The 65,938-nt window shown below is 44.8% G+C and overlaps 4 protein-coding genes and 1 long non-coding RNA gene across 8 annotated transcripts in view; 3 read left to right on the top strand and 2 right to left on the bottom strand.

Moving 5' to 3' along the window:
• The window catches only part of npy8ar (neuropeptide Y receptor Y8a), a 35,858-nt gene extending 11,185 nt beyond the window's left edge, over nt 1–24,673 (top strand). For both annotated transcript variants that reach the window (XM_030434897.1, XM_030434898.1), the window contains exons 2-5: nt 14,947–15,549; nt 15,636–15,877; nt 22,103–22,249; nt 22,383–24,673. In XM_030434897.1, the coding sequence (XP_030290757.1) occupies nt 15,241–15,549; nt 15,636–15,877; nt 22,103–22,249; nt 22,383–22,833 (1,149 nt within the window). In that variant the 5' untranslated portion in view covers nt 14,947–15,240 and the 3' untranslated portion in view covers nt 22,834–24,673. The remainder of the gene's footprint in view (nt 1–14,946; nt 15,550–15,635; nt 15,878–22,102; nt 22,250–22,382) is intronic.
• A 9,167-nt stretch (nt 24,674–33,840) lies between these two features.
• actr1b (actin related protein 1B) lies at nt 33,841–44,895 on the bottom strand. Its single transcript, XM_030434899.1, has 11 exons — nt 44,677–44,895; nt 43,376–43,440; nt 42,974–43,049; nt 39,804–39,929; nt 39,578–39,702; nt 38,191–38,407; nt 38,018–38,110; nt 37,766–37,940; nt 37,123–37,184; nt 36,560–36,600; nt 33,841–36,464 (listed from the first exon to the last, which is right to left on the bottom strand). The coding sequence occupies exons 1-11, from the start codon at nt 44,722–44,724 to the stop codon at nt 36,362–36,364; spliced, it is 1,131 nt and encodes a 376-aa protein (XP_030290759.1). The 5' UTR covers nt 44,725–44,895; the 3' UTR covers nt 33,841–36,361.
• A 1,008-nt stretch (nt 44,896–45,903) lies between these two features.
• LOC115592300 (uncharacterized) lies at nt 45,904–50,378 on the bottom strand. 2 transcript variants are annotated; one of them, XR_003986110.1, is made up of 4 exons: nt 50,276–50,378; nt 49,143–49,235; nt 48,762–48,906; nt 45,904–47,271 (listed from the first exon to the last, which is right to left on the bottom strand). It is a non-coding gene; the product is annotated as an uncharacterized LOC115592300 (long non-coding RNA). The 2 variants fall into 2 exon arrangements; XR_003986109.1 differs by lacking the exon at nt 50,276–50,378 and adding an exon at nt 49,868–50,066.
• Nucleotides 50,379–53,095: 2,717 nt separating this feature from the next.
• Nucleotides 53,096–57,863, top strand: LOC115592297 (E3 ubiquitin-protein ligase MARCH5-like). Its single transcript, XM_030434904.1, has 6 exons — nt 53,096–53,208; nt 53,524–53,726; nt 54,039–54,169; nt 54,265–54,436; nt 54,535–54,701; nt 55,710–57,863. The coding sequence occupies exons 1-6, from the start codon at nt 53,180–53,182 to the stop codon at nt 55,872–55,874; spliced, it is 867 nt and encodes a 288-aa protein (XP_030290764.1). The 5' UTR covers nt 53,096–53,179; the 3' UTR covers nt 55,875–57,863.
• Nucleotides 57,864–58,947: 1,084 nt separating this feature from the next.
• On the top strand, nt 58,948–65,394 carry LOC115592293 (BTB/POZ domain-containing protein KCTD9-like). Of its 2 annotated transcripts, XR_003986106.1 has the most exons (13): nt 58,948–59,125; nt 59,300–59,421; nt 60,550–60,593; nt 61,142–61,235; nt 61,496–61,554; nt 61,762–61,890; nt 61,970–62,037; nt 62,151–62,246; nt 62,417–62,566; nt 62,662–62,767; nt 62,901–63,034; nt 63,133–63,736; nt 63,858–65,394. XR_003986106.1 is itself a non-coding variant. In XM_030434896.1 (12 exons), the coding sequence occupies exons 1-12, from the start codon at nt 59,078–59,080 to the stop codon at nt 63,247–63,249; spliced, it is 1,167 nt and encodes a 388-aa protein (XP_030290756.1). In that variant the 5' UTR covers nt 58,948–59,077; the 3' UTR covers nt 63,250–65,394. The 2 variants fall into 2 exon arrangements, 1 of the variants encoding a protein (XP_030290756.1); XM_030434896.1 differs by having other exon boundaries at nt 63,133–65,394.
• Nucleotides 65,395–65,938: the final 544 nt, after the last annotated feature.

Genomic DNA, 65,938 nt, shown 5'->3' with positions numbered 1-65,938 from the left:
CTCCTGATGATATAAAGTCCTCCTCTCCTCTCCTGATGATATAAAGTCCTCCTCTCCTCCTCCTGATGATATAAAGTCCTCCTCTCCTCCTCCTGATGATATAAAGTCCTCCTCCTCCTCCTGATGATATAAAGTCCTCCTCTCCTCCTCCTGATGATATAAAGTCCTCCTCTCCTCCCTGAGGATATAAAGTCCTCCTCTCCTCCGAGATATAAAGTCCTCCTCTCCTCCTCCTGATGATATAAAGTCCTCCTCTCCTCCTCTGATGATATAAAGTCCTCCTCTCCTCCTCCTGATGATATAAAGGTCCTCCTCTCCTCCCTGATGATATAAGTCCTCTCTCTCCTCCTCCTAGATATAAAGTCCTCCTCTCCTCCTCTGAGGATATAAAGTCCTCCTCTCCTCCTCCTGATGATATAAGTCCTCTCGCTCCTCCTCCTGAGGAATATAAAGTCCTCCTCCTCCTCCTGAGGATATAAAGTCCTCCTCTCCCTCCTGATGATATAAAGTCCTCCTCTCCTCCTCCTGATGATATAAAGTCCTCCTCTCCTCCTCCTGATGATATAAAGTCCTCCTCTCCTCCTCCTGATGATATAAAGTCCTCCTCTCCTCCCGATGATATAAAGTCCTCTCCTCCTCCTCCTGAGGATATAAAGTCCTCCTCTCCTCCTCCTGAGGATATAAAGTCCTCCTCTCCTCCTCCTGATGATATAAAGTCCTCCTCTCCTCCCGATGATATAAAGTCCTCCTCTCCTCCTCCTGAGGATATAAAGTCCTCCTCTCCTCCTCCTGATGATATAAAGTCCTCTCCTCCTCCTGATGATATAAAGTCCTCCTCTCCTCCCGATGATATAAAGTCCTCTCCTCCTCCTCCTGAGGATATAAAGTCCTCCTCTCCTCCTCCTGATGATATAAAGTCCTCCTCTCCTCCTCCTGATGATATAAAGTCCTCCTCTCCTCCTCTTGATGATATAAAGTCCTCCTCTCCTCCTCCTGATGATATAAAGTCCTCCTCTCCTCCTCCGGATGATATAAAGTCCTCCTCTCCTCCTCCTGATGATATAAAGTCCTCCTCTCCTCCTGATGATATAAAGTCCTCCTCTCCTCCTCCTGATGATATAAAGTCCTCCTCTCCTCCTCCTGATGATATAAAGTCCTCCTCTCCTCCTCCTGATGATATAAAGTCCTCCTCTCCTCCCTGATGATATAAAGTCCTCCTCTCCTCCTCCTGATGATATAAAGTCCTCCTCTCTCCTCCTGATGATATAAAGTCCTCCTCTCTCCTCCTGATGATATAAAGTCCTCCTCTCCTCCTGAGATATAAAGTCCTCCTCCTCCTCCTGATGATATAAAGTCCTCCTCTCCTCCTCCTGATGATATAAAGTCCTCCTCTCCTCCTCCTGATGATATAAAGTCCTCCTCTCCTCCTCCTGATGATATAAAGTCCTCCTCTCCTCCTGAGGATATAAAGTCCTCCTCTCCTCCTCCTGATGATATAAAGTCCTCCTCTCCTCCTCCTGATGATATAAAGTCCTCCTCTCCTCCTGATGATATAAAGTCCTCCTCTCCTCCTGATGATATAAAGTCCTCCTCTCCTCCTCCTGATGATATAAAGTCCTCCTCTCCTCCTGATGATATAAAGTCCTCCTCTCCTCCCGATGATATAAAGTCCTCCTCTCCTCCTGATGATATAAAGTCCTCCTCTCCTCCTCCTGATGATATAAAGTCCTCCTCTCCTCCTCCTGATGATATAAAGTCCTCCTCTCCTCCTGATGATATAAAGTCCTCCTCTCCTCCTCCTGATGATATAAAGTCCTCCTCTCCTCCTCCTGATGATATAAAGTCCTCTCCTCCTCCTCCTGATGATATAAAGTCCTCCTCTCCTCCTGATGATATAAAGTCCTCCTCTCCTCCTGATGATATAAAGTCCTCCTCTCCTCCTCCTGATGATATAAAGTCCTCCTCTCCTCCTCCTGAGGATATAAAGTCCTCTCCTCCTCCTCCTGATGATATAAAGTCCTCCTCTCCTCCTCCTGATGATATAAAGTCCTCCTCTCCTCCTCCTGATGATATAAAGTCCTCCTCTCCTCCTCCTGAGGATATAAAGTCCTCTCCTCCTCCTCCTGATGATATAAAGTCCTCCTCTCCTCCTCCTGATGATATAAAGTCCTCCTCTCCTCCTCCTGATGATATAAGTCCTCCTCTCCTCCTGATGATATAAAGTCCTCCTCTCCTCCTCCTGATGATATAAAGTCCTCCTCTCCTCCTCCTGATGATATAAAGTCCTCCTCTCCTCCTCCTGATGATATAAAGTCAGGTGAATTGTGGTACGACTGAGTTTCTTTAATACTCTGTAAATTAATGGTGGAGGCTCACAGACAGTATCAGAATCTTAACGAGGATTACTTGACACTCTCTCGTTCTCTGTTCTGTGAAACAGTGTAAAGTTCTTGTTAGAACAGGATTATCGGAGGCCTCTTAATGGGCTGCGAGCCTCCTGGCTTCAGTCTGAGTCGGACCTGCCATCTGCTGGATGAACGGCTGAACAGAACCCCCCCCGCCGCCTCGTCTCGGCCCTGCTGGCATTAACACGCTCTGCTTGTCGGGCTCAGAAAGATCTGTTGAAGATTTCAGGCTTATGTCTTAAGGATCAAACCTGATGTGAACATCAAGGATATCGCCTCACCGTGAGGCCTCTGTGTGCGAGCCCACGACATGATGCGAGCTGATGGAAACATCATTAATCATCCCGCCCCCTCCCTGCGTAACCACGAGGACATCAGCCCTCGTTTATCACGCCGCCATGGCAACTAACGCGAGCGCTGATCGGCTCATGACAAACTGCTCCGATCTGATCGATGACACTTTGCAGAGATGAGTTGTGTTCTCAGATCCATCTTCCCCTGAAAGATGGAACAGAATAAGAAAAGATCCGTGTTTGCTTCCAGAACCATTTGCATGCTAATTATGTTTATCTCTCAGCTGTTGGTACAGTTGAGCACAGATTAGCACGCTGCAGCAGCCTTTAGCGATCTAACAGGCGCCCTGACAATCCTCTTTCACCCAAAAACAAAGCAATCATTAACATGAATGAGTATTAAATCTGCATTATTTATTGCGCTTAATATTCAGACCTGTCATGCTCAACGGTTTTTAGAATGAAAGCATCAAAGCGATCGGATTCAGAGGCGTCAGGAGCTGTAATTATTTTGTTATAAACCTTGTGAAATTTTAAAAGCATTGAGATCATCTCGATAAAGAGGAAAAACACACTTCTCCTTTACGAGGGATTAAAACACAGACTCATCTTAAAGCAGATCAGCGGTCTTTAGATAGACTGTGACTCTGGAAACTTTGAAGTAGCTTCAGAGGAGGTGGAGAGCGTCGTAACGAGAGGACGAGGCTGCTGACGAGTATCGTGTTTGATCTCCGGCAGCCTGTACTCTGCTGTGTGGGATTGCATAAGATGGGAAGAAGAAGAAAGACATATTGTGTGTGTGTGTGTGTGTGTGTGTCCTGTTTCTTAAAGGACTTCACTTCCTTTCACTCCCACAGATTTTGGCTCGACGTCCTGACTGATGGAGATGATACAGGACGATGAAGTCGGCGCTGTGAGGGGATCATTTGATTTAATAAGTTGTTTTTTTTTCATACACAGTTTCAGGAGAAGCCGACACACAGCTCAATCCAAAATCTAGTTTTAATAATTCATGAGAAGGTGCAGCTCTGAGCTCGCTCTGTGTTCAGGCACATAGTGGTCGGACAGAAAGTGACAGTCAAATTCAATCAGGGGAGGAAGTGTGAAAGTGCCATCTGCATCGATGTGACGAGCACACGAACAGAGATTCCCCCGTTCTTTGTGCTGCTCCGTCCTTGGATTCGTCCTCCTCTTTTTTCTATTTTTTGCCGGAGCCGCTCTCCCTCTCTCACCCCGCCTCCCGGCTCCATATTCATCGTGTGAAGTTATTCTCCCCCGAGCTGAGAAGACACTTTAAATCCTAACAGACATTAAACCTGAAGGATCATTTCACCCACACTGACCGACCGGCCCTCACTCCAACATGTCCGCCGATGTGGCGCAGAGACAGACGAGGGAGCGACTCATGGGTCCACGGGCGGTGTTGTCTGAGGAGACGCAAAGTCAAAACAGAGGTCACGAGTGAGACGCGGAAATCAGTTTTCTGGAACATCAAAATCACATTAGTGCTTCGCTGAAAGCCAACCTCGGAGACGCCTCTGTGACTCCACACTTCTCCTCTTTTTAAACACAAAGTAAAGTCTGATGTAGCTTAATCCAAAACAGATTAAGTAGCACTACTGTCCCAGTTCCACACTCACAAAACACTGGAGTTATTTATATCTGTGCAGCCAGAAGTCTCACACCAGCCACAGAACGTTGTTACAGTGCCGTCGCCTCGTTCTCCTCAGCGCCTGGAAACGTACAAGGTGACGACAAACATGCAAAGAATTAAACAAACGCCTCAGGTGATCATCTCACACTGATTCTCCTCGAGCGAGTCGAGGTGTCTTAAACAATCCACAGAGGACGAATCCTCACGTGATGCTGCACGGCAGGTCGGCATGGAGCTGCAGGAACACAGACTCAGAGAGATCGAGGTCCTCATCCTCCTCCTCCTCCTCCTCCGTGTCCTCCTCATCCTCATCCTCATCCTCCTCCTCCTTCTCCTCCTTCTCATCCTCCTCCTCCTCATCCTCCTTCTCCTCATCCTCCTCTCTCCTCCTTCTCATCCTCCTCCTCCTCCGTCTCCTCCTCATCCTCATCCTCCTCCCTCCTCCTCCTCCTCATCATCCTCCTCCTCCGTCTCCTCCTCCTCCTCCTCCTTCTCCTCCTCCTCATCCTCCTCCTCCTCCTCCTCCTCCTCCTTGCTGTCACTAACGGGCTCCAGACCCCGAAATATAAACCATGAATTAATGAGAATTAAGTAACTGAAACCATAATGATTAGATAACTTGTTTTAATTTGTGCAACAACCTGAGGCATGTAGTGAAGGGTAATTGGAAGAAACACACTTTCACTTTGCAGTGAGCTCAGATTCAGAGAAGGGTTGAGCGACGTCTCCATGGAGATGGACGATGACGTCGTTGTTTATGGATTGACAGTCCCTGTGCCAGCACCACATGTCTGTTACTCAGCTTTGTTCAGCCTCATATCTATAAAACGTTAGCCAGCTAGCTGAGGAAGCTAAGCTGTGTGTCTCTGGTTCTCCTGACTGAGCTGGTTTAATAAGAATATAATAAACGGGACATGGAGACGTGATGTTAGCGCACCGAGCAGCAACATACTTCTTATTTCCTCTCACAACAACTCGTAGCCTACGGCAGCTCTGAGGGGACACACCTCTTACCTGCTCTGTGGCGAGGAGCCTTTTGTCATCTTCCTGTTTCTTATTTTAGGAACAGCGTTATTAGAATCTGTTAGATTATAAAAGACTCTTTAATCAGATGTAAACAGTTATCCTGTTCTTCACGTCACGCTGGGGTTTGAGTTACATGGGAGCCACAAGCCCTTTTTACACAGCGACGCCACATTATCTCCTGAGCGGGGGTTCGCCAATTCTCCGCTGTTGGTTGTTCACACACAGTGAAGCATCTCTGCCTTCACGTGTGTAATTCACACAGAAAGCCAGCGCTGCGGCTCCTAAAGAGGCGTGACGGTACACAACATGATGATGACGTCGGTGTTTCCCAGGTGTTCCCCTGTCAATCTAAACGTGTGTAGTGATGTGTAGTGATTGAGATACTGACCCACCAAACATCCTGGAAAGTGACAAAGTTAAGTTTTTTAAACTGGGAGCTGTCTGACTCCCTCACTCGCGGGGACTGAGGCTGGTTTCTGGGGTAAAGTTCACAAGTCGTGGAGATTTATTTTCATCAGAAAACACTCGGTGAGTTAAAGTTTTTTGCCGGTGACAGACGCTGTTTTTTGTGCAGAAATGTGATGAAGAGTCGGGAGGACAGACAGGAGGACAGACAGGAGGACAGACAGGAGGACGGACAGGAGGACAGACAGGAGGACAGACAGGAGGACAGACAGGAGGACAGACAGGAGGACAGACAGGACGACAGACGCTTCTCCACGTACAGCTGCTTGTTTTCCTCATATAAGTTGCCAAAGACAGTTACAGTTACTACATTACTTTTGTTTGGTCCTGTAATGTTGCTTTGTGGGACATTTCTCTGTATTTAGTCGAGTGAAGGACCTGTGCAGTTATCAGACTGTCAGACCGACACGCCCTCGCTTTACGCTGCCGGCTTATCCGTTCACACTGGGACGGCTCACCAATAACACGGCCCTGATACTACCTCCAGAGGCGGATCAGCGCCGGAGAGAAATGAGAGCTGACGACCATGAAAGCTGTAAACTCACACATCTGCAGGGTCATTGATCGTTAACAAGCATTAATTTAATCACAAACGGTGAATAACAATGGAATATTTTCTGTATTAATGATACAAACAGACGAAAACTTCACACCTTATTCTCTCTGAATGACAGAGACTGTGTCTGTCTGAGGTGTCACACCTTTGTATGTTTAAATTAAACATGTTGTCATCTACTACAAGAAGAGGCAACGTCACCAGACTCCCTTAACAAATGTAGTGATTTAAGAGTTGTTTCATGAGGAGAAAACTTAAACTTTGTGAGGCAGCTACGATAGATTCTAAATCGCTGGAGCCTTCCTGTAAATTCAGCATTAAATCAAAACATGGAGATGTTTCTTTCTTTGTGAAGTTGTACACTTTGTCGTTGCACAGTGTTTATAGAGTTTCCTGTCTGTTTCTGTGTCTGAAGTGCGTCTCACCTCCCAGCAGCTGTTTGAACACACTGTCTCAAATTATTTCACCGTTTACACTCAGTTTATAAAAGAAGACATTTTCTTATCTGCACAGTAAACAGCCACTCATGTAGGCTGTTTCTCTGGAGGAAGAGGAGAGTGGGGAGATTCACCAGACTCCCTTGAAAAAAACACAAAATTATGAGACTAGTTGTGTATGAGAGACTGTATGAACTTGTTAAACGCTGTCTGTAACACTTTCTTCACTATTTGGACCTACTTCTTGATTTGGCAAACATTATAAACAAAGATATTTCTTTGTTTGTGTTAAAAAACGCTGTATCTGTTTGTTCCAGTGTGGAGAAGTGAGATCTGATCACAGGACGTCACTGAACACATTCCATGTGTTAACGTTGGTCACAGAGACGTCCACAGAGTTCAGATTATAGATCCAACCCAGAGTAAAGCCGGTTCTGATTCTGTAAACAGTCATTTAAGTCACATACGTCAGCAAAGGTACATATGGAAGATGTCGGTCTGATAGACGAGATCAGAGATGTTTCCAAACAAGATGTCTGTCTCTTTCCTGTCGTTCTTAAATCACTCGCCAGAATAAATGAGTCCTACTTTCGATTAGGTGACAACGCTGTGCTTCATCATGATTTGGTTTTAAATATCTGTTTTGGTCGCTAAGATCACAGATGGAGATGATCCGACCTGCTGTGACAAAGAGACGGTTTGTCTCCACAAAACATCTGGAAATGTGTGCAAAGATCAGCCGCTGGTGCGACTTCACGTTCACATTCAGTCATATAATGTGATCGTGATGTGTTGAGATGACGACTTTGGACGTACCTGGTTTGCAGAAGCTTCTCCTGAAATAAGAAACTGAAGACTGGGCTGGATTAAATACTGACGACTGTCACTGGGGATGGAAAACATCTGCACGTTGTGATCTTTTGCAGACTGATCAGGTGAACATGTTGGAGCGGCGGCGGCTCATCTGAAGCATGAACGTTTGAAACATCTTCCCGTCTCGTCGTTGAATCAGCAGATTATATCAACACCGCTCTGATCGCAGCACGGAGAGTCTTTGAACTTCCTAACTGAAAAAACTGGGGCAAGATATCTTATTTAAACCTCCAATTAAATAAATAAGGCTACAGCCAAAGATTCAGGCTGGAAACTTGACCAAGGTTCATGAATGTGTTTGTGTTTGCGCTGCAGATTTCTGCTCTGTCTCGTTTCCTTGTGCTCGACTTTGTAGTGAAGGTTTTGCTGACCCCCTCCTCTGCTGGCCTTCAGTGAAGCCTTATGAAGATGCATAATTTAATTATCCTCGCAGTGTACACTATGAATTTCTAACAGCTCAGAGATAATGAGCAGTTCTACCAATCGTTTTTGTGCACAATGTTTATTTGCTGGTCGTTCAGGACGACCTGTCGAGGGCTGTGATTGAATGTTTGGTAATTCATCAGAGAGGAAAGTTTAACGACAAGAAACTTCAGGAGAAATTAATCTGGTGAGTGGATGAATTCGGATACGTGAAGAGCAGTTTGGTGCGAGGACGAGGAGGTGTCGGCTACGTGGCTACATCACACAAGTTAACAAACCAGGAGAGAAAATGGAGAGCGGCGTTCAGGGATTACTTTTGAGAGGGCAAGTTGTGATTCTTCTTGCATGTCAGCTGGTTTTTTGGTTTGCTTATCGGTCCAAACGAGCCGACAGCTTACAGACACGTTTCTGCAGACGTGGAAACAGCATATCGGTCACGTGAGTCGAACGTTCGGCAAATCTGTTTCCATCAAACATTCATCTGATTCGCAAAAGACAAAAAAATCACCTCAAGCGAGAGTAAATCTTTTTGAATTTTGCCGATCAAACTTCCCGGTATATTTACCCAGGAAGTGTCTTGATGTGACCCAGATGAACAGAACCCTGCGATGTTCTCTGGAGTGTGATCAGAACACAGATACGAGTCTGAGCGCAGCGTCGCAGCTGTCGGGTCGGGTCGGGTCAGGTGACGCTGTGTTGTCAGAGGAAATACATGAATGAAGAACAAAAGGGCATCGGCGTCTCGGAGGGGCGGCGTGGCCTCGGCCCTCGGCGTCCCCCGCGTCCTCCTCCACGTCCGCTCACATTCACGTCTCACATTAGATAACTTTATTTAAAACAAATTCAATTTGTCAACAGTTTGTCAGCTAACATTAGAATTCAGATGGAGCTCTGAATGATGCCAGTAAACAAATGAGTGCAGTCCGTCTTTGACGCACAACGAAATGTTCTTGAGCGTCCTTGAGTGCTGTTTAGAATTAATACGTCGGATCGTTTGTTTACAGCCTCGTCATTTAAATTCCATCGGCATGTGTGGTGATGATCAGAGTGACAGCGATGGGTTTTAATATCAGCACCATCATCATCATCGCCCGCTGACGTCCTGTTTACATGGAACACATCTGCACAATAACAGACGACTGTGATGAAGACGAGACGTCAGAGAGGATGAGGAGGAATAAAGATCAGCTCATCCAATCAAAACAACCCAACGATCTCGTTGGGTTGTTTTGATTGGATGAGCTGATCTTTATTCCTCCTCATCACCTCGTCTGCTAGTTCGATCAACGGCTTGTGAAGCGACGTGAAACTGTCGCAGTTTTCTTTGCGGTGGGTCAGATCACCTGTGGAGCAGGTGAGGACTCCTCATTAATGATGGAGAGCAGCAGCCTGGTGCGTTCTCCTCCGGGCCAATCAGACCGAGGCGACGGCTTTTTCATGAAGGCTGAAGGTGTGAACTGACTCACCGGCTCACAGACTCGCAGACAGAAACTCTGCTCAGTCCAGACACTGTTAGAATTTCTTTACTGGGTTATAAAATAAATCCTGTCCGTGCTCGGAGCCATTTATGAGTTTGTACAGAAGTTCTGAGAGCTTAAGAGTCTCTGCTGTCACCCGTCACCATGACTATTATCACGCTAAGACGAGCAGCTGATCTCAGATCTGTGCAGACGTTGTTTGTTGACTGAAGAAAGTTTTCCAGCTGCACATTAGACATTAGAACCTCAGATATTTAATTGGTTTTAATTGTTGTTTTTTTCACGGTGGCGTAGATGGAGGGCGTCGCTCACAGTCATATCGTTCTTGCAGGGTTCTCAACTTTTCCTTCACCACCGTCCGTCCGTTCTTCTCCCAGCTGTTCTGTTGTACTAACAAATGCTGTGTCTCAGTTCAGGGTCTGCATCCTCTGAAGGACTCGCCTTTGTGGTCTTTGAAGGCGAGTCCTTCAGAGAGACCTTGTTAACCTCGTCCGCCGTTGTTAAATGTGACATCATGATTTCTGCCGTCCAGGCCCTCGAAAGTGACGATCTACGCCACGTGATGTCGCCATTTTCTATCTTTTCTTTCTTCTTTTTCGGGCGTGCAAAGAATCTTGGGATATGTGAGGCCACGAAGGATCGTAGCGGTGCATTCTCCAGAAACAGGGAGCAGAAGGAGCATCTGGAGGAGCCTTCAGACTGGGACAGACTTCACACAGTGTTGTGATGTAATTGGCCTTGGCCTGAATTGGGACGCAGCCATAATCAGAAAGTTCAGACATTCCTAAAGCTTCGTCCTCTTGTCTGGGCGTGTCTCGTGCTACACTTCCCCCCACGACCTCTGGAGGTACTGCTGCGTAAACGAAAGTTTTCAGAAAACGTACAGATGATATGAACACAGAGCAACGACAGACGACGTCCGCGTCCCTTTCGGAGGACTGCTGCTGGTTTTCCTGATGAATCTCTGGGTGTTTCTGCAGAACGCAGCCTCTCCCAGTAATTTCCTCGTCTTTCCGTTCCCGCTCGGAGATGGAGCGAGCATTAAATATGAAATGAAGTCTTCACTGTGGGGTTCCTGCATGAAATGAGTTCAGATGAGGAGAAACGATAACAAAGTGCAGAAACAGACGCCACGGGTTTGTTTTCAGGGAGTGTTTTCAGATGGAGCGCCGCACAAACACAGATTATAATAAGGCGTGAGTGTGTTTGTGTGCTTGTGCCTGAGAGACGGAGCCGGAGATGGCGAAGGGTTTTTTTTCATGAGCGTTATCACAAGCGGGTGGATGGTGCCAGTGAGTCACTGTGGATGTGCAATAACACCTGCGAGTGTGTCTCATTCTCTGGCAGCTCCGTCCCTCGGGCCCCATAAAGGCTGTCAGAGGACAGACAGGCAGACAGACAGACAGTCAGACAGACAGGCAGTCAGACAGACAGGCAGTCAGACAGGCAGACAGACAGACAGGCAGACAGACAGTCAGTCAGACAGACAGACAGACAGACAGTCAGACAGACAGTCAGACAGACAGACAGGCAGACAGACAGACAGACAGACAGACAGTCAGTCAGACAGACAGACAGTCAGACAGACAGACAGGCAGACAGACAGACAGACAGACAGTCAGACAGACAGGCAGACAGACAGACAGTCAGACAGACAGGCAGTCAGGCAGACAGACAGTCAGTCAGACAGACAGGCAGTCAGACAGACAGTCAGACAGACAGGCAGACAGACAGGCAGACAGACAGACAGACAGTCAGACAGACAGTCAGTCAGACAGACAGGCAGACAGGCAGACAGACAGACAGTCAGACAGACAGGCAGACAGACAGTCAGACAGACAGGCAGTCAGACAGACAGGCAGACAGACAGGCAGACAGACAGACAGACAGGCAGACAGACAGTCAGACAGACAGTCAGTCAGACAGACAGGCAGACAGGCAGACAGACAGACAGTCAGACAGACAGGCAGACAGACAGTCAGACAGACAGGCAGTCAGACAGACAGGCAGTCAGACAGGCAGTCAGACAGACAGTCAGACAGGCAGTCAGACAGGCAGACAGACAGACAGACAGACAGGCAGTCAGACAGGCAGACAGACAGACAGACAGACAGGCAGTCAGACAGACAGACAGTCAGACAGTCAGTCAGACAGACAGTCAGTCAGACAGACAGGCAGTCAGACAGGCAGTCAGACAGACAGTCAGACAGACAGGCAGTCAGACAGACAGGCAGTCAGACAGGCAGACAGACAGTCAGACAGTCAGACAGGCAGTCAGGCAGACAGGCAGACAGTCAGACAGACAGTCAGACAGTCAGACAGGCAGTCAGACAGACAGGCAGGCAGACAGACAGACAGTCAGACAGTCAGACAGGCAGTCAGACAGACAGTCAGACAGTCAGACAGGCAGTCAGGCAGACAGGCAGACAGTCAGACAGACAGTCAGACAGTCAGACAGGCAGTCAGACAGACAGGCAGACAGACAGTCAGACAGTCAGACAGGCAGTCAGGCAGACAGACAGTCAGACAGACAGTCAGACAGGCAGTCAGACAGACAGACAGACAGGCAGACAGGCAGACAGACAGTCAGACAGACAGGCAGTCAGACAGGCAGTCAGACAGGCAGTCAGGCAGACAGACAGTCAGACAGACAGGCAGTCAGACAGGCAGTCAGACAGACAGACAGACAGGCAGACAGGCAGACAGACAGACAGTCAGACAGGCAGTCAGACAGACAGTCAGACAGACAGACAGTCAGACAGACAGGCAGTCAGACAGACAGGCAGTCAGACAGGCAGTCAGACAGACAGGCAGTCAGACAGACAGGCAGTCAGACAGGCAGTCAGACAGGCAGTCAGACAGACAGGCAGTCAGACAGACAGTCAGTCAGACAGGCAGGCAGACAGACAGACAGACAGACAGTCAGTCAGACAGGCAGACAGACAGACAGGCAGGCAGACAGACAGACAGGCAGTCAGACATACAGGCAGTCAGGCAGACAGACAGTCAGACAGACAGACAGTCAGACAGACAGACAGGCAGTCAGACAGGCAGTCAGACAGACAGACAGACAGTCAGACATACAGGCAGTCAGGCAGACAGACAGTCAGACAGGCAGTCAGACAGACAGTCAGGCAGACAGACAGACAGTTAGAGTGGGAGGGAGGCGGCTGGCAGACGACTGTGTCCATGCACATGTATGTGTGCTAATGAGTGAGGACTGGATGAATGTTGCAGTCGGTGTGTGTGAGCTGCAGCAGCAGGAGACGTGGTAACAAACTGCATCTTAATCAAACACTCAGTGCGTTTACATGACACGCAAGAAAACTGAATTACTGTGTCAGTCCGACTATGATGGGATCTTTAAGATGCATGTATACACCTTAGTCTGACTGAAATCAGACCGGATCAGATTTCTCATAGTCGGATTAAAGCACCCAGATTATTGATTGATAGTCTCATTACTCCTGCATGGATACGTTCCAGCGGATCGGATCAGATTTTGCGTTCTGCACAGGCGCAAGTTTTTCCCCGGGGCCGTGAGCCGGAAGTAGACGGACGGCGGCGTCTTTCCTCCGAAATCACCGCAAGAAAGAGAGAAAGAGCTCCATTGTGCATCTAGTTTGTGTAATTATCATGTACACCATATATGAAGTGTACACAGATGTAGCTTCGTCTCGCTCTTCGTACGCCATCTTTCTGGAATGTCGAGGCAGTTTGTTGTTGCTGGTGACGTAAAGAGGTCAGCCGGAGGTGTTTCTGTTACCACTAGTTGAAATGGGTACAGCGCCACCTAGCGTACCGGGTATGACATGCTCCAGACAATAATCCGGGTTTCTCACCGGCATGTATACTCGGACAGTTGCAGTTGTCTGGTTGAGTAGCAGAGTTGAACTATGGCTGTAATCTGACTCAGCTGTGCATGTAAACACACTGAGTGAGACTGGAGGAGGAAACAGAGGAGCTGCAGAGAGACGACGTCATGTGTGTCTCCTGACAACATGTCACTGTTAACTTTACATGTTTGATTTAACACTTCGGCGTCACAGTAAATCACAGAGCAGTCAGACTTCAGGGATATCGATGTGTTCATTTAAGAAGCACAGGTGTTTTTTTGATTTGCAGCAGAGCAGGTGAAGCTGACTCACAGTGACAGCAGGTGTAACAGCAGGTAAAACCAAGACAAGGAACAGTTTTACATGTTGGCGTCCACAGACAGCTGCTCCGTCCTCGTCCGTCCTGACTGATTCTCAGTTGTGGGTTGATGGATTTGGTTTCTGTTAACTGTTGTTACGTTATTCTGTTCTCAACAACCTAAACAACAAACGTCAGATCTGATGTGTCGCTCGCTCCTCCAAATTATGCTACATTTCTGTTTTTTTAAACGTCCTCTTTTTTGTATTATTTCTGGAACATAAATACTGTCATCATCATCAGAAGAAAACAGGTGATTTTGCTTAAGAGCAGTGGACTTTCATCATCACAGCGCCTTTCAACTGTTTGGACTGAGAATTAGAATAAGAGTCACGCTCAAGACTGCTCAAAGGAAGGAGGGATGGACAAAATCAGACAAACAATGTGAAATCAGAGACTGTTGTGTCCACACAGACATCACATCATGTCTTTACACAGACCAACTCCGTCTTTTTGCTGCTGCTCACATTCACGCTGACACAGATTCAAACATTGCATTGCAATTAAGTATTATTTTATTATTATTGAGTAAGTAGTAAAATAAATGTATATCTGTTCAGTAATTTGTGTAGCATTAAGGAGTTAAAGAACCTTGTTTTTTTTGTCAATAAATTACCTGGAGTAATGTTCATGTTGGAGTAATTAATATCTCTTCATGGATTAATTAAACCCTGAAAAATCATCTCTGTTCTTCAAACATTACATATTTGGAGGTCATTGTTTTTCCTGGATGTAACCTTGTCTCGTTAAAGACGCCCTCCAGTGAGTTTTTCATATTTTTCTGACACCAACATGGCCGCCAACTGGTCACAGAAGGTCAGGTGTGTCTCTGCAGAAAGGTGTGTCTGTGCACCACTCTATGTAAGTGACTGACTGAAGTCGTCCTTTGAGGTTGTGTCAGGTTGTCTGTTGAATATGTAACAGTGAGACACTCGAGCAGTCGCTGAGGTCTCAACATCAGATCCAGGAGAGTCCGTCCCCGGTGATAACGTGACATTAGAGCAACAGCACATGATGTTAATGAGGAACAGGAGGCGTTATCATCTTCTCCTCTGGCTGTCTCTGCTCTTCATTAAGACCTCCTCTACTTCCTGTCTGTCTTGTGTTATTCTCAGCCTTGTTGTGTTTTCCGTCCTTCGCAGGGAAACTCTGGTGCCGAGCGGATCCAGCGGGATGCCGACAGTGAAGGAAAAAGAGGACAACATCTATATTTGACTCAGTCGTCTCCTCATCTGCATCCCACCAACAAACAGTCCTGAGCTCTGCTGCAGCTCCTCCCTCGTCTGTCAGCTCGGCTCTGATCTCGCTCCGTTTTGGGGGAAGAGAAGTTCAATACCAGCCGCAGGGTTCTGGTCCTGTCGAGCCCCCCGACCCCTGACGCACTGTCCCCCCCCTCAGCTCACCTCACCCCCTCCCTCCCCTCTCCTCACCCCGCCATGTCCAACGACAGCAGCCTGCTCAGCGTCTGGGAGGCCTCCGATTGGGCAGAAACCTCTCAGTGCCCGCCCTCGGTGGGAGGGGCTACTTTCTTGATCGTAGCGTACAGCGCCGTCATAGCGATCGGGTTGCTAGGCAACGCGGGCCTGGTGTTCATCATCGCCCGGCAACAGGAGTTGCGCAACGTCACCAACATCCTGATCGCCAACCTGTCGTGCTCGGACATCCTCATGTGTGTGGTGTGTCTCCCCGTCACCGTCATCTACACTCTGATGGACCGCTGGGTTCTGGGAGAGGCCCTGTGTAAGGTCAGAACACACACACACACACACACACATAAACACTAATACACACACTTATCTTCTCTGAACCTGTTCTCTACACCTGTCTGCAGGTGACGCCCTTCGTTCAGTGCATGTCGGTGACGGTTTCCGTCTTCTCGCTGGTTCTGATCGCTCTGGAGCGTCACCAGCTGATCCTGCATCCCACCGGCTGGTCCCCCGCTGCAGGACACTCCTACCTGGCTGTGGGGCTCACCTGGCTGGTCGCTTGCTTCATCTCTCTGCCCTTCCTCTCCTTCAACATCCTCACCAATGACCCCTTCCAGAACATCAGCCTGCCCGCAAACCCTTTCAGGTGAGCTCAGGTACCTGAGAGACGACGGGTGACAAGTTCGAGTGAGTTTCACAACAATTAGCACATTTTTCAAACTGAGAGGATCATGACAAGTTTTTAGTTTGACCGATGTTGCGTCTGCTTACATGGATTTATAAGCTATACTGCAGCCAGCCACCAGGGGGCCATCTATACGTTTTGACTTCACTTTTGAGGAGCTGTCATGTTGTCCATCGTTATTACATCGATTAAAGGAGTCATCACCCGGAAATCGCAGTTTCTCTCGTTAAATCATGCATATTGGTGTTGGACCTCTGTTGAAACTTGCCTGAAAAGCTGGAGTTTGAAAGTGGCTCATTTTTTTCGCTTTGGCTCTTTTTCCGAACAGGAATAGCGCACAGTAGTGCGCGTTCCTGAAGCAGGAGATTTTGACTCTGCTCCTGTGGTGACGTTACCACAGGAGGCTACTCGCATAAGCATCGGCTCACAGCCGTCCTCAGCCAGAGTGAGCACGCCGAATCTGCTTATTTCTGTCATTTTCACGCCATACATCGTCACCGCCAGCATTAAAACTCAGGTCTTACATGTAAAACACGAGTGTGAAAAGTAAGACGGAAAAAAAAAATTATTTACCATTCAGAGACGTCCTGCTGTAAACGTGTCTCTTCCACCGTCTCTGCCTCTTCACTCTCCCTTTCGGTTTCCGACTCCGGCTCGCACATAAATGCCTGAATTCCGTAAGGTTCGTCATTTAGTGTGTGCGCCATGACAGGGGGCTGTTTATGTTTTGGAGTCTGTGTGCATGCAGGCTCGCCCCCCATTCCGGCTCTGTCCTTCCTGCGGCCAATCAACGCGCGCCTCATTACATATTAATACAATGCACATCCGGACCGGTCAAAACCTCGCGCATAATCTCGCGTGAGAAAGTCGCGGTATGAAAAAGTGTCAGAACAAGCTCTATGTTTGATTTTTTTTTTTTTTTAATGTTTCTAATAAGTTTTAAGAATTGATCCAAAGTGATCCAAGAGGGACTGGATATGTAAAAAACCAGGTGATGACTCCTTTTAGAAGTTTGTTAGCTTTGAGCATAACTAAATCCTGAGAAATACTTAGATTAATCCTTGGAGAGCTGATGTGACTGACTGCTGCTCGTTTGTTCCTCGACAGCAAACAAATATTTCACAATCCTACTCCGTCTGGTGTGACCGGGCCTCACTGTGAGGTGAATGTTAGAGGCAGCACAGTTTTAAAATTCCCCCGGGTTTGTGTGAAGAATCCAGGACGAACGTCTCGAGGCCTCAAGTCCCACAGAGACTTAATTTCTTGCCAGCTTGAAGCCAGCAGCAACGCAGACATCCTCAGTGAATTTCCTCTTTGGTCATTTCATGTGGTTTTCTGCTGGTTTGGTGCAATTTCTGTTCATTTTGGCATGAAATTACCTTTCCACCAGCTCAGACCGCCTTTTATTACAAATGCAAGGCAATCTTTGCTGCAGGTAGGCGAGGCACACCGACGAGAACTTCACAGGTCCAAAGAGTTGAATTTGATCTGAAGTGAACAGGTGGATAAATTACCTGAGGCGGCCAAGTAATTGAACCTGATAAAAAACAAAACTTCTGCTTCTCCACGTTGTTCTGGACTGTAGATGATCGGACCATCACCTGAGCCAGGTGTTTGTTTCAAACTGTGTTTCATTCTTTTCTGGATTTATAGTCTCGAAAAGCATCGTACAGTTTAAGAAAATGTGTCTAGTTTGTAATAAAAAGTAAAATAAGTAAATATTCTTCCAGCAGTAACAGAACAGACACACAACAAACATGTTAAAGGTGCAGTTTGTAAGATTCTGCCACCTGTTGGATTCATAGTAGGAGGCAGCAGATCACCTGAGTTAACCGCTAACTGTAGCTACCATTAGCTAGTTAGCTCAGTTAGCTGTGCAGTTAGCAATCTGGACTGGGAGCCTGGAGTGGTATCATGAGAGAGAACGTGAGAGGCTAGCTGGTTAGCATGCTAACTCCAGTAGATACCTCTGCAGCACAGTCGGACGATGATGTTAATGTTTCATGAACGAACAACATGAGAGTCGAATGTTCCTCGTGTTCGCAGGCTAACACTTTAACGACTGCATCACCTGTCACAGAAATTAATAATGGGTGAGGGAAGTAATTAAGTCTGATCATGCGGGTGGATGTCTGTTTATATGTTACTGTACAAACACCACAGAGTCGTCTGCGTGGACAGATCGCTCTCAGTGAACCATGACGACACCTTTACATTATGTTCCGCCTGATTTAAATCTCAGCTGAGGAACAATGGATTCATCGTTTGGTCTCCGTCACTCCTCCACCTTTAACAACAACCAATAATCAGAGCTGTGTTCTTAATGCCTCGCTGCACCTGATTGGACGTGTTTGCTGCCAACATTTGACTCGCTGCTGTGTGATTGTGTGAAGCTCGACTCGAGAACACAAAAGATCTTTTAATTGGAAAAGAGCTGTCGACTTCACAATGATCTTCCTCACATCAGCAGTCTGCAGCTGCGATCGTGAAACACAGAACATCTGTCTTCATCTGTCAGATATTAAGACATTCATTATGTTCACATTGATGAATTTTAAAGCTTATTCTGCTGTTAAAGCCTTAAATAATGATGTGAGTGGATCCTCCAGCGAACAGACGAGGAGGGAACATGTTAGAAACTCTTCACTTGTGTCTGCCGTCCCCTTGAAAAGCATCATGAAACATGACAAGATACAATATTCAAGATTTCTCCATGAGCTATAAACTGCATGAGGTCAGCCTCTGAGTGGACTCAGCACTCAGCAGAGACTCTGGTTCTGGTTCTGGTTCTCTGTCTCCTCTCTGCAATGTTACGTTCATGAAGTAAAGTCCATTTCCCCTCCAGCTCCAGTCAGCAGAACAGAACCTGAGGTCAGCTCAGGATCACAGTCAGGCTGATCAACAGGAGGGAAGATAAATCACCTTTTTAATCCCACAAGTTACAAAGTTTGTCTCTGAGCTCTGCTTGGTTTTGATTAATCGCTCTGTTTAAAACAATTAGCTGCATTAACACTCAGAGATGAGGCGAGAGACGACGTGAGGAGAAAGCAGACGGCGACATCAGAACTCTTAATCAAGAACGGACTCTCATGTTGAGTGTTTATTCTCCCAACAGGCTCTTTAAAATCAGTGACTCATTTATAATCCACTTCCAGACAGCTCGGAGAAACTTATGAGCAAACAAACACTCAGATCTGAAATCAGGCCACAGGAAGTAAATTATTTTATACGGCTGTGATTCAAAACAAGTCTTCTGTCAAACTGTGTGTTTTTTCTGAATCCCTCCGTTCTCGGTTTCGTCTTTGCTGAATAATATTCTCCTTCAGTGAACTCTTATGTTAGTACAGATCAACAGATCGCTGGTTTTGTGTCCTGACATTTACGTTCTCAGACACTTCTTTACAAAGATCCAGGTTAGTGGACAGGGATGGTAAGAATAAAGATTCAACAAGCCTTCAGTGTTTCTACAATTAACACATTCAGTTTGTTACAAAGTTCAGTTTCTCAAATCCGTCCAGAGTGAACCCTCTTCACAAACACGTCGATAAAGGATCTTTGAAAAAATACGTTAAATGAGTTTCCATTGCACAGGAGACGAGTCTGGAAGTGACGCTGCAGGCTAATACTAAGCTAGCTGCAGGCTAATGCTAAGCTAGCTGCAGGCTAATGCTAAGCTAGCTGCGGCTACCTTCCATGTGTTGTTTCTTTTTCTTTCCTGCTTTTCAATGTAACGATCGAAGATGAAAGCTGACTTAGATCCATGACTCAGTACTAGTCTAGTGTACCTGTGTGTCTCTGGTCTCCTGTGTGTCTCTGGTCTCCTGTAACGTACCTGTGTGTCTCTGGTCTCCTGTAACGTACCTGTGTGTCTCTGGTTTCCTGTAACGTACCTGTGTGTCTCTGGTCTCCTGTAACGTACCTGTGTTTCTCCAGTCTCCTGTAACGTACCTGTGTGTCTCTGGTCTCCTGTAACGTACCTGTGTGTCTCTGGTTTCCTGTAACGTACCTGTGTGTCTCTGGTCTCCTGTAACTCACCTGTGTGTCTCTGGTCTCCTGTAACGTACCTGTGTGTCTCTGGTCTCCTCTAACGTACCTGTGTGTCTCTGGTCTCCTGTAACGTACCTGTGCTTCTGGTCTCCTCTAACGTACCTGTGTGTCTCTGGTCTCCTGTAACGTACCTGTGTGTCTCTGGTCTCCTGTAACGTACCTGTGTGTCTCTGGTTTCCTGTAACTTACCTGTGTGTCTCTGGTCTCCTGTAACATACCTGTGTGTCTCTGGTCTCCTGTAACGTACCTGTGTGTCTCTGGTCTCCTGTAACGTACCTGTGTGTCTCTGGTCTCTGTAACGTACCTGTGTTTCTGGTCTCCTGTAACGTACCTGTGTGCCTCTGGTCTCCTGTAACTCACCTGTGTTTCTGGTCTCCTGTAACGTACCTGTGTGTCTCTGGTCTCCCGTAACTCACCTGTGTGTCTCTGGTCTCCTGTAACGTACCTGTGTCTCCGGTCTCCTGTAACGTACCTGTGTGTCTCTGGTCTCCCGTAACTCACCTGTGTGTCTCTGGTCTCCTGTAACGTACCTGTGTCTCCGGTCTCCCGTAACTCACCTGTGTGTCTCTGGTCTCCTGTAACGTACCTGTGTCTCTGGTCTCCTGTAACTCACCTGTGTGTCTCTGGTCTCCTGTAACGTACCTGTGTCTCTGGTCTCCTGTAACGTACCTGTGTGTCTCTGGTCTCCTGTAACGTACCTGTGTCTCTGGTCTCCTGTAACTCACCTGTGTGTCTCTGGTCTCCTGTAACGTACCTGTGTGTCTCTGGTCTCCTGTAACTCACCTGTGTGTCTCTGGTCTCTGTAACGGACCTGTGTGTCTCTGGTCTCCTGTAACGTACCTGTGTGTCTCTGGTCTCCTGTAACTCACCTGTGTTTCCTGGTCTCCTGTAACGTACCTGTGTCTCTGGTCTCCTGTAACGTACCTGTGTGTCTCTGGTCTCCTGTAACGTACCTGTGTGTCTCTGGTCTCCTGTGTGTCTCTGGTCTCCTGTACATACCTGTGTGTCTCTGGTCTCCTGTAACTCACCTGTGTCTCCGGTCTCCTGTAACGTACCTGTGCTTCTGGTCTCCTGTAACGTACCTGTGTGTCTCTGGTCTCCTGTAACGTACCTGTGTGTCTCTGGTTTCCTGTAACTTACCTGTGTGTCTCTGGTCTCCTGTAACATACCTGTGTGTCTCTGGTCTCCTGTAACGTACCTGTGTGTCTCTGGTCTCCTGTAACGTACCTGTGTGTCTCCGGTCTCCTGTAACGTACCTGTGTGTCTCTGGTCTCCTGTAACGTACCTGTGTGTCTCTGGTCTTCTGTAACTCACCTGTGTGTCTCTGGTCTCCTGTAACTCACCTGTGTGTCTCTGGTCTCCTGGAACGTACCTGTGTGTCTCTGGTCTCCTGTAACTCACCTGTGTATCTCTGGTCTCTGTAACGTACCTGTGTGTCTCTGGTCTCCTGTAACGTACCTGTGTGTCTCTGGTCTCCTGTAACTCACCTGTGTGTCTCTGGTCTCCCGTAACTCACCTGTGTGTCTCTGGTCTCCTGTAACTCACCTGTGTGTCTCTGGTCTCCTGTAACTCACCTGTGTGTCTCTGGTCTCCTGTACATACCTGTGTGTCTCTGGTCTCTGTAACATACCTGTGTGTCTCTGGTCTCCTGTAACGTACCTGTGTGTCTCTGGTCTCCTGTAACTCACCTGTGTGTCTCTGGTCTCCTGTAACTCACCTGTGTGTCTCTGGTCTCCTGTAACTCACCTGTGTGTCTCTGGTCTCCTGTACATACCTGTGTGTCTCTGGTCTCTGTAACATACCTGTGTGTCTCTGGTCTCCAGTAACATACCTGTGTGTCTCTGGTCTCCAGTAACGTACCTGTGTGTCTCTGGTTTCCTGTAACTCACCTGTGTGTCTCTGGTCTCCAGTAACGTACCTGTGTGTCTCTGGTTTCCTGTAACTCACCTTTGTGTCTCTGGTCTCCTGTAACTCACCTGTGTGTCTCTGGTCTCCTGTAACTCACCTGTGTGTCTCTGGTCTCCAGTAACGTACCTGTGTGTCTCTGGTTTCCTGTAACTCACCTTTGTGTCTCTGGTCTCCTGTAACTCACCTGTGTGTCTCTGGTCTCCTGTAACTCACCTGTGTGTCTGGTCTTAGGGACCACCTGATCTGTATGGAGCTGTGGCCGTCAGATAAGCACCGCCTGGCCTACACCACCTCGCTGCTGCTCTTCCAGTACTGCCTGCCTCTGCTGCTGGTGCTGCTCTGCTACCTCAGGATCTTCCTCCGCCTCAAACGACGCAGGTCACACAGCTCTACTTTACTTTTCTGAGCAGTTTGTTGCCTGTTTGTGTTGCAGCTCTATATTTGAACTTCTGCCTCAGGTGTGTGATATTTCCCAGTGAATGTCTGACAGGCGTCCTGCTGTGTCCTGCAGGGACATGCTGGAGCGCAGCCGGAGGACTCGTGGGGCCCAGAGGATTAACGTGATGCTGCTAGCCATCGTCGTAGCCTTCGCTCTGTGCTGGCTGCCGCTGAATGTCTTCAACACGCTGTTCGACTGGCACCACCAGGCCCTGCCCGACTGCCAGCACGACGCCATCTTCTCCGCCTGCCACCTGACGGCGATGGCCTCCACCTGCATCAACCCTGTGGTGTACGGCTTCCTCAACAGCAACTTCCAGAGGGAGCTGAAGGCGACGCTGCAGCGCTGCCAGTGCGGCAGCCGTGCGGCCGAGAGCTATGAGAGCTTCCCGCTCTCCACGGTGGGCAGCGAGGGCATGACCAAAGCCACCTCCCTCAACAGGATGGGGTCAGTGTGCGTCCCCTCGCCCAGACCCGAGTTCAGCTCAGCCATACCAGCGAAGACAATACCAGCTCACACCTAACTGACAGGTGAACAGCGGCCGAGTGTCTCTGAGCGAGTCAAACGCTCCTCCAGCTTCACTTCACCTCCATCACTTCCCTGTCGGAGTAAAGCAGCTTGTTTCCACCCGAGCTGAGTGCTGACGGGCAGGAGAGGATGTCGGGTGGAGGATCTGACGTAGATCAAGTCTGGAACTATTGTAAATGGACTCCATTGAGGGACGGGAAGCATAAGAGCTGGCAGAACTGACTGTTCGCTAATATAAGACAGTGAAAATACGTAATTTATACGTAAATCATTTGTACATATGTTAGCATATCTGGCTAGCTAGCAACACTGGTTTACAAGCCTCCATGAAGAGCCCCAGACGGTAGAGCCAATACTTTGTAGAGCCGCATGATTAAATTAATTAATCTCTGTTCAAGTGAGCCGGGTGCTGAACCAGAAGTTATCCGGCTCGGTTCACGCTCTGTTGGCCGAACAACACCGAAGTTCTGAGACTTTTTATTGCCCATTTTGGCTTCATGAGCAGCTTCCATAGGACGGACCGGGGCTCCGTCTCAACACCGTCCAGGTTTGAATGTAACGTCCTTGGTTTACCACGGCCGGTGGTAAGCTAGCTAGCCAGATATGCTAACATTTGCAGCCGAGGCTTCTTCAAAGCAGACGAACACATTAACTCTGTACGTTTCTACTCGTGTTTTCTTGGTTTTTTGGAAGAAGCCGGAGAGGCTCTGTCCTTCTGGACCCGCTGCTCAGCTGTGTTTAGACAGTCGCTGGCGGGTCAACAGAACCAACATAAAGGAAGAACTTCTCCACAGCTCGCCGACGTACACGTGTTTCATATGTAACATTGCGAAGTGTAAATGATATTACTCAGATAGTGAACACTGTCGATTAGCATGCCTTACGTGACGGAGATTATCAGCGCTCGACTCAACACAGTGGAGGTGAGTGAGGCTGCGTGTTGTTGGTGTATTATACAACTTATTTACTATGAACGTCTTCATCACGCCGCTGAACACGCGATGGACGAGCTGTAAAGAGCATCTACAAACTTGAATGGATTTTCTCCCGTTTTCAGTGGCAGAGTTATGTCGTCGTCGCCGCTCAGCCTTACGTCTCCGATGAGATGACAAGAATGTTCCCAATACTGAACACTCAGCAGGTTCTGTAGCAGAAATCTGACGCTGTGAAGCGAGACGTCAGAGGCAGCGAGGCGTTGGATCGCGTCCCTGCGTCTCCTCTCAGCTCCGTGACGACGCTGCAGAAACAACAAATACATTCATCTTTGTGTTTTCTGTTTGTAGACGTTTGAATTGAAGCTTTTCCATTGTGAGAATTTAAATTTAAAATGTTATTTACAATTTTATGGTAATCGATAATATAACATAAAATCTAGTTTACAGTTTAAAGGTGCAATATGTAAGAACTAGTTAGCGCAGTTAGCCGTGCAGCTAGCAGTTGGACAGGGAGTTTGGGGAGCTTTGGGCCATCACGGGCCGGGGCTAGCTGTTAGCATGTTAGCTTAATGATATCTTCAGTAACTTCTTCACATTCTGTTGATTCTTTTAGTGCATTTTATTATGTTTTCAGCTACAATTCTTACATATTGCCCCTTTAAGTTCCTTTTTATACCCAATTATGCCTTTTTATTCTTAGAGGTGGAGTAGAATAAGGACTCATTTGCATTATTTATGTATTTATTGTGGTAAAATAATCTTCCAGACGCTGGGGGGAAGACGGGGACAGTATCAGGGACGTTTCTGTGACTGTCGGTGAGTTTTGAGCATTTTCCTCTTTGCTGAATTCTCTGTGACGTCTGTCAGTTCGTTGTCATTAAAACAAGTGTGGAAAATGTGTGTGTGGCTTCGTCTGGTAACGTGATGCACGACGTCTGGAAGAGAAGAACAAGTTATAACTGGAAGGTCTGAGCGGGTCAAACAGGAACACAACACGTGTGTCATTGATCGTGTCTCGCTCACTGCGACGTTATTCTGTTATCACTCTGTAAAATGTAAGTTTCACTTTTGACATGACGTGAAAAAAGCAAATCCATTCTGAAAAGAAGCTAGTTTGATGTGACCTTAATTTATTTTACTGTTGAATATCTGGTTCAAATTACGATTAAAAGAATGAAATATTTAATAATAAACATGTTAATATCGTGTTAATAATCAGCCACAGTGTTCAGACTGTTCCTGCCTTCTCTTAAGTCATTAAGTAGCTGATGATAATTGTTCTTTGTGCAGTTATTGTTACAGACTAAGAGACAAAACTCACTGTAAATCAAGTCAAAGACAGATTTGATTGCTGGCATTTATTTTAGATATCCAGATAAAATCATCGTGTCAGCTCGAGTTCACTTCAGATCCGTTCGTGTGACATAATTGATGTTATTTTTTTTCATTTAGCTTCATTTTGAGGAGATTATGACCGAGTTTTGATTCTTGTGTGAACTGTTCCTTTAAATCGTCTGAGGTCAGGAGAAGCTTGGAGACTTTGAAGAGCTGGATGTTTGGTTCTGGCAGGTTCTGTGTTTTCCTCTCTGCTGTCAGACTCACTTCACTGTTTCACAGATTCGAGCTAATTTGATTAATTAAGCCTCATTCTGTAAAAACACCTGAAGTGTTTGTGTCTCAGCTGCTGGTGTTACAATAATAACTCCACAGCAGATGAACTGGTGCAGCAGCAGCTCTCAGGCGTCTCTCCTGCTGCCTGGAACCGACTGTAAGGATCGTAAGGATCCAGGTCAAGGCCTCGGTCCGGTCCCACCCCTCAACCCTCTAAACCTCAATCACAGTCCTGCAGCAGACCAGGACGTCGTGGAGCCTCCGTCTCTCCGGGAAATCCCAGAGAAGTGGACCGTTTCTGCACATGAGCGCCCTGACGCAGAGGACAGACTCTGAGTGACGACGTGTCTTATTTTAGGCTGCAGTCGGGGTGTCGGAGACGCCCCAGAATCTTAATTTAACATGACAAGTACATGCAGATAAGATAAGATTCTTCCCACCAGCTGTTCAGGCCCCCGACAACAACAGGGCTGCTGGAGGAGCCGCTACACAATGCAGCAATGTGTGTGTGTGTGTGTGTGTGTGAGTGTGTGTGTGTCTGCAGAGGGATTTGCTGGGCTTTTCGAATGGGTGACTCACTTTGCATACATTAGCATCACTTTGATTTATAAAAAGAATAAACAGAGGACGTTTAACGAGGCGACGCTCCGGGAGAGAAAAGAATCAGACAAGAAGCTCGACTGGAGTCAGAAAGTGCTGCTGCTGAGAGGAGAAGGTGCTGAGAGGAGAGAGATAACAGGGAGCTCCTCCGTCTCCTCCGTCTCCTCCGTCTCCTCCCTGTCCCCCCGTTTCCTTGGTTACCTGGGATGGCACACACACACACACACACACACACACACATGCTGAGTGTAGAAGCATTTCACAAGGCTGGCATGAAATGTGGTGGAATCATTTTTGTGAGAGTGCCACTTTGAACACACACACAAACACACACACACACAAACACACAGTCAAACACACACGCATACACACAAAGAGAAACCATCAGTGTCTCCATGTGGTGATTGATCAAATGAATGCTGTTCTAACGTTGCTTTAAGAATCATTAAAGGTACGATACGTAAGAATAAGAACAATCAATCCCGGAGGAATCTCCAGCTGTAGCGGTCGTTAGCTACTTAGCTCAGTTAGCCGTGCAGCTAGTGGTCCAGGCTCAGAGCAGCAGGAAAGTGTTGGTGTTGACAATGAAAGCACCGGAGCTCTGAGCCTGGACGGGTCGGGGCGAGCTGGTTAGCATGATCAACATTACAACACACTGCACAGACGTCATAACGCCAAAGCTGCTACACCCACGTTTGTTGATACTTTGAGGGATCACATGAAAGAAACGGGTTGTTACACATTTCCCAGGTTGCACCAGCAGGTCAGACAAGCGACAGACAGACGAGCTACACAAATATAATTGACTCTGTCGTCTGTAGAAACCAACTGAACACGGGAACGTTTAGTTCACGTGACGAGTTCCAGAAGTCAGAAAAGATTCAAAATCCCTCCATCATTTACCGACGACTCACCGTGATGTCAGCAGTCACTTCCTGGTGGACGACTGGTCGCTGATTCACATCGTGAAATCAGTAAACATGTTTACTTCTGTCGTCCTGTTCAGCCGTAACTGTAACATTTCATCTGTGATTGTTTGCATGTTGTTAGCATGTTGTTAGCATGTTAGCAAAAGCTTGCAGACTTTTGTCTTTGGTGCAAAGAAGCAGGTAGTTTCTGAACGCTAACCAAGTGTTTTTTGTGCCTGAACCTCACTGGAGGGATTCTGTGTCTCTTCAGGATCCCTCCGGAGGAGCTGGACAACCGGATAATCTGCAGGAAATGCATGAATGGGTGGACGGATAGAACTAATTTGTTTATGTGCTTCATAAGCTCCATTCAAAGTGGATTAACATGTTTTAAATTGATCGGGCTCAATAGCAAATTAACCATGTGAGGAGAAAATGACTACAGCCGTCCCTGGAGGGCGATCGGGTCATCGCTTGGTCAAATCCAGACACATGGGCCGACCGTGGCAGTGAAGACAGGAGACAGTTCTGCTGGTATCGATCCAATTCACACTACAATCGATCGTGAAAGGCTGTATTGGTAGTTATTGATATTTTGGGATCAATCTACTTCCTGTTGTTTGTGGTGTTTTTGGTGTTACTCTTTTATAACGTGGCTTGAAGTCCTCAGACGAACACAGCCGGCGTTCTGTGCTTCTGTCGTACGAGACCATAAATTCTGCTCTCTTGGTGTTTGGGTTGATTTACTCCTGGAAAATCTCTCGTCCTCGACTTTCCTCCTGGAGATTAAACGACCCAGCGAAACTCCGAGCTCAGCAGAATAGAAACCTTGGTGTACGTCGGCGGCACGAGGACTCATTTATCACACAGTGCTGCTCGGTTGGAGGTCCGACCTCTCCGGAGAACAAAGCAGAGAGTTCATGTGTGTCACCGTGTCCGACCTCATCTCCAGGATCGAGTCAGCAGACGGCTGAATAATGACGGCGAGGAAATGATTAGATGACTTCCTCGGCGGCGGCTCACCACCTGCTGACTTCCTCATCTCATCTTCACCTCCATCCTGCTCCGTTTGGTGCCGGCAGTCATTTCTCAGAGATGCTGATATTAATCTGATGGTTAATCCATAATTCATCAGGCTGATTTCCATAAAATAACTGGGGTAATATGTGCAGACTTAATATTTTATCAGGAAAGGAAACCAAACAAGCTTCAGCCTGAAAACGCAGACGATCTCTTCTAACGTAACGCAGATTCGACCTGTTCTGAAGCGTCTCTGTCAGACATTTTAACAGCGTTTGGTGTAAATCAGAAGCTGTGGACGAGCCGGGAAGTGAATCATGTTGATCAGAGGTTGGTCTGAAAAAACACCTGGAAATGAGCAGAATCTGACACCAGGGCAAGACGACATTTAGTCATTATTAATTCAGTTATTAAGTTCAGCATTTATGTGTCATGATCTGGACTCAGTGTTGGAGACCGACCCAGTTCACTTCCCGGGTTTGAAAATAATCAGATCTTCTGTGTTAGAAAAGTATTTTCAGGCTGCGATGCATCAGGTGATGATGTAATTACTAAGAAACTTGGCGTAACTCGCTCTTCCTGCTTGTTCCGTTTGTTTGTTATTTCCTGTTTTATTTTGTAGTCATATCTTCCTGGGCCTTTCTACTTCCTGCTCACCTGCTCACCTGTGTTCCCAGGGTTCTGTTCCCACCTGTCTCACATCACTCCCATCAGCACCGTCCTGTTCCCAGCGTCTCTCCACCTCCTACCCTCATTAGTTCAGTTCGTACTAAGCCTGAGTTGTCGTGTCGCCCGTTTGCTCCTCATGTCTTCCTGATTTGTGTCATCAGCATTAAAACTCTCTTCTTCTTCTTCTTCTTCTTGTTCTTCTTCTTCTTCTTGTGTCTGGCTCCTGTTTGAGTTAATCGTAAATGCTGAGCAGGAGACGGAGAGATCTAGAAATCAACATGAAGGCTCAGAGGATTAACAGAGTTTTGTTCTTCTTAATGTCAAACTGATCCTGGATTAGTTCTGTCGAGTGTCGAACAAAGACGTCAGCTCAGAGTTTGTTCGTGTTCGTGTTCGTTCTCTACCGGAGGTGTAAATGATGATGTTTCTCTTCAGGTCTTCTTTGATATCACCAGGAGGAGGAGAGGAGGACTTTATATCATCAGGAGGAGGAGAGGAGGACTTTATATCATCAGGAGGAGGAGAGGAGGACTTTATATCATCAAGAGGAGAGGAGGACTTTATATCATCAGGAGGAGGAGAGGAGGACTTTATATCATCAGGAGGAGGAGAGGAGGACTTTATATCATCAGGAGGAGGAGAGGAGGACTTTATATCATCAGGAGGAGAGGAGGACTTTATATCATCAGGAGGAGGAGAGGAGGACTTTATATCATCAGGAGGAGGAGAGGAGGACTTTATATCATCAGGAGGAGGAGAGGAGGACTTTATATCATCAGGAGGAGGAGAGGAGGACTTTATATCATCAGGAGGAGGAGAGGAGGACTTTATATCATCAGGAGGAGAGGAGGACTTTATATCATCAGGAGGAGGAGAGGAGGACTTTATATCATCAGGAGGAGGAGAGGAGGACTTTATATCATCAGGAGGAGGAGAGGAGGACTTTATATCATCAGGAGGAGGAGAGGAGGACTTTATATCATCAGGAGGAGGAGAGGAGGACTTTATATCATCAGGAGGAGAGGAGGACTTTATATCATCAGGAGGAGAGGAGGACTTTATATCATCAGGAGGAGGAGAGGAGGACTTTATATCATCAGGAGGAGAGGAGGACTTTATATCATCAGGAGGAGGAGAGGAGGACTTTATATCATCAGGAGGAGGAGAGGAGGACTTTATATCATCAGGAGGAGGAGAGGAGGACTTTATATCATCAGGAGGAGGAGAGGAGGACTTTATATCATCGGGAGGAGGAGAGGAGGACTTTATATCATCAGGAGGAGGAGAGGAGGACTTTATATCATCAGGAGGAGAGGAGGACTTTATATCATCAGGAGGAGGAGAGGAGGACTTTATATCATCAGGAGGAGGAGAGGAGGACTTTATATCCTCAGGAGGAGGAGAGGAGGACTTTATATCATCAGGAGGAGGAGAGGAGGACTTTATATCCTCAGGAGGAGGAGAGGAGGACTTTATATCATCAGGAGGAGGAGAGGAGGACTTTATATCATCAGGAGGAGGAGAGGAGGACTTTATATCATCAGGAGGAGAGGACTTTATATCATCGGGAGGAGAGGAGGACTTTATATCATCAGGAGGAGGAGAGGAGGACTTTATATCATCAGGAGGAGGAGAGGAGGACTTTATATCATCAGGAGGAGGAGAGGAGGACTTTATATCATCGGGAGGAGGAGAGGAGGACTTTATATCATCAGGAGGAGAGGAGGACTTTATATCATCAGGAGGAGGAGAGGAGGACTTTATATCATCAGGAGGAGGAGAGGAGGACTTTATATCATCAGCAGGAGAGGAGGACTTTATATCATCAGGAGGAGGAGAGGAGGACTTTATATCATCAGGAGGAGAGGAGGAGGACTTTATATCATCAGGAGGAGGAGAGGAGGACTTTATATCATCAGGAGGAGGAGAGGAGGACTTTATATCATCAGGAGGAGGAGAGGAGGACTTTATATCATCAGGAGGAGGAGAGGAGGACTTTATATCATCAGGAGGAGGAGAGGAGGACTTTATATCATCAGGAGGAGGAGAGGAGGACTTTATATCATCAGGAGGAGGAGAGGACGACTTTATATCATCAGGAGGAGGAGAGGAGGACTTTATATCATCAGGAGGAGGAGAGGACGACTTTATATCATCAGGAGGAGAGAGGACTTATAGGAGGAGAGGAGGACTTTATATCATCAGGAGGAGGAGAGGAGGACTTTATATCATCAGGAGGAGGAGAGGAGGACTTTATATCATCATCAGGAGGAGAGGAGGACTTTATATCATCAGGAGGAGGAGAGGAGGACTTTATATCATCAGGAGGAGGAGAGGACGACTTTATATCATCAGGAGGAGGAGAGGAGGACTTTATATCATCAGGAGGAGGAGAGGAGGACTTTATATCATCAGGAGGAGAGGAGGACTTTATATCATCAGGAGGAGGAGAGGAGGACTTTATATCATCAGGAGGAGGAGAGGAGGACTTTATATCATCATCAGGAGGAGAGGAGGACTTTATATCATCAGGAGGAGGAGAGGAGGACTTTATATCCTCAGGAGGAGAAGAGGAGGACTTTATATCATCATCAGGAGGAGAGGAGGACTTTATATCCTCAGGAGGAGGAGAGGACGACTTTATATCATCAGGGAGGAGGAGAGGAGGACTTTATATCATCAGGAGGAGAGGAGGAGGACTTTATATCATCAGGAGGAGGAGAGGAGGACTTTATATCATCAGGAGGAGGAGAGGAGGACTTTATATCATCAGGAGGAGGAGAGGAGGACTTTATATCATCAGGAGGAGGAGAGGAGGACTTTATATCATCAGGAGGAGGAGAGGACGACTTTATATCATCAGGAGGAGGAGAGGAGGACTTTATATCATCAGGAGGAGGAGAGGAGGACTTTATATCATCAGGAGGAGGAGAGGAGGACTTTATATCATCATCAGGAGGAGAGGAGGACTTTATATCATCAGGAGGAGGAGAGGAGGACTTTATATCATCAGGAGGAGGAGAGGACGACTTTATATCATCAGGAGGAGGAGAGGAGGACTTTATATCATCAGGAGGAGGAGAGGAGGACTTTATATCATCATCAGGAGGAGAGGAGGACTTTATATCATCAGGAGGAGGAGAGGAGGACTTTATATCATCATCAGGAGGAGAGGAGGACTTTATATCATCAGGAGGAGGAGAGGAGGACTTTATATCCTCAGGAGGAGAAGAGGAGGACTTTATATCATCATCAGGAGGAGAGGAGGACTTTATATCCTCAGGAGGAGGAGAGGACGACTTTATATCATCAGGAGGAGGAGAGGAGGACTTTATATCATCAGGAGGAGAGGAGGAGGACTTTATATCATCAGGAGGAGGAGAGGAGGACTTTATATCATCAGGAGGAGGAGAGGAGGACTTTATATCATCAGGAGGAGAGGACGACTTTATATCATCAGGAGGAGGAGAGGAGGACTTTATATCATCAGGAGGAGGAGAGGAGGACTTTATATCCTCAGGAGGAGGAGAGGAGGACTTTATATCATCAGGAGGAGGAGAGGAGGACTTTATATCATCAGGAGGAGGAGAGGAGGACTTTATATCATCAGGAGGAGGAGAGGAGGACTTTATATCATCAGGAGGAGAGGAGGACTTTATATCATCAGGAGGAGGAGAGGAGGACTTTATATCATCAGGAGGAGGAGAGGAGGACTTTATATCATCAGGAGGAGGAGAGGAGGACTTTATATCATCAGGAGGAGGAGAGGAGGACTTTATATCATCAGGAGGAGGAGAGGAGAGGATATAGATTTTTGGGTAAACGTCCCTTTAATCTTCGTGCATGTCTGAGATTAAATCATCTGATCAGACTTTTTAAATGTTATTGATCCAGATGGATGATGAATCGACACAGTTGGATGTTTGTGATGCTGAGATATTTTTTCTGCTCCGTTTCCGATTACTTTTGCACATCGGACATGTTTTCAGTCGAGCTGTCACAGATACTGAACATCAGTCTCAGATTACATTTTGTGCAGCTGTAACTTATTATCATGAAACTGAAACTGAGTATTCTGCCTTCAAATGTTCGTACGTTCGTCACAAGTATTTAAAAACATATTCCAGTGATTATGTTTATGTTCATATTCTGTTAATAAATCTCTAATATCACCTGCAGACGACACTGAGGGCCGTAAAGTACAACTGCTCCTGAACGCAACGTCATCAATCATTTCAATTATTAGAGATATTAAATAATTTCTGTTCTGTTTCATTTGTAATCATCTATTTGTTTGTCATTATTCTCGACATATTGAAGTTTCTGTTGACCTGAACGACATTAAATCATCACACAGGTCACAAACGTTGATCCTCACAGAGACGAACCGATGCTGAAACATCACAAACCTTCATGAAGAGACTGAAGAAGATTCAGACTGATAAACTTCACTGATGCTGTCAGAGCGACACCTGGTGGTGAACACACAAACTGCACCACTCTCACAGTTTCTCTCTGTGGCTTTAACTTCTGCGTACACAATGTTTAATCCTGTTATAAATAAAAAGAATAAATCAAGTAGTTTGAGTTGTGATTCATGACAAAGTGCGAGTTCAGCTGACTCGTCTTCATCGAGGGTTAAATAAGGAATCAATCGTTTTATTTTCACTGTCGAATTATCTGTTGATTATTTTCTTGATTATTTTCTTGATTTCTTGTTCGATCTTTAAATTGTCATTGTTTCATCGTCCCTCCTCAGTTTACCATCAGAGGAGAGAAACCAGAAAAGATTCACGTTTAACAAACTGGAATCAGAGAATTTAGACCTTTTTTTTTAACTTATAAATGATTCAAACAGATTTATAGATGATCAAACTAGTTGACAACCGATCGATTGATCATTTAGAGGAAAAACTGCCCAAATGTTCTGCTGACAGCTTCTTCAATGTGAAGATTTTCTGTTTTTTATCACTTTAAACTGAATATGAGGGCTGAAAGTATAAAATATGATTTACTCTCAACTAATCTTTTCTTGTTTAATTGATTATTTTGGTCAGAAAATGGTAAAAAATGTCGATCTGTGTTTCGTCCTTCAGTTACTGTCACAGAGGAAAGAAACCAGAAATTGACATTTAACAAGCTGACATGTGTTCTTCTTTAAAACTGATTATCAAAATGAATTTAATAATAAACCTGTGTTGAATCTTTACACCTCCAAAGTGTGAGAAGCAGCTGATGATTCAATGAGGAGACGTCGAGCAGCAGCCATTAACTTATTTATTATATTGAATTTACGAAAAGTAAAAGCAAACACTTGAATAAACAGTTTGTACATTTTTAGTCTGTTATCTGATGGTTTGTGTTGTTGGTGTTGTTCCACTGTACACGAGGCTGATGACGTATGACAACCTTTGTTTCTTTAAAAACACCCAGAAGCAGACGAGGACGCTCCGGCGCTGACGCTCTGGAGTAAGGCGGACACAGGTGAGGACACGACCCCTTCACTGCCACCGAAGACGCAGGAAATCATAAGATCCAGACTGTTGCTAGTACATAGAGAGGGAGGGAGGGAGGGAGGGAGGGGAGGAGGAGGAGGGGAGGAAGATAATACAAAAACTCATCATCAGCCATGTTGGCTCTGTGTGGCCTCTCGGTGTGTGAACATCCAGACTCCAGAGCCCGGCTCGATTGTACACGAGGTTCTGACCCGACATGCATCTGAGTGAAGCTTCAAACAGACACGAGGGGAACTCGACAGACGAAGTGATCAAACAAGAACATTCACAGGAACAAATCCAGCGTTTTCCAACCTGGGTCTCAACATTAGAACCGGTTCTGACCCAGAATAACTTTAAACTATTTGCTTGTGTTGACGTTTGAAAGGTTAGAGAAACTTTTAACGCTGACAACACATTTCTAAATACATGAAAATGAAAAACAAATGTTCTCCCGCTGAACGAACACTCGTCACTAACTTCCTATTCAGCATGCTGCGACTGGCGCTGAGACAACAGGGTGATTAACTAGTTAATCAATCGATTGGAAGATTAATCAGCAACTATATTAACACTCAATTAATTGTTTCAAGCAACAACAACTAAAAAGCTAAACATTTACTGATGTTTGCTCGTTACATGAGGAGCTGCTGCTTCTGTTCGTCGTGTCTTTGGGTTTAAGATTCATGGATTCTGTTCCACCTCACAATTTAGTCAAATCGCGACTTTTTCACAAATTTGAGCAATCGGCCCCCGCAAGCCAAAGTCACTTCCTTGTTTTTGGTTGTAAAGATACAAATACAGATGAAAGTCATCAATTAACGAATAATTTTCAACTGCAAATCACCCAGAAGACGTCGTAAAACGTGCCGACAACAGACGAAACAAACCACATCAGAACTGAGGTGAGCTAAACATTACATTAGTGTCGTGTGAATGTCGACTGACTGTTTGTGTGACTAACTGTGTTTGTGATAAAGAAAGAAGCTTAGAAGAAAAAGTGTGAAATGGTTGAAAAGAAGCTCAACGTGTGTCTGATACACAAAGTAGAATCACAACAATTTAACTGCAGAAAAAAGCCTAAAAACAATCGCAACATGCATCTTTTTTTTTTTTTAGAAAAGCTACCGTGAAATCATGAAATCAATCATCGCAATGATCTCAGAACGACACCCGGAGGGAACGTGAGCGCTGAATTAGTTTTCACTCGTGTCCGTCTGATCGTACACAGAAACTACAGAACGAATCCTGAATGTTGGACGAGTAGAACAGATCCAGTTAACTTTTAGGTTTGGAGCAGATCTGGGAATTATGTCCTTATTATTTTAGTTAATTCCTCTTGGACAGTTTGTGGATCTCTATGAATAGAAGCGTACTGAGGTGGAAAACAGACCCAGGCTGAAAAACACCAGATTTCTCCTCTCAGTGCGTCGACTGCTGTAAACGTGGAACCAAATGAAAAAGACGGCTTTTCTCTCCATTTTGTTTTAATCCCGTCAGCTGACACAAAAAGCTGACTCAACATCTTCCTCGCCAACACAAACAGGTGATGTCATGTTGATGCAGAAACAGATAATAAGATTCGACTCCTGGAGGAGAAATTAAACCGTGTTTAGCTTTGTGCACTTTGGGCCCAGATGGTTCTGATACAGTGGTTCTCTTCAGCCTTTCACCTGCTCGCTACACGTTTCTACAGCACTTCAAACTGTTCTGAACGAGCAGAAACAGACAAATCTCTACAGAGTGACATCAAATAAAAGTCTAAGTCTTCGGTCTGGAATGGAAATTTCAACAGTAGCAAAAAAAAGAAAGAAAAAAAAAAACATTCAGGTTTATTGACATGTCATGATATTCTACACCTCGCAGGGCTTCGCAGGCAGAGAGCGATACCAATACTTCAATGTGGACTAAATAATAATGACGTAGCGTGGCCTGTAGTACGAGTCCACAGAGCTCACCGCTGCCCTCTCACAAACCCTGACGGCCCTCTGTGTGTGTGTGTGTGAATGTTTGGGATGTCTGCAGGGTGGCGGGTGATGTCATCGTCACCCTGCAGCAGGAGGAGGAGGAGGAGGAGGCGCATGAAAAGGAGGTAACTACGGAAACGCCACACATAAACGTGGTGTTTCTCTGGGCGGGGGGGGGGGGAGCAGGAGGCTGACAGGGCTTCGGAAGCGGTGGGGCGGGTAAAGAGGATGATGCACAGGAGGTGCAGGAGTCTCCGACAGTATGATGGGGGAGATTTGAGGGCAGTTCTGGGGGCAATCGCAGGCCGTCGGCGCCGCCTAGAAGGTCTTCCTGTGGATGGCACGTGCTCTGTCTTCTTCGTATTCTCGCTTCGACACCCACATCTTCTTAAAGGTGTCCAACGATGCCAGGATGGAGCCGCTGCAGGAGGACAGGACAGGACGGTTACACATTTTATATAAAAGGTCACATCCTCAGACGTGCTCACAACTCGACTCTGGAGGCTGAATTCTTACCCGATCCATGTGGAGTAGAGCCTCTCTTGGGGAGCAGAGATCTGAACAGGAAGAAAGAAACCGCCGGTCACAAACACACAATTTTACAGAGAACTCAACACAAGCTGTGACTGTGAACGCCTCCCGTCCACCAGATCCTGCTGCAGCTTCCTGTTGTTGTTCCGTCACGTCTCAGGTCCAATCTCACATTCCTGATGAAGCTCAACTTGTTTTGTCGACATTTCACACGTTTTAAAATTAAAACAAGCTGAAATGTCTTCAGCACATAGTTTAGATGTGATAACAGAGTCTCCAAAACAGAAATTCAAACCAAGAATTTTAACATTTACAACAGTAATAAACAGCGGCGCCATAATGTCGCCTTGTAAAAAGCCTGAACTCGCGCTTTAAAAGGTTTGTTTCCTGACTGGACTCCGGATCGATCTGAGCTCGGCTGTGCTGAGACATCGTTCCATTAAATAATTCACCTCAAGTTTGGTCTGAAAGCTCCACAATCCAGAATCAAACTGGAGAGACTTGTTATCACTTTAAATCAGCTCTCGTCCCCTCCAGTAAAGACCCACCTTGATCTTCACGTCTTTGGGTGCCAGCTTCTTCACTTCAGTTAGTAGTCGCTCCCCAAAACCTGAAAGAAAAGAGAGATGGACTCAGTGAGTGAGTGTTCGTATCAGAGACACTCCGAGGGGATAATTAAGTGTTGAAGCAAGAGGAGGATTATCTCCCCTCAAAGCCCCAGTGGAGCAGAGAAAGTTGAGGTCTGTCTTGACTGATAAAAAACATCTGCAGTGAACGACAGCTGCTTCGTTCTGTAACTGTGGATCTGGAGTCCGTCAGCAGGCAGTGAAGGACTCTACCTCTCTGTGATCACACCTCACACTCATCTGACCATCAAGGAAAGTCAAATCCTGCCAAAACGGCAGATGGCTGTTCTCAGTTTGGAATCTGACGAGCTGAACTGAACTTCAGGGTTTGTGTTTCATCTCAATTCTCATCAGTCACGAACAACAACGCTGCAGCTTTACAGTCAAATCACACCGAGGCTCAGAGAACTAAAGAGCCTGTCACCTTCTCAGATTAACCATCAACGAGCACGTGTGTGGAACATGTGGAACATGTGTGGAACATGTGTTGAACATGTGTGGAACATGTGTTGAACATGTGTGGAACATGTGTTGAACATGTGGAACACGTCTTATCACTCATCACCTTTGATCAGTGTGGATCCTCCACACAGCACGATGGTGGAGAACAGTGTGCGTCGGAGGTCCATGTCAGACTTCTGGATGGCGTAGGCCAGGACCTCGTGGATCCCCGAGCTCTCGTCTCCGATCAGGTCGGGTCTGAACAGCAGCTCCGGAGCTCGGAACCGGGCCGGACCGATCTGAAAGGGAGGCCACACATCAGGACTTGTGCACAGAGAGAGATTTTACATCTTTCCAGAACATTTGCAGGACTCACGTTTAAAGTGCTTCCATCAGGGAGGACGTACTGAGCCTTCTCTGTTTCTAAAGTCTCGTCCTTCTGCGGGTTGAGGGACAGATAACAGGCTCTCTGCAGAGAGGGAACACGTCCGATTAGTCAAAGTTAAAGTCATTCAGATTTTAAATCAGCTCACCCGGCCGCGTCTTTACCTCTTTGACAGTACGAACGACCTCGAACTCTGCAGAGGTGTTGAAGTTGTAGCCTTCCTTGCGCAGCAGCAGACGGAGGTACCGCGAGACGTCCCGCCCGGCGATGTCCACCCGCATGATGGAGTGTGGGATGGCGAAGCCCTCGTAGATGGGCACGACGTGGGTCACACCGTCCCCTGAATCCAGAACGACACCGGTGGTGCGACCTGTGGCGTACCTGCAGGAAACAGAAGCCGTCAGCTGTCTGGATGCTCCTGTTTGATAAAGGTTAGCCGGATCATTAAGAGACGCTAAAGGTCAGAGATAATGTTCAGGTTCTTGTTAGTCCTCCAATCATGAGGAACATTGGGTTTCGCCTGCACAGACGACACCAGGCTCGCAGCAACAAACCAGCGCATGATTCATCTTCTAGTTTTAGTGATCGAGTGTCTGCTGAGGTTTAATGTTCACATCCTCAGCTGGCAGCAGAAACAACCTCTAGTTCCACAGCGACAAACTGAAGGAGAGGACGGATAACAGCAGGGTTCATGTGTCGATCCTGGAGTAGGTTCATAATAAATATGGTCAGACTCGTAGTGAGTATTTGTACAAAAGAAAGATAGTTATACGGAATATAGATATGGAACCAGAACAGTGAAGCTGAGACAGTTAGACAAACAATGAGCTGAAACTCAGGATGACGCTCCGTAAAGACGAGAGGAGCTGACCTGGTGACGCAGCTGGATTCACCTGACCCAAACAATCAAAAATACAGAACTGGAGAGTTTGTTTCATTAGAGAAGAAAAGCATGACACCGACGGCCTCCACGGAAAACATGTTTCCACTCCTCTCTCGACTGACTTCAGCAAGTTCTGACTGCCCTTCAGCGCTCTCTAACTGTTGAAGTTAACCTGTGATGATAAAACACCTGCCGGGTTCTTTTTCACAGTTCCTGCACCTTTTATAAACTATTTCTAGGGGCTCCTTTCCAGATGGTTCTGTGTAACAATCTGTTAATTCTCTGGAGGTCAATTAGGACCAGACACACCTGACACATTATCATGCGGCTTTGGCCAGAAGCTAAGAGGTGTCGGGCTCGGAGTGAGACTCAGACTGCAGGCGTCTCTGTGACATTGATGTTTGAAACTAATGTTTGTTTTTGTTTTATTTTTCCCTCCAAAAGGACTCTTTTGTGTGTGTATGGTGAGTTTAAGAACAGGCCTTTTCACACAACACCAACACTTTCTTCACCACATGTTGCATCTGTCACACTTCAGTATCATGTCAGCAGTTTACTCAAACCACTAAAAAGTTGCAGGCCTTAACATAACTGAGGAGAGCTTTATGAAGTTGACATCGGGTGAACACGACCATCTAACAGTCAGTCAGTCAGTGAGGCGTACTTACAAGCTGAGGACAGCCTGCATGGAGATGAAGAGAGCAGGAACGTTGAACGTCTCAAAGAAAACCTCTGCAGCCTTCTCCCTGTTCTTGCTGGGGTTGAGCGGAGCTTCAGTCAGCAGAACAGGATGCTACCAAACACAAAGATGCACACAGATCAGGATTAATGAGATCAGACCTGCTGGATGTTTGACCTTTATTGTCTTCCAGCAGGAAGAGAGGAGAAGCTCACTTCCTCGGAGAAAGTCTGCAGCTGCTCCTTGGAGTAAACGTACTGCCAGATCCTCTCCATGTCGTTCCAGTCCTTCACGATCCCGTGCTCCATCGGGTATCGCACCGACAACAAGCCCCGGTGCTCCTGATCATCACAGACAGGCGACACAAATACAAGAGACGTCAGAGTTCAAGCTAAAATATGTTTATCAATTTAACATTCTTCTCTCCTGCTGGGTGTTTCCTCCCTTCCACACAAAGCTCAGAGGACTGATACAGTGACACAATGTCACATGCTTCAAAAACTACATGATGATGAAAGAAAGTGTAACAAAGTCTAACAGCTGCAGTCTCTGTGTTTCATGGCTGAGTGGCAAAAAGAGCCGTTGTGGAGAATCACAGCTCACGTGGTGTTTCAGCTCATGTTTGCCTGAAGGCCGGAGGAAGACTGAGAGGAAGAGCGAGAGGAAGACTGAGAGGAAGACTGAGAGGAAGAGCGAGAGGAAGACCGAGAGGAAGACTGAGAGGAAGAGCGAGAGGAAGACTGAGAGGAAGACTGAGAGGAAGAGCGAGAGGAAGACCGAGAGGAAGACTGAGAGGAAGAGCGAGAGGAAGAGCGAGAGGAAGACTGAGAGGAAGACTGAGAGGAAGAGCGAGAGGAAGACCGAGAGGAAGACTGAGAGGAAGAGCGAGAGGAAGAGCGAGAGGAAGAGCGAGAGGAAGACTGAGAGGAAGACTGAGAGGAAGACTGAGAGGAAGACTGAGAGGAAGAGCAAGAGGAAGACTGTGAGGAAGACTGAGAGGAAGAGCAAGAGGAAGACTGAGAGGAAGACTGAGAGGAAGAGCGAGAGGAAGACTGAGAGGAAGACTGAGAGGAAGACTGAGAGGAAGAGCGAGAGGAAGAGCGAGAGGAAGAGCGAGAGGAAGACTGAGAGGAAGAGCGAGAGGAAGACTGAGAGGAAGACTGAGAGGAAGACTGAGAGGAAGAGCGAGAGGAAGACTGAGAGGAAGACTGAGAGGAAGACTGTGAGGAAGACTGTGAGGAAGACCGAGAGGAAGACCGAGAGGAAGACCGTGAGGAAGAGCGAGAGGAAGACTGTGAGGAAGACTGAGAGGAAGACTGAGAGGAAGACTGAGAGGAAGACTGAGAGGAAGACCGAGAGGAAGAGCGAGAGGAAGACTGAGAGGAAGACTGTGAGGAAGACTGAGAGGAAGACTGTGAGGAAGACTGAGAGGAAGACTGAGAGGAAGACCGAGAGGAAGACCGAGAGGAAGAGCGAGAGGAAGACTGAGAGGAAGACTGAGAGGAAGAGCGAGAGGAAGACTGAGAGGAAGACTGTAAGGAAGACTGAGAGGAAGAGCGAGAGGAAGACTGTGAGGAAGACCGAGAGGAAGACCGAGAGGAAGACCGAGAGGAAGACTGTGAGGAAGACCGAGAGGAAGACCGAGAGGAAGACTGAGAGGAAGACTGAGAGGAAGACTGTGAGGAAGACCGAGAGGAAGACTGAGAGGAAGACTGAGAGGAAGACTGTGAGGAAGACTGAGAGGAAGACTGAGAGGAAGACTGTGAGGAAGACCGAGAGGAAGACTGTGAGGAAGACTGAGAGGAAGACTGTGAGGAAGACTGAGAGGAAGACTGAGAGGAAGACTGAGAGGAAGACTGAGAGGAAGACTGTGAGGAAGACCGAGAGGAAGACTGAGAGGAAGACTGAGAGGAAGACTGAGAGGAAGACTGTGAGGAAGACCGAGAGGAAGACTGTGAGGAAGAGCGAGAGGAAGACTGAGAGGAAGACTGAGAGGAAGACTGAGAGGAAGACCGAGAGGAAGACCGAGAGGAAGACCAAGAGGAAGACTGTGAGGAAGACTGAGAGGAAGACTGAGAGGAAGACTGTGATGTGATCTGATGAATCTGAGATCGGAGGATATCACACTGAATGCTCGGATGATTTAGTGAAATACAGACGCTGCACATCAGCAGACAGACACCATTTCCACTACAAATCTTATTTCCACTACGAAGCTCATTTCTTTTTATACACACACTTTGTGCTTTTTGTCTTAATTTTTTTTTTACAACCATGAACTTGTTTTTTATTCCTTTGCCCGGAGAAGATCTAATTATTTTCTGGTCTTGATCCAGATAAAGGAATGAGACGGGGCGTTTTTCAACATTTTGGTTAATTTTATAGTGAATAAAAGAATGATCTTGATTAAAAGAATCAGCTGAATTTTGGTGGCTGGAATCTATGAGTGAGTGACACCTGATGCAGGTCCTGATACCAACAATCTGGAGCTGAGATAAAGAGGACTCAGAGATGTACCAACGCTTTTCACTCATCTTTTATATATGGATATGACAGATGGTGTGGATCCAGATCTGTGAGCGGAGGATATTTAGACGCAACATTTTAAACACTCAGTGAGAGCTGCACTCAGAAAACATTGGTTGATACGTGGTAAATAACTCCAACGCTCTGATTTTAGCTATTTAATATTATCCATAAGACCAAAATCTACAAAATCATCCTACATAACAGATAATCATCTGCACTGTCTTGTTGTCCTCGCGGCTGGCTGATCCTTGATTAGGACTGTCGGCAGAGGTATGCACTCTACTGAGTGACACTCTAGTTTAAGCACTCTGAGCTACACTTTATGAATGACATGTCAAAATAAATTAGGTGCATTATCAGCGTTATTTTTTATCGTCAGTATATTAAGCTACAGGTGCTGCTGGTGTTGAAAAACCAATTAACCAATGAGAGCTCAGTAGGCGGGACCCTCCTCGTTAGCACGCTGGCTATCTGCTGTAGCTACATCCATGAAAATAGCAACAAACAAATCTGGAGATACGGGGACGAGATTCACGCCTGTGAAGGTTATTATGAAGTCAGACCATAAACACGACGTCAGAGATTTATGTTTTAAACTGAGAGTGCCTTTGTCTAATTAATATGTATTGGTTTGTATTAATTATGTTGTATTGATTCCTTTGGATCCTCTACAGATGAAGGTAAACTTGAACGTGCACCGTGTTTCACTATCTGATGGGAATATGTCTGCCGAGCCTCATTCTGAACAATTCTCACTCTGTGGACAAGAGGAAATGATGCCAGGGAAGCAGGAAGTGTGTGTGTGTGTGTGTGAGTGTGTGTGTGTGTGTGTGTGTGTGTGTGTGTGTGTGTTTACCTCTGCTTTGGGTCCGATGAAGAGGTCTCCCTCCAGGGCTCCTGCCATCACGCGCACATGCTTTGGGCGCCCGACACTGTAACACACACAGAAATAGACATTCAGACAATCGCAAGTAAATTTAACACAGACTCACAAAGTTACACAAAATGTCCGACACCACAGTGGAACTGAAGCCACTGAAACTTTTAGGAGTCTTAGTATCTAATTTTAGTCACAAAGTACCAGTAATCAGCTGGGACCTGCCTCTTAAATGTGAATAGTTTCTGTTTCTCTTTGTTTGACATCTTTGTAGATTATTTATCTTTTGGATTCAGACTGTTGAATCTATATGAACATGCAAACTTGGGCTCTGGGAAACTTCCACATTATGTTTTTAGGAGGAGGACAAGACACACTTACTAGTTTGGGAAGCAGTATTTGGGGATCTGGTCTCCTGCAAAACCAGCCTTGATGACACCCGAACCCTGAAGAAAAAACACCAACATGACATTTACAGCCAGCGTCACAGGGTTATGGCTGAACTAAAGGCTGCATTGCTTTAATCTCTCGGCAGTATGTGTGTGATCGGGAGAGCGAGGTCATAAGACACCGCCTGAGGCCAGCGGCAGTCACACACTCATGCTCAAACACCAGCAGAAACACTGTGGCCCAGATCCCAGGTCTGTCTCAAGAGCTACTTTGTCCTGTCGCCTCACGACGAGCGAGGCTGACTCAAATTTATAACAGCCAGTGTTGAGCCACAGCCAGGTTCTGCTGTATTACTTACTGTTTTTCCTATATTTGTCGAAGAGGAAGCAGTTTTAATGGAGGAAACACAACACTGGTGTTACACTTGATTCTGTGACCCGTCAGTTTACGTGACTAGATTTTGAATTTCATCTGCAGCTAGAAGGTTTTTCTCATGTTTTATAGTGTATTTTGTGGTTCACTGCACTCATAAGTGTTGACTGTTGTGATTTCCATGTATGTGCTGACCGGATACTGACAGCTCAGGTGCTCCAGAGACACACCTGTACTCTGCATTCTCTGCTAGCACACTCATATCAAACGGTCACACAGTGTTTGTTAACTGGAGATCTGGCTTTGCATATTAATAGAGGAACACCTGTCACATACAGTGTGTAACATTAACAACATATGACTAACACAGCTATACCAGAAAATCCTATTCAAAACACAAACAAGCGACGTGATGTTTGCATCCGTTTGTAATCAATGCTAACATCCGTTTGCGCACCGGTGCTACTGTTGATGCTAACGGTACATACAAAGACGTTAGTAGCTCTGAATGAATCCTAACGGCTCAGTCTGACTGCTGCTGACAGCTCAGCCCGCTATGCTAGCTACTTAGCATTACGAACACATTGCAGAGGTGTAATGATACAGCTACAGCACCACAGACAGCTAACATTTAGGAGATAGCCGGCGAATGCTGTAAGCTAGCTCCAGCGTTAGCTAGTGCAGGCTGGGAGAAATCAAGAGACGTTACTGATACGAGCGACTGGAACGACGCTAATGGCGTCTTTAGGTAGAACAATGTAAAGCAATGTTAGCCACTTGTGCACATTTACTGGCGGTGGACGTGGCTGACACCCCGTATTGTTAGCTATAACACAATAGTTAACTAAGCTAGCCGTTAGCAACCGTTCCCAGCCAGCGGCCTCGGTTTGGGTGTGGATGAATGACATCATCATACTTACATTATCAATCACAACCGGCTGGTTAGCTAAAATGTCATAGGATTCCATGACGGACTGGGTGTTTAGGATATGTTTCTATCGATCCGTGCGTGTATTCCTCCCGGTTTAGTGTTTTAATCATGTAAAAGATAACGCCCTGTCACTGTGCACTCTGCCGTCTCGACGCCGCCGCTCCTCTGCTGCTGCTCGGGGTGGGACCGCCTCCCTGCCACAACAACATCAGCGCGGCTCCGCTCTGAGTGACAGGAAGGATCAGCCAATGGTATTCACGTACGTCTTGAGTGACAGGAGGGGATAACCAATCACAGAGCCTCAACGGATAGCCATGCGTTTTGTTTGCTGTCAGCAGCATCTTTGACCAAACCAGAGAAACCCTCACAGAATAAAGCTGCTCTGGGTTATTGTTGTCTGTTCGGTCGATGCAGCAAATTGTCACATCTTACAAATGATTTATAATTGTAAATAAAAAAAACAAACCAAAAAAAACAACAACATATGAATAAAAGCCTACAGATTAATAAAGACAAATTAAGGATTGCCAACAAAAATCCCTTTTGGCTGGTGTTTATAAATACAATTATAAATGTTAACGAGTCTTTAATAAAAGTTTTAAATCATCAGGCTTCTGCTGTACAGTAAATATCTAAAATATATTATTGATGTATTATGATTAAAGGGGCACGATGTCATTTTAGAGAAGAAATCCAAACAGAATTTTACCATTTACAATATTAATGAGGTTATAATACAAATTTTCTCCAAAAGTGAATAAACGAGCTGTTCTCAAAGGAAAGCAATGTCCCAGAACACTGTTTGATGCTAGAAAGGTGGCAGGGTCCGCCACATGTAAACAAAGTAAAACAGTATGAAGTGTTTTGTCCTTTAAGGTCAGTTTGTTTATTCACGTTATTCAGTCTTTCTCCTCTGATTAAAGTTTCCTCCCCTGAACTACATAATGCACCTTTAAAGGACTTCGGTTCAGATGGTCTGCAGCCTGTTTCTACAAATAAGTGGTCAAATGATCTCACGTGGAAAAGGGATAATTCTCAAACCAATTACGACAACAATTATGAGTTGATTTGTTTAAAAAGTTTAGAGCACAGCATCAGCGGTGCCTGTAGCTGCATTGTCATTAGCGAGTGGTACCCAGATATATAACAACAATAAAAAGAAGAACCTGCAGTCTGGGACGGCTCTTCATAATAAATTAAGCAGGTAACACAAAACTTGTGACTTGCAGGACAGCTTTATTGTTTCCAGTGGTGTAACAAGTATTCACATCATTTACAGAAGTCAAAATACCACATTACATAACGACACCAACACAAGTCAAAGTACTGCATTCAAATTATAGTAAAAGCATAGAGGTATAAGAATAAAAAAAAAAGTATTCAGTGTGTCCTGTTTATTATGTGTGTGATGCAATAACATGTTAGCAGGAATGAACAACGTAGCTGCTTGAACTGACATTTATCTTAAGTTTCTAGCCTGGAACACTTCAACTGTAAAGTACAAGAACCTCATAATGGACCCGAGTACCTGAGTAACTGTGCTTGGTTACCATCCAACCCTGATTTTTTATTTTTTTTTGTCACTACAAGGCTGATAAGAACAGCTGTTCATATTTAAACCAAAAGTCTATCATTTCCAACATGTCCTGAATGCAACAGGCCTCGTCACCGGCGCCGACCAATCAGAAAGCTGCTAGCTTGTCTTCTTGTCCTGCTCAGAGATCAACACAACCTGCACATTCACACACTTCACAGTACGATCCGAGACTTTATATCTGTTAGCACGCTCTCATTTGTTGTTTACAACACACAGCAGAAGTTTAACATGAGATGCTTTTTACCTTGATGGTGTGAGAGGCAGTGAGACTGTTCAGGAGTAAAGCTCAGCTCAGCTACACCAAACACTTTTATGTTAAGATCATATTGTATATATTTCAAAAAATACATTAAAAAACGTTTTCCTTTGCTGTGATCACATAAAACATGTACATTAGTTTTCAAAGTTCAGAGAGCATATTTAGGCTTAGGCAAAAAAAGCATTCAGAGAAAAATCTGTCAAATACTGGTGCGAGTCTGTAAACTATCCTGACTGAAACAACTACTGGATTTAGTTCAGGTCCCATTTTATATTTTATATTAGTAGGTACTCAGTTTAAAATGAGTTTTAGAGATCTAAACGAAAAATAAATTAATCCAAACTAAAACATTCGGACATTAAAACAGCCTCTCAAAGACAGAAGGAGAAAAAAATAAAATATAATTAGCTACAGATAAAAACAAATGAAATGCTAACGGAAGGCCTGGTCTCTCTTGCAGAAGAAATTGTATGTATTAAATATAGTTAAAGCTTTGGCAATGACACTGAGAGGAGACAAAGGGTTTAGTAGGTAAATAGCCAGTAAAGACAACAGTGCTCACTGTCTGAGCAGGTGAAACTGTTGTCAACAAACACCTGCACGACCTGAAGGAGTTTCATCAGAAGACAGACACTCAGACACTCAGTCGTCTGCTTCAGGATCCTGTTGTGGCTCGTCTGGTTCTGACTGCTCGTCTTTGGGATTCTTCCTTTAGACTCGTCCGTCACCTGCAGGAAGAAAAAGAGGAGCAGTGGTAGTCTGATGTCTCTTTGTGGAGGTTTTGTGTCTTTTTGAGTGAGTGAGTTTGTTAGTTAGTTTGTTTGTGGAGGTTTTGTGTTTATTTGTGGTTTTGTGTGTTTGTGGAGGTTTTGTGTTTGTTTGTGGAAGTTTTGTGTTTATTTGTGTTTATTTGTGGTTTTGTGTGTTTGTGGAGGTTTTGTGGAGGTTTTTTGTGTTAGGGGAGTGTTTTTGTGTGTTTGTGGAGGTTTTGTGGAGGTTTTTTGTGTTAGGGGAGTGTTTTTGTGTGTTTGTGGAGGTTTTTTGTTTGTCTGTGGAGGTTTTTTGTGTGTTTGTGGAGGTTTTTGTTGGTTTGTGTTGGTTTTGTGTTTGTTTCTGTTTGTTTGTCTGTAAAATGTGTACATACACAGATCCACCACAAGATTAAAACCAATGACAGCTGAAATAAATAACATTGATCATCTTGTGACAATGTCACGTTCTGCTGGGAAACCTTGAGTCCAAGCATTCACGAGGACGCCTCTTTGAGAAGCACCACTCACCCAAACACCGCTGCAGACCGAGTGCAGCCGCTCATGACAGTGACACTGCTCAGTGGCAGTGGCCCCCCAGCAGGAGGATGTAGCTGCATCACTGCAAAAACTGCTCAGGCACGACCAGAGGAACGTGACAAAGAGCTCAAAGTGTCAACCTGGCCTCTGAATTCCCCAGATCTCAAACCAACTGAACGTCCACTGGATGTACCATGAGACAAGAACGATCCATGGGGGCCCCAACATGGATGGGACGTGGCACTGGTGCATCCCACAGATGCTCAACTGGTTTGGGATCTGAGGAATTCAAAGGCCAGTTCAGGTTCCTGAGCTGTTTCTGCGGTGTTGCAGGTGCGTTGTCCTGCAGGGGGCGCTGCCATCGAGGAGTGCTGTTCCCATGAGGGGGTGAACTTGATCTGCAACCATGTTTGGGTGGATGATACTCGTCAAAGAGGCGTCCACATAAATGCCAGGACTCAAGAGTTTACAGCAGGACATTTGATTGTAACAAGATGATCAATGCTCACTTCAGCTGTCAGTGTTTCAATGTTTTGGCTGATGCTGTATATTCATGTTAAATACTTCATATAAAGAGATTAATAACATGCATTTAGGTGTCGTTAACAGCCTTATTGTTTATATTTTCCTCTCAGTAAAACAACACATTTAACATACTACTTCTACTTCTTTTAGTATTTCACTATTGAAGTTACTTGTAAATCACCTGTTTGGCAACTTGGTTTTATTAAAAAATATATATATATAGAGCGAGAGTTAAAGGCAGAGTACGTAAGAAACTCTGTCCTAATAAGGCCTACTATGACATTGTTAAAAAGTTTACCAGTTTGCGGGACAAAAAAAGGAATTACTTGTGTGTTAATGAACAGCACCTGACATATCTTACGTACTCTGCCTTTAATTTTGACTCCTACATTGCAAGCACTGACCTTTGTTTGGTCTCTGTGAGAACAGGTATCTCTCCTCAGAGTTCGCACCACTTGAAGCTGCTTCCTGGTCAACTTTCTGCACAGTTCTGAACACTGAACTCAGCACAGGGCTCACAGAAACACAGCAGACAGGTCTGACGTTTCACTGAGGGAGAGGAGGAAGCACTTTAATATCACATCATGACCACATGAAGGTCTGAGAAGAGGACTACTGTCCGGCTTTCAAAACAGCTTCCTGGACTTTCTCTCATTCCAAATGAACCTGCACATTCACACACTTTACAGTACGATCATAGACGTTATATATATCGGCCTCCTTTGCTGTTTACAACACAAAGCAGAAGTATAATTGACTGGTTCAGTACTTAAGATGCTTTTTACCTTGGGGTGTGAGAGGCAGTGAGACTGTTCAGGACTGTTCTGTTCAGCTCCACCAGTCCTCAGGTCTCTCAGGGACCCTCAGTGTGTTGACTCCTGAAATACACATAAATATTTATGTCAAGATCATATTTAATATAAAAAATTTTTTAAAGATATTCAAAGTTCAGAGAGCAAATTTAGGCTTGGATTGAATTAGCTGAAAACAAGTTTAAAGTCTATCTCTTGACACACAGGGAGTCAGTGCAGGGATTTAAAAAACAAATTAGACCAGAATTGAGACAAACACACAGAAACATTACTGTGCAGACTACATTGATGCGGTATAATGAGCATATAAACTACTTTAGCTGTTCAAAATGACCTGTTATCTGTCTGCGTCCTGATATTACAGGCAGCACTTCAGGTATATTTCATATCAGCTGCTGGTAAAACGTTATAAACTCTCACTGAGCTGCTGTTAGCTTCATTAATGGAGAGAGGCTAACCTGCTCAGAAATCATTAAACAACACATGGGCCCTGTTAGCTAACTGTGCTGTAGTCAAAGCTGTTCACATGTACAGCTGTACAGTGGTTATATGGCCATGTTAATGTCTTACATCAGGATCATGGCTACATGCTAACAAGCTCCACCACAGACATGCAGTTAGCTAACAGGTACACCTGTCTGTAAAACACACGAGAAAATGACTCAGGTGTTTTTAAACGCTGGTTATACTGTCAATACCTGGTTCATGTGTCGTTAGTAGTTAATAAAGGAAGCTGAGCCGCTGCTTTCCCAAAGCCTTCATTGCATATGTGACTACTTTAAAGTCAGCTAGCTAACAGCGATCATAACCACCCACACCTACAGTAAACGTTAGCAGACAATGTGTCATGCTGTCTTAAAAAAAAATCAATAAATTAATCAATGTTTCATGCCGACTTCACCTAAACTAGCGACTTGTTTTAAGATAGTGTCCCAAATGGAATTTACTGCGGCATTATTCTGGTTATAAACACGGCAGAGTAAAAACCTTCAAAATCCAAATGAGGTTTGGTGCACCGAACAAAACACAAGGTTCATAATTGATTAATTTGGATGTAGTAAGATGATAATGTCAATTAATTACAAAAGCTTTCATGCCGACTTCACCTAAACTAGCGACTTGTTTTGAGTGACTGTTAGCAGTGGCAATGCCAGCGTCGTCTGTTAGCTCAGGTGGTTACCAGGTGTGTCATTAGAGGTTCCCTCCCCGCTGCAGCGGACCAGGGTTCGAGTCCCGTCCTGGTCTCCTTTCATCCTGTTTCCTGTCATCTCTGAAGCTGTTCTGTCAACCTATAAAGGCCAAAAAACAAACAAAAGGAAACCTCTTCTAACCCCTTAGATGTTTCATTTGTTGAGTAATAAACAGAGAAAATCCCTCTGCACAAAACCTTTGAATGTGATATCTGTCAACAAATGAAAATAAGATTTTGAACCTGTAATTATCCAAAAATCAGATTTATGTTCACTTAATGTATGAACGTTCTCATTTGCACATTTAAACATAACATTAAATAATACATTGTGATATACAACAATTATTGTCTCAATTTAAAGTAATTAACAGGATAATTTTTATGGTAATGTGTTGTTTGTTTTTTTTACCTTATTCACAGCTTTATCTAAAAATGTATAGAATATTGCATTTCAGATCTTTAAAGGTTGTCATCTCGATAATGATTTATTTCTCAGTCAAGTCTCACTTAAACCAAACTTTATACTATTTTTTGTTAGTGACTGCTGTAACTGTGGTGGTGAACATGGTGCTGCTTATGGATCTACTGTAGATGCTTTAGTTAAAGTTACTAACGAGGCAGAAGAAGCTGTTATAATGAAAGAGATCATGGCTGTAGTGTACTTTGACATTGAGAAAGCATATGACTCAGGTGTTAGACTGAACAACTGGGTTCCAGATGTCCTGTCTAACCAGACATTCAGTGTTAAAGTTGGAGCCTCCGTGATATCACCAGTACCAAATGTGGACTTACAGTTTGTGGGACAGAAGCGTGAATTGACTAAAAGAAATGAGGGTAATATTGATCTCTTGGTTAAAAACGATTTACAAAATAATTATTACAACTTCATACCAAAGAGCCAGAGAGTGGACTTATCGGAACAGGAGTGTTAATACCTGAATTTGCTGAATAAAATGCTAAATAACTAATAATATATTATTCCCACAGCAGAACTGACTGCTATAATTTTAGGTATGCGATGGATAGAGGAGGCCTGAGAGAGCGGTCGTCTGCTCAGAGTCAACTGCAGCTCTTAAAAGCCTGATTTCAAAAGAAAGGATCTATTGATAGAAATATATATATCATTGCTGAGACTACAAAGACTTGGAATTAATGTGCGGTTTTGTTGGTTCCTGCTCATGTTGGTGTCGAGGCAGTGAGGGATTTGTGGCAGAAGAAGTGGGATGCAAATGAAAAAGCAGACACTGCTTCAACATTCAGAAATCAGTTCACAAAGGAAACAGAGGAAGTGATTGTTTCTAAGACTTAGACATACATGATTAAAATCCTCAAGCCTTTATTTAATGGCAAAGTGTGTTTGTCGGATAAGTTTGATGTTTGTTAGGTTGCTAAAAATGTTGAACACGTCATGAAATGTAGCAAATATAATGTAGAGTACAATGAAAGACTATGAACTCTAATTCGTAGGGCGGAGATGGAGTTTGGAAGGTATTTTAGGGATGAGAAGACTGTCATAACTTTTCTGAAAGATAGAGGTTTAAATTGTAAGATATAATATATATATAACTAATGATTATATTTTGGAGGTGGGGGTTACTATTATCATCAATCATTTACTTGCAGAGTGTAACCTGCAGTCCATGAGACCCTGCGGCGGCGGTTTGCACCTTTACACGTTGGTTTGCGATCCGCCATTAAATCAGAGAAGAAGAAACTAAAAGTCTGTCTTTTCCAGCATGTCGTGAATGCAACAGGCTTCGTCACCGGCGCCGACCAATCAGAAAGCTGCTAGCTTGTCTACTTGTCCTGCTCAGAGATCAACACAACCGTAAGAGAAGAAAACACAGCAGAGCAGCGGGTTAAACACAGAAAACATCTCATATTTGGATAAATTATCATTTTTACAGGTAAGCGGTGTCTTTACACCAGAGTCACATGACGTATTTATAAACTGACAATTAACGAAGTCAGCTGTATCGTCGGTTAAACTAGCTGAGGTGATGTTTACTAGCTTAATGTAAAAGTTGACAGGCTATCCCCTGTTAGCATTAGCATGAGTTGTGTCTTGGAGGTCAGAGCAGGTGGACAGAGTTCAGTTTGAAGTGAACTTGCTGACAAACGATCTAAAAGTCGGATAATATCAGAGAAATAGAGTTCATGTGGGTGTCGATGTTGGTTTTCTGTCTTTAAAGCTGTAGCCCGCAGCTAACTCAGTTAGCTCAAGAATACGTTTACGTTGGTTTCGGTTTATAGAAAGTGCTGCTGTCACGTCACATGGGTAAAATTAGTATCAGCAGTTTGGTTTCACGTTCAGGAACGTTTCACTGGGCTCAGATTAAGCGGTGTAAATCTCAAGGCCTCAGAATGTGTTGGTCAGTTATGGGCTAACTGTCCAGAGGTGGAGGGAGGTCTGACTCTGACCTGAAGATAAAGTACCTATAAGATAACTTTCTGATAACTTGAACTTTTCTGATAACTAAATCCTGTTTGTTAGTTCACGGTCCTTAAATGCATCACATTTCATCAGCTGATCAAATGTTTCAAATGTAAGATCTCATATCTTCAAAGCAGCTCTCAGAAATGTAGTGGAGTCTTCATTTATCACTCACCGTTCCTGGTTTCAGATTCTATTTCATTAAGGCAACAAGTGTTTGCTAACGTGTTTGCTATATGAACTTTACATGTTTTAAGTGCAGCACTTAGTTGTATTCCACCACTGAGACTGTGTTGTAAAGTGTGTAAATGCTCTTTTTAAAGGTTCCGCTGCAGTCTGATGGCTTCATGTTAACACCCAGGACAGCAGAGTCCCTTCAGTACGATGGCGCTTGCTGAGGAGCAGCCTGAGAAGTAAGAACACATCTCGTAAATGAACGTCATGTCTGGCTCAGTGCACCATTTCATTCTGCCGAGATTCTGGCAAACTGGCCCTTTAATGGTCTTAAAATGCAGCCTCATATCGTGTGATTACAAGAGTGTGTTTACGCAACTAATGGATTATTTGATTTGGTAAATACAGAACAGGAGGTGGCTGTGATTGACCGCCTCGTGTATCTGTTTTGTAATTTAATGAGGTTTGGTAATCAAAGATCTTGTTTTACATCGCTGTGTGTGTGTGTGTGTGTGTGTGTGTGTGTGTGTGTGTGTGTGTGTGTGTGTGTCCAGGCACTGCTGGGTGTGTTTTGCCACCGAGAGAGACGACCACAATGCAGAGTGGGTGAGCCCCTGCAGGTGTAAAGGCTGCACTAAATGGATCCATCAGTCATGTCTGCAGCGCTGGCTCGACGAGAAGCAGAAAGGAAACAGCGGAGGAGCCGTCAACTGTCCACAATGTGGCACTGAATACCACATCACCTTCCCCAAGATGGGTGAGTGACGCTTTACAACATGGAGGTCGAGCGTTCAGTCAGTTTCTCGTATCGTGTGTCGAGGGGAATCTTCAGGAGCTGGAGATGAAAAAACTGGTCACAGATATAAAAAACATTCCTGATGGTCGAACAAAGAGTAAAGATTTAATAAAAGCCTTTATTTAGTCACACATGTTGATTTAACGGCAGCAGTTTTAACCTCACAGTGTGAAAGTTACAGATGTTTCTAATGACTGACATCCCTGGTTAAACACTGTTATAAAAACACTTTACATATTAGCACATAACATCCATCTTTCTTTCCTTTCTCAGGCCCGTTGGTGTATTTCCTCCAGCAGGTAGACAGAGCCCTGTCCCGGGTCAGCCCCTTCGCTGCTGTCGGGGTGGTGGTCGGGACTGTCTACTGGTCAGCTGTCACATACGGAGCTGTGACTGTCATGCAGGTACGCAGAGTTAACAACATACCGACAGACAGGATGTAAAACCAGAGAGTGTGACAGCCTGTTGGACCTTCAGCTGTCTGTGTGTCCGTGTGCAGGTGGTGGGACATAAGAAGGGGCTGTACGTGATGGAGCGGGCCGACCCGCTGTTCCTGCTCATGGGTCTGCCCACCATCCCGGTGGTGCTGGTCCTGGGGAAGATGATCCGCTGGGAGGATTATTTAGTGAGACTGTGGCAGAGATACTCCTACAGGGGGCAGCTCTCTCCAGGTACAAACACACACAGTCTTTTCAGATTTTATGTTGAAAACTTAAACCATTAGATTCCATCAGTGATATGATCGATATGATCACGTCTTCTCCCTCAGGTAACAGTCGTTACCTGCCCCGGGTCCCTGTGGACGGACCCGGTTCAGGAGATCACCTCTCTGTGTCCAGGACTCTGTGTGGAGCTCTCATCTTTCCCTCCATCGCCAGTCTGGTGGGACGGCTGCTGTTCGGACGGATGCCCTCCAATCTTCAGCGCACCGTTCTGGTGAGTACACATCATGTACTGAGATCTGCAAAATAACTTATTAAACATACGACAAGGAGTTTTTAACTGGTTATTAAACAGTTTGATAGTGATGCTGCTGCTGTCTGACCCACATGAGATCACGAGACCATCAGTGAGAAGAATGGTTATTTCTGTGTAGTTATTCTTAATGTCTGTCAGCAGGCTGGATTCCAACTTATCAGGTCGGTTGAGTCAGAAAATTTTTAACTATTTTCATGGAGGCACCAGAACAAAGTTCTCTTTGTCTCAACATCGTCGTATTTTGTCCACACGGCTGCCAGAACCAACGCACAATGAAACTTCCATGTAGGAGCCATAAAGTTCACATTTACTGTTTTTGGTATTCTGTGTTTGAATTCTCACCTTTTGTTCATGAACTTTGGGTAGTAAGTGAAAGAATTAGATCAGATAGAAGCGATGGGTGTGTGGACTCATCCAACAACCTGCAGGAGACTCCCAGAAGGACCCATAACTGTGGGACCTCGTCTATCAGGCGAGGAGCAGTTGAGTGATGGATGTGAGCCTCTCTCTCTGGACTTGAGGGCTTTCCTGTTGCTCTTTCCCTGCTTTTTTATTTTCTGGTGCGTCAGTGAAAAGCAGGGAAGAGTAGAAATGAGCTGCTGCTGGAGCTGATGTTTAGAAGTTGCTCAGGAGTGAGACATCTCTCTTCTTTCTTGTCTTTGTTCAGTACAGATCTGAGGTCAGTGACAGTGTAACACTGCTGACATTTCTTTGACTTCAGTTTCTCTTTTAAACTCGACTGAATGATGTTTGAACGCTGATTTAACAGAGACGGAGGGGAAAGTGTTAACGAGCCACCGTCCTTAACTTCAACACGCGTCAAATTAAAATGATGCTGATGGTGAACATTCACATTAAAGACAAAACCCAGATGTTTATTCGTCCAGTGTGAAAGGTGTCACATCGTCCCTCTTGTTGTTTCTTGTCTCTCAGCTGACTCCATGCTGTCCTCCTCTTCCTCCACAGGGTGGCATCGCCTTCGTGCTGATCAAAGGAGTGCTGAAGGTGTATTTCAAACAGCAGCAGTACATCATTCAGGCCAACCGGCAAATCCTCAACTACCCGGAGAGAAACGGAGAGGGACGGCCTGAAGGAGAAGAGGAGGACACAGAGGACAGTGGGAACGAATAGTTTATTGACCTGGACTGAAACCTGTGGGGCAGGAAGTGAGCCAGAGATGATGTCATGATTTAACACATAAAGCTGATGTATAGAGGAGAAGCTTGATCTGCCTTCATTAGAATTACCAACAACCTGAACACTGTCCACCAAGAGGTTTCAGCCTGAGGAAGCTTTTACTTTGTAGTTAAACAACCTGAGAGGCCAAACGTCTGATGACCTGATCCTCCCTGTAGAAGATACAACTGACCACACGTGTCTCATTCACAAAGACACTGTGCGACATATAAACATTCACCTGAACTGTTGAGGTGTTCAGCCAGTGAGATTCAGTTTACATGAAGTCACGGTCAACTTTCTGCACTGATCTGAGTCAATAAACCTGTGTTAAAGAAGTCCAGTGATCGCGGTTAGGAAAATATAAAGAGCATGTGCAGGACAAAGACTTCAAACAGATTATTATTATTATTATTATTATTATTATTATTATTATTATTATTATTATTATTATAAGACCACACTGTGTTCTCTAAAAGTCTAAAGTGGGTTTCCACCTCTAATTTTGTTTTACTTCTTGTCAGTTTTACAACTCGGTTCTCTAAAAACAAACCAACAGACACAAGAAATAAATCAGGAAGCAGCTGTTTGTACGACTGAAACAGTTACAATAAGTTCTTCTTACAAGATAAAGTCGAGGTTAAAGGAGAAACATGATTATTGATCTGCAGCCTGTTCACAGATTTACTGTAACCACAGAGCAGATTCACATTCTGACCTGGAGTCTGAACGGTCCAACACAGACTGATGTTGTGTTTATTATCCCACATTATTCTCACTTATTAAAGGAACAGTTCACACAAACATAAGAATTCAGTCATTATCTCCTCTCCTCTGGTTGATTGTCGTAATCCTCAAAACGTTTGGGACTTGTTTTAAAATAAAAATAACATCAGAGGGTTCCACACAGACGTTTTACACCCTTTGTTAGGATGAAATGTTGCCGCTAAGCTAAGTGTTAGCTCGCACCCCGTCTGAAGCGGGTGCACGAGCTCGACCGAAAGTGTGAATAGTGTCGTTTCAGGTTTGTGATCTCTTGTGATGTTTCTGTTTTAAATCAAGTCTCAGCTGCTTCAGTTGTTCAGCAGAACGCTGCGACTCTGATTTACTGTGAAGCTCCAGAACTGTTCTGTGGACTACCACACTTCAACCACAGATGAAGAGATAATGACTGAATTTAGATGTTTTGGGTGAACTGTTCCTTTAAGCCTTAACTCAGTGGATATGAATGTCTTCCTTTTACGTGCCTTATTTGAAGCACTTTAACAGAACGAGGATCCTGCAGGAATCATCTGCTGTCCAGCAACATACTGACACCTCTCAGTAATCATTTAATCCTTCCTCCTTGTTCCCCTCGACGCCTCTAAAGCCAGTTTATTTATTTCATTAAGGATTTATTTTTTTAAATCCCCCAACTGGTTTCCTACTTCCTCAAGATATTTGAATTCTTGGTTCCTCTCTGATGAGTAACAGGCTGTAATCTGACTTCACACATCAGTTGTTTGTCTGTTCTTTCTGACACCGTGTGATGTCTTTGACGAGTTTGACTGCTGAATCACAGCTGCTTGCTCGCAGCCATGAACTGGTCCCACAGCTCCCAGTACTAACAGGAGACTGGAGCCAGTCGGAGCCTTTCAGAGCCGCGTTGAGGTTGTTGGCTGATTGTTTTGCACATCGTGCTGCAGCACAGCGAGCGGATCTGCTCAGTTGTTTGGAATATGAAAATAAAAGATATGAGATTTGGTTTTGGTTTGGAGTTTTTCATGCAGAAGACGAAGTGGTACTCAAATTAATTTATGATTGACAACAAAAGATTTAGTTTTCTTTGCCAAATGAACTCTGGGACTTTAATTGCACAGTTTTCTTGCTGCTGTTCTGTTTCGAGAAGCTTTTATTTTAAGACTTGGTGATAATTTTGTTTAATAAAGCTGTTTGTAAAAACAATTCTGAGTATTTTTATTATTCAACTCAGCGAACAAGAACAATTCAGTCCAAAGAACAGACTATAAGACTTATTACACTCATTTTTAAAAGTCTTTAAGTAATATAATAACACAATACCTGATCTTAACTCAGGTATGACTTTTGTGTACTTTATACAACACATAAGTTAATATATTTACCTTTTCACAATCAAATAAAATGCTTTATAAACCTCTTATTATGTGATTGTTGGTTATAAAGTTGCAGCTGATGTTTATGAAGCATTTCCACTGAGGACATATATTTTTTCTGGGTCTTTGATATCTTAATATATATATTAAGTAATACTTTATAATATCTGTTATGTAATTAAAATAAATATTTAATAGAAAATAGCACATTTATAGTAAGTAGTTATTTCACTGTTTACAAGCAATGTAATGCTTTATAATCTATTTATTAGTAATTATTTAATGGAAAGTTGCAGCTGATGTTCATAATACTTAATAAATGGTTAATAAATACTGTGTAGTTCTTTTTTAAACATTATTTAGAGTTGAACTGATGTTTAATTATTATAATTATTCAATAAATGTTTTATGAACCCATTATTTGTTTATTAACAGTGAAGTTAATTAACTCAGTCCAATAAACATTTAGCAGTTATTAATGATGGTTTTTATAAATGTTGCCAAGTCAGTAAAGTTCTTTTTAGCAAAGAAATAATTATAATAACAAGACATTTAAGTCAAAATTGGCCATATTTGTTACTTTTCTTCTTCTTCTGTCAGAATTTGAGTCCAGTTTTGATCTGTTAGCTGTAACTGATATAATTTCCTTAATAATGATCGATCTTCTCAAAATGCAGAGAAATGATTGATGATTATAATTTAGAGATTTTGATTAATTAATTAAATATAATTTACTCCAGGTGATTGTTCTGGTACAGATCACAGCTTTAGTTAGTGTTAACTTTTGGATAATACAGAGAATTAAAACTAAAAACAATGAAAAATGAAATAAAATAAAACAATTGTGATGCTCTGCTGAGCGTGGAGGTCCCGCCCACTCTGTTCACCGATTGGCTGTTGCCTTTCGAAACACGCAGCTGATTGGCTAGTTCCGCTTCCGTGTGCGTTTGAGCGGAGTGAGGAGAAAAGGAAGGAAAGAGGTGTTTGCAAAAGAAGAAATGTCTTTTAATGGATCGAACCGAGTCCAGTTGATCTGATTCTGCCATGAGAAGAGTCACTCTGTTTGTCAACGGAACCTCCGCGAATGGAAAGGTGAGCTGTGGAGGCGGGAACGTTAGCTGTGCTGTTAGCTTTCATCTCAACAACAACAATGGCTAGTTAGCTTCACATTAACAGTTAGCTCGTGTTACCGGCTAACTGTTAATGTCGGACATGTTGTCGGATGTGTGGCGCCACACTGAGCTGACGGTCGGTGTCCTCGTGCAGGTGGTGGCCGTGTACGGGTCCCTGGAGGACCTGCTGTCCGTGGCCAGCTCCAAACTGGGAGTCAGAGCCTCTAGTGTTTATAACGGGAACGGCGGCCTCATAGACGACATCACGTTAATCAGGTGAGACGAGAGGAGCAGGTAGACTGTGACGTCACACACAGGAAGTCCTGCACTGATGTAGAAGTTAGTTCTGTATGTGTTATTGTTTATACTAGTGTAACAGGAATGAATTTTGGTTTTGTGGATATTTTTGTTCCTCCAAAAAACATTGATTTTAATTAGACTTTAATTACACACACACACACACACACACACAGACACACACACACTGCCCACTACAGGTGAGAGCCTTCCATTGGATGATTACTGCAGCGATCAATATGTTTCAGCTGGTTATTTAAACCCTAACTGATGCAGACAACCACGTGTAAGACATTTCCTGTGGTCGTGGAAAAGATGGGTCAAATTATTTGCCTGCATCAAAGAAACAAAAGAACTTAGGAGCTGCTGAAACTGGGTTCAGAACTGTCCAACACATTATTAAACCTGGAGGGATCGTGGTGAACATTCATCTTCCAGGAGGAAATATGTTCAGGACAAAAATCTTGGATGATCAGTCAGAGTTCACTGAAACGTTTGGTGAAATGAAAATGTAAGAACTCAACAGAAGAGTTCACAGATGTGTTTAATAGTGGAATAAGAATATTTCCACACAGTGTGAAGAGAACTGAAGGGTTCAGGACTGAACAGCTGTGTAGCCTAAAGATAAAACACTTATCAGTGAGGCTAGTCAAGAAAAATGCCCCAAAATGAGATCAGCTGACGACCTGAATGTACTGAATGAGCAGGTTTTTCTCCCCCGATGACACGGGCGTATTCCAAGATGACAACGCCTCGTTCCATCGGGCTCAAACTGTGAAAGAGAGCATGAGACATCATGTTCACATTTAGACCTGAACCCTTCTGAGAATCTCTGGATGTGCTGGAGAGACTTGACGCAGCGGCCCGACTCTCCCATCATCAGAACAAGATGTTGGTGAAAAATGAATTCAACTCTGGACGGAAATAAATGTTGTGACGTTGCATAAGTTTATCAAAATGATGCCACAGCGAGTGCGTGCTGTAATCAGAGCTGAATGTAAGTCTCTGCCGGATCCATGGGACCTTGTTTCAGTCAGTTTCAGAGAATCAAACATGAAACTTTGAGTTTGTTCTGGTGTTGTAAAGACTTTGTGTTTCCGCCTGCAGAGACGATGACGTGCTGTACATCTCAGAGGGAGAGTCGTTTGAAGGTCAGTCCTGAAACAAGTGTTCAAATCTTTTACAGAAGCAAAAGTATCAATGAAAGAATGTGGACATGTTCTGTTACACATCAGCAGCTAAATGTAATCATCCACTGTTTCCTGTAGTTGAAGTACAGGAAGACATTTTGGCGCTGACTTTGACTCGATGGGTCACCGTTAAAAGTATTCATAAACATTTGAAAAAAAGCACCAAAATCCAAATAAAACGAGTCTTCAGCTGGTGTACTGCAGGTATTATCTATTCAAACATTACTATAAAATCTATTAATTACTCTTTAGTGATCAAAATAGCTATAAACACCTAAATGAAACCAATGAAGTACATTTTTATCCAGAATTTTCACTAATAACAGCACGGAGGCTTTAAGTGACACAAACTGTGGTTGTTTGTGTGAAAATGAGCTGTTTGGATGATAAAGTTGCTGCTCTGTCCTTTGGTGTTAAACACTCTGTGTCAGAGTCTTTCATCCTCTCTGTCACTGGTCAGTTTCATTGATCGTGTATCGGTGACCTGCAGTAACTTTATCTGTGTGTAGATCCTCAGGACGAGCTCAGCGGCCCTGAGAGGGGTCAGACGCACACCGACTGGCTGACGCTCAACGTCGGTGGACGCTGCTTCACCACCACCAGGTGAATATGACTGTAGCTGTTAGCTGCTAGCTCTGTTAGCCAAACACACTGCAGGACTCTGTGCTGCTAAATGCTAACAGCTAACTAGCGCTCCTCCTGCCGAGTTTGATACAGATTTTTTGTTTACAATCCCTCGTCAGTATTGAGTTTACTTGTCTTCTTGTATTGTAACTCATCGTATTGTTATTTTAATATTTGTTTTATGTTTATTGAACAGTATGATTTTCCTGTACATAATGTTTTTGTGTGTGTTTCCTCAGGAGCACGCTGGTCAGTAAAGAGCCTGAGAGTATGCTGGCACACATGTTCAGAGAGAAAGGTGACGTCACACTTACTTTTTAAAAAACATTTTCAAGGAGCAGTTCTCCTAAAATCTAAGTCAGGTGAAGTGTCGTAGTCCACAGAATATTTCTGGAGCTTCACAGTAAAACAGAGTTGCAGCATTCTGCTAAATAATTGGCTGTATTTAACTTGTTGAGTGAACTTTTCCTTTAAAGAGGAATGACTGACGTATTGTTGATTTCAGACGTGTGGGGGAACAAGCAGGACTCTCAGGGCGCGTACCTGATAGATCGCAGTCCGGACTACTTTGAACCCATTCTGAATTACCTGAGACACGGACAGCTCATCATCAACGAAGGCATCAACCCTCTGGGTACGAAACACACGTACAAACATCTGTACAACAGGTGGTAGATCTCAGTCTGTTCTCACCTGCGCTGTTTCCTCTGCAGGTGTGCTGGAGGAGGCTCGTTTCTTTGGTATCGAACAGCTCGCAGAACAGTTGGAGACCCTCATAAAGGTGTGTGTGTGTGTGTGTGTGTGTGTGTGTGTGTGTGTAGACTGAGTGTGTGTAGACTGAGGTGTGTCTTCAGTGCCGGAGGTTTGACCTGTGTCTCTTTGACCTGCGTTCAGTCCACGCAGCCTCCTGACGACCACTCTCCTCTGACCCGCAAGGAGTTCATCAGATTCCTGTTGGCCACGACGACCAAGTCAGAGCTGCGATGTCAGGTAAAGAAAATCTACACAAACATCCAGAACTCGTTGAGCTGGAAACTCTACAGGTGGAAACACAGATAACTCGTCTTCTTCTGGGACATTTTACCATCTGAGTTTTGTCTTGTTTGGATTTTTTGTGGCGATACTGTTTTTTCTGATATATGGATGTTTGTGGTCTGCAGGGTCTGAACTTTAACGGTGCAGATCTGTCTCGTCTGGATCTGCGCTACATCAACTTTAAGATGGCGAACCTGAGAGGAGCCAACCTGACCCACGCCAACCTGAGCGGGGCGAACCTGGAGCGAGCCGACCTGTCCATGGCCTGCCTCGATGTGAGCGCCGCCTCCGTTTAGTCACATGTTTCTGATCGTGACGTCTCAACAAACTGTTCATTCTGTGTGTGTGTGTGTGTGTGTGTGTGTCTCAGGCAGCCAACCTGCAGGGTGTGAAGATGCTGTGCACCAACGCTGAAGGAGCGTCGCTGAGAGGCTGTAACTTTGAAGATCCTGCTGGAATCAAAGCCAACCTGGAGGGTGAAGCAGCCAATCACACGTGTTCTTCAGACCAACCTGAGCAGGTGGAGTTTGTGTTGAACTCATGTCTGATGTGTGTGTGTGTGTGTGTGTGTGTGTGTGTGTGTGTGTGTGTGTGTGTGTGTGTGTGCAGGAGCCAACCTGAAGGGTGTGGACATGGAGGGCAGTCAGATGACGGGGATCAACCTGAGAGTCGCCACACTGAAAAACGCCAAACTGAAGAACTGTAACCTGAGAGGAGCCACGCTGGCGGGGACGGACCTGGAGGTGAGGACACACACAACCACACACACACACAACCACACACACACACACACACAAGCTGTACGTCTGTGATACATTCAGGTGTCGTGTGTTTCTCCCAGAACTGCGACCTGTCGGGATGTGACCTTCAGGAGGCGAACCTGAGAGGCTCCAACGTGAAGGGAGCCATCTTTGAGGAGATGCTGACTCCTCTGCACATGTCTCAGAGTGTGCGGTGAAACTCCGGCGTCTTCCATACAGTGCTTTAAATCACAACATACATACACTCCCAGTGGAGAGGAGTCGGCCTCAGTACAGGTGACACACCTGTGTTTCATGATCGACATGTCCACAAACAGACACACACCCAGCGTAAAGATAGAACGTGTCTCAGATTGTCTAAAAGTGACTCGACATTTGTTCTGCATGTTGATGAGTTGTGTGCTCACATTATCCCAAATGTTTCCAACAACGTTCAAACTACAGAAATCCACAAGTTTAAACAAAGTAAGGGTGCGTTTCATTTGCTCGCCTGTTGCTAGAAAGTCCAGGAGAGTCAGAGAGCGAAACATGACGTGAAGAAATCTTTAAAATGACTCGTCTGAGAAAATGTGTGCCCGAGTCACGTCTGATACATTTACATCAGTAATGGAGTTTGTTTAAAGTTTCACTCTGCAGTTTCAGAGAATAAATTCAAACTCAGCAGAGACTCCGGTTCTGGTTCTGGTTCTGGTTCTCTGTAAAGTTTCATCCATGAAGTAAAGTCCATTTTCCCTCCAGCTCCGGATCACTGTGAGTGAAGAGAAATCACCTTTTTAATCCCACAAGTTACAAAGTCATCTCTGAGTTCTGCTCCAGTCGGATCAGAACAGAACCTGATGAGAGTCCAGGTGTTTATTCCTCCAGAACATCTGGATCTGCACCATGTTTCTGTAGAGAGACTTTTAGTGGCAGAAATCACATATTGTGCATTAAAGGACGTGAAAAAGAGTCTTAATGTAACTCAGCCTGCAGCGTCTGTAAAGTAAAGTTCTCTGAATATTTATTCACAGAATATAAATCATAATAAATAATGAATTAACTTAAATATACAAATAGAACACAGACATTTGTTGAGTGTGTTGGTTTGTGGATCAGATGATGAGTTTGCTAACATCACACACACACATTAGTGAACGTTTGTAGTTGTGGATCATGAAACACACAGTTGGTCTCTCGTCTCGCTCCGATGACGAACGCTGAATGCCAAACTTCTTCTTCTCTCGCTCTGAAACCAAACGCTTCGATTTTTCTACACGTTTCTGTAAACCGGCCGCAGACAGAAGCAGCTGTGTCACGTTTAGTTTGACGCGTCTTTGTGTCTTCACAGCTTGTGTTTGGATGTTTGTCAGGAGGTGATCGACGGGCTTTTGAATGTAGGTTTGATTGTTAATAAAAGTCGTCCGCCTTCAGCACAAGTTTATCATGTTGACGAGCCTTTAAGACGCTTGTTTCAAACGTATTTTAATCTAATCAAGTCAATCTTCAGTCTGACTGTAATCACTCTGATCAGATTAACTGTTTACACAGACGCCAAATAAAGTGATCTGAAGTGTTTACATGAATCTAACTGTCTAATCTGCTGGAAATGTAACAGAAGAAGTTGGTTTTTCCCCCCAATTGTTTTCGGAGATGATTCAATTCCTTCATTAATTTGCTTCAATGTTTTTTTTCCTTTTTTTTAAGATGAGCTCTCCGTCTGTCTGTCCGGGGAAAAATATATATTATCATTTGTTGTTCGATGGATTCTTTGACGAGCTGTTAAAACGGCGTCTCTTCTCCGTTTCTGTTCCACAGAATGAAACACCAGAGCGTTTATCAAATGTCGTGAGTTTCCTTCATCGACAGCTGCAGTGACCTCCAGCTGCTGGTGAAGGAAATGATTTCACATTTAGTTTTCTGACCAGGTGTTTAATATGTTCAGTGTGTGTTGAGTTATGTGTCCACCTCCATCTCATTACCTCTGACAGCTGCTTCTGACGTCGGTCCTGCTTGTTGTGTGTCGTGATATTCAGCAGTTCAAATGTAGAGTCACATAATGTGTTTAAATGGACCGTAAACAACAAACCTGGTGAACTAGAATAAAATCAGATGTATTGTAGAAACATTTAAACGTGTCGGAGCTTCACGGTGACTCTGTTGTTTTCATACGTGATGTTTCATCGTCACTGCGCCGACAGGAAATGTATATTTGAGTAAATGTCGCGTCCTACTGAACGATCTGTTTACTGTGTCACGTTCATGTGATCTGGTTTTAACGTGAAACCATCGAGGTGCTGAACCTGAACGTCTCTCCTGCTGTCACAACGTTACTCTATGTTTAATAAAACTTTTTCTGAAAAATCCTTTCTTGTTTTGTTTTATTAAAACATAGAAATATGAATTATTACACCACGCTGTGTTGTGTTACAGCTGCTGGATGCTGAACCTCAGCAGACCAGCAGGGGGCGCTGTTGTCTCAGTGTGAGTCAGAAGAAGATTTCAGAGTTTCCATCAACATGTTTTAACCTTTATCTACTCTGCAGAGTTTCACTGAGACAGATTCTCCTCTGCAGGAACATTTACTGCACCTGATGGAGGAAGTTCCTTCATTTATTTACCAAAGTAAAAGTAGCAATATGACAATAAAGTAAGAAATATTTAAGGTTCATGTTCAAAAAGGTCGCTGCAGTTTTTAACCACACAAACATAAAGAAATGAGCATTTGTTGGGATCTATTTTCAGCGGCGGATGAATCCACATTTTGTGCTCTGCTGCTTTAATTCTCAAACTATGGTCTTTTTGTTGGACTGTGGTCATTTTTAAAACACATAATACTAAAATACTGCAGGATTTCAATACTAATAACAACAGCACTGAAACTGAAATGTAACGTAAAGCCAGTTTTAC

Source organism: Sparus aurata, chromosome 12, assembly GCF_900880675.1.
Source record: "Sparus aurata chromosome 12, fSpaAur1.1, whole genome shotgun sequence".
In the NCBI taxonomy this organism is placed as follows: Eukaryota; Metazoa; Chordata; class Actinopteri; order Spariformes; family Sparidae; genus Sparus; species Sparus aurata.
This window is presented reverse-complemented; position numbering and strand designations above follow the sequence as displayed.

Bases quoted from the DNA above. Each gene is read 5' to 3' on its own strand.
- LOC115592297 (XM_030434904.1), top strand. From the start codon at position 53,180: ATGGCGCTTGCTGAGGAGCAGCCTGAGAA. The intron at 54,170-54,264 runs GTACGCAGAGTT...GTCCGTGTGCAG, and splicing joins GAGCTGTGACTGTCATGCAG to GTGGTGGGACATAAGAAGGG. The intron at 54,702-55,709 runs GTGAGTACACAT...CTTCCTCCACAG, and splicing joins ATCTTCAGCGCACCGTTCTG to GGTGGCATCGCCTTCGTGCT.
- actr1b (XM_030434899.1), bottom strand. From the start codon at position 44,724: ATGGAATCCTATGACATTTTAGCTAACCAGCCGGTTGTGATTGATAAT. The intron at 37,185-37,765 runs GTGATGAGTGAT...CTTTTCTTTCAG, and splicing joins AGGATCCACACTGATCAAAG to GTTTTGGGGAGCGACTACTA. The intron at 36,601-37,122 runs GTGGGTCTTTAC...CTTCCTGTTCAG, and splicing joins CCAAAGACGTGAAGATCAAG to ATCTCTGCTCCCCAAGAGAG.
- LOC115592293 (XM_030434896.1), top strand. From the start codon at position 59,078: ATGAGAAGAGTCACTCTGTTTGTCAACGGAACCTCCGCGAATGGAAAG. The intron at 59,126-59,299 runs GTGAGCTGTGGA...GTCCTCGTGCAG, and splicing joins GAACCTCCGCGAATGGAAAG to GTGGTGGCCGTGTACGGGTC. The intron at 62,247-62,416 runs GTAAAGAAAATC...TGTGGTCTGCAG, and splicing joins AGTCAGAGCTGCGATGTCAG to GGTCTGAACTTTAACGGTGC.